The sequence below is a fragment of the Lactuca sativa genome, chromosome 3 (genome assembly GCF_002870075.4).
Source record: "Lactuca sativa cultivar Salinas chromosome 3, Lsat_Salinas_v11, whole genome shotgun sequence".
NCBI lineage: Eukaryota > Viridiplantae > Streptophyta > Magnoliopsida > Asterales > Asteraceae > Lactuca > Lactuca sativa.
In genome coordinates this window covers 72,618,559-72,690,647 of record NC_056625.2, presented here as the reverse complement: position 1 = coordinate 72,690,647, position 72,089 = coordinate 72,618,559, and the positions used below count along the sequence as shown (strand labels likewise).

Sequence of the window (72,089 nt, the reverse complement as noted above, 5' to 3'; positions counted from 1 at the left end):
AATCAAAATTTAAATTCCAAAACTTGAGGGCAAGTTTTGAAACCTTTCAAAACATTAGGGTTTCAACTATTTAAATTTCAAAACAACAAAACTTTTGGGTTCAAATTTAAACTATAAAACCTAAAGGGGAAAATATGAAACTTTTCATAACAACAAGGATCAAATAACAAATAATCTTAATTAACATTTAATCACATAATTATCCATATTTGATTTATTTAATGATTTCTTGCAAAACAATTTACCAATTTAATCAAAATAATTAATCAATTATCACATAAGGAAACAATTATCTTATTAATTGATAAATATCTTCAATTAGATCAAGAATATAGTCAAATATATCATAAAATCGGATTTATATTGATCTAATATGATAAGGCAACTATCCTTAAGCAAAAACAGCAAGAAATCTCGAGGTTTGCTCCATCTGACGAGTTGACTCGTCGAGTCAAGCTGGACTCGTCGAGTCAGCATGGACTCGGCGAGTCCAGCCTCCGGAAACCAAAAAAATGAATTTTTCAAACATATAATGCATCAATACAATAAAAACCAGTCTAGGCTCTGATACCACTGATGAGTTTTGGTCATAAGAACATCCTATGTGCTCATACAAACCCTAATGCTTGGATCTAGGTTTCTCTATTGTACATGCAAGTTATCCAAGACTATAAACCCTAATTCTAGTATACAAGTAATCATATTAACGTAAGAATGGGTTTAAGATATTACCTTGATTGTTATGTAGCAATAACAATCCCAAATCTCCTTGTAATGACTTTAGAAAGTAGAGTCACAAGTGTCACTCCTCTAATGATTCACAAACACCATAAGCAAGAGGATAAAGAGGAGAGAGGATGGAGGCTGCCCAAAAACATGTGAAACCCTAGAACAAGTCTTAGCCACGTTTTTTAGGCATAAGGGATTTATATATAGTGAGGCTATTAGGGTTATCTAACAAGGAAACCCTAATTTGGATGCTTAAGCCCTAAGCAACCCATGGACTCATTTAATTAAGGCCTTGGACGATTTCCATATGGGTTTCCCCATAGAATTCGTCCACTCCTTAATATAAGGCAATCCATGGCCCAAATTGCAATTATCTTATAATTACAATTCCAGTCCCTTAAGTTTAATTAATCTCTTTTAGTCACAAAACTAATTACCAATTAATTATTGACTAATATTAATTAAACAATATGATTTCTCCTTTAATATATTATTCCCATAATATATTAATAAATCATATTTAATCATTTCTCTCCATAATTCATCCTATCAAGTTGCTTTGGTGAAGGCAACCCAAAAGGACCATGCACCATCGGGTCAAGTACATACCAAAATAGTTATGGACTTAGACACTAATCCAACAGTTTTACCCAACACATTTTGTAGATATAATATACATATACAGTTTAGATCATTTAAAACATGTATAAAACGTTTCATCTAGCATAGACAACAAGTATTCATACAGTATACACACATAGCACGTAATTTATATAAAATACTTCATATCTATGTGTAAGATGAAAGTAACTATGCACTCACCTGCAAAGGTGGTGACTCGTTACTCGGATAGCACTTCGTTTACTTTAAAACAAATTTCCGTTGACAAAACCTAGTATCATTTCCACTAGAGTTTAGTTTAATGTTCAACGAGACTAATTAGTAGCCTAGCTATTATTACTATTATATAAGCCTTAAACAATACTCTTCACCCACTACGTACAACAAGGGTCATACATGAAACACCGGAGGGCAGGATCATTTTGGCATATAGCACTTCTGAAATCCAACAACCCAGGCGACCCTTCAAACCGAATTCCCCATACCGCGAGTGGTTAAAAAGATATTATAACAACACTTATATAACCCATAATAATAGCTCAAATAATTATTATAAGGTCCTAATAACGTTACTATATTTAAATAAAAGCTATATTAAAAATTAGGTAGGCGTATCTTACCTACGAGGGGGATTGGCTAGAAGCCGTGCTATGTAGGGGTAGAACTTCCGAGCCGAAACCTCTTCTTCTCGAAGCCGTCGAGCGCTCTGGGGCTTTCATCTAGCGCTAGGGGAGTTTTTGGGAGGTTTAGAGAGAGTGTAGAGAGAAGAAAGAATGGGGAAGGTGTGAAGAAAATGAGGGTGAGAGAGGTTCCATTTATAGGGTGAAATATGGATGAACTTGGTGCCACATGTCACCATCTGGTGGCAAGACTTGGGGAGAAAGAAATGGCCAAGATTGTGCCATGTCACCAATTTTCGCACAGTACACTTCCGACTTCTAAAATTCGTAACTTTTGCATACGAGCTCCGTTTTTTCGTTATAACTCGGATTTTGACATTCTTTATATGTATGGAATCCTTGTGACATATTATACAACTTGGTTAAGATTACTCCTTCTAAATAATCTTCCATCAAAAACACATTTTTGATGCTCATTGTCTCTAAATTGACTACCCGGATCTACGGGCGTTACAGCAGTTCAAAGCCCTAAATACCAAGTTGGATACTTTACTTGAGTCCACCAAAGCCTCTTACAGTAGTGAATACACCCAGGCCTCTGTTAAAGCTTTCCTTGAAACACTTACTAAGGAGCATGCTGCCAATCTCTCTCTCACAAATAAAGCAGTTGCTGACTCTGAAAAGACTTGCAAGGAGATGACCGAAAAAGTTGATAAACTATTTTCTGATATTAAAAACTTCATGGAGGACTTACGCACTTCATCCGAACGCAATACAGCCTCTGTGATCACAACCATCAACAGCCTTGTCTCTACTCTCCAAACTGAAAAGGCGGCTCTTACAAAGGTTCGCTCTGAGATTCAAACTGAAATTTCTGAGTTCAAAGCATCCATCTCCTCCAAAATTGAAAAACTTCAGGTTGATTTTGCTCATGAGAACAAGATAATGGATGAGCTCACTGTTAAAACTGAAAGGGTGAAGGTTCTCTCAGTATAGTTAATGCATGCGAATTCCCAGATTGCTGAACTGAAATCTGAGAAAGTTGTTATCCAAAGTTGCATTGCTGATGTAAATGCCGATTTGCACAGTCTGATCGAGACTCGTAATTATCTCCTCATAGTCTCTATTTGTCAATATCTGGCAGAGAAATTGAAGCCTATATTCTCCATGTTAGACAAAATTCAATATGTTTCAGAATCTTCTATCCCAAAACAAAGGGGAGAACCTGCAAGAACTTCTTCTGTTGTAAAAGAAACTGGTGGAGGAAACGATCAAGAAAAAAAGCCAAAGTAAAACGAATTGAAGGTTAATGTAGCTTCGAGTTCGAGAGGGAAAGAAAAATTGATTGATGACAATGAAGATGAAGAATAAGATGAAAATGAGAAATTGAGAAGGAAGATTCGTCATGCAGAAATTGACAAAAATCATTGCATTGTAAGGGAAGCTGAAGAACGAGAAAAGGTTGCTCGAGAAGCTCAAGTCACTTTGGAAACTTAGAAGCTTTTATGTCCTTTGTGGACTTTGGAGTGTATATTGAATGAAGTGATATACAATCCGAACGTGTATTGGTTAGAGCGTTGTGTCTTTCGAATTGGAGAATAGTCTGGACTCACAGCTTGATCTACCGATTACTCTGAAGGTCTTTCAGTTTTGGTGTTTTGACAAAGTTATGAACGTTCCTCTTACTGACAAAGGTGTTAATCAAATGCTCTTTTCATTCTATCTGAATCACATGAAGCCTCAATACGAAACCTGGAGCTCGAAGAAGATAACATTTTTGAAGGTTTCAGGCCCTATTGAAACCGAAAGCTTTTTGAACACACGTTTCAAAGTTGCAAGAGGAGCTATGAGTGCAGTGTTCGAGTTTACTCTTGCTGATTTGCCATGCCTAAACTCGTATGATTGGATTTCTCTACTTCATCTTCTGCTGAAGGATGAACAAAAATTTGAACCGATTGTGGCACATCTCAAAAGGATGTTGGTATCTTACATCCAAGAAGTCGGTAAGATGGATGTGGAGATTGCAGTAGTTCTCCGAAAAAAGCCAATAGTGTTTCCCAAGGAAGCTCCAGAAGATTTTGAAAAGATGAAGCTAGGGAGAATACAAAAATATGGTTGGTGTTTGGCTTTCCAAATAAAAGAAAGGTATGATGCTAATTTTCACAAAGTTTGCTTCTACCTATCCTACAAGCATCTATACTCCACCTCTTGTCTACAATACATTTTGGAGTTCATGGGTCAATGCAAAGCGAACAGTGCAGGGGACAAGAAATGTTTCTCGGATATGATTAACTGGTACATCCAGGTTTGCAAGACCTTGCTGGGAATAATGTCGAAACTTTTTGTGGTTCAAAAGCGCCAACAACAATGAAAATATACATTCCTTATTGACACAAAGGGGGAGATTGATAGGTTATTTTAGTGTTGTGTCAATATTGTTTTGTAATGTTAATAGTCCATCTTTTGTAACGAGCTGGGTCTCTCCACCTTATTTTTAATGTGCTAGGGTTAGACTATTTGTAGTGCATGCATGCACCATGATTGGTATCGATTTTACTTACCCTAAATTGTCTTTACAGTAGAAGTTCTTCATCGAGCTCTTCTAAGACAGTGACTTTAATCATTCAGCACATTTTCGTTCATTGTGTTCTTGGTTTTGATTCATATACCTGTTTAGATTGTATCGATCTACTATTTTTATTTTAACAATTAATTGTCAGGGTAAATTAGTCTAATTGGTTAACAACAATTTATGGAAGGTAAGGATATTAATGAATTCAATTTAAAACAGATTTTAAAAAATAAAATTATATATTTTATATTTTAATTTAATTACAATATTTTTTAATATTATTAGTAAAATCTGGAGATTTTTTTTTAAAGTTGATTATTTTTTGTCGTATTCTTTAAAAATATGGTATAATAAATTTGCATATTATAAATTATTTACATATTGAATTCTTTAAGAATAGGAGAATATAGTTTAAACTATTCTTGAAGAATAAGCAATATTCATAGTTAAAAATAAGTATTTTTTTAAGGAATCAAATTAAATCTTATACTTTATTCAACACCTTTAAATTAAATCAAGTTTACGATTTTATTCGGCATATATAACCACATATTTTTATTTTTTTCATTCTTAAATAATTCAATTTCATTTCATAGTTTTTTTTTTTTGTTTTTTTATTTTTAAAGAATATGATTTTTTTTTTGAGAAATAATATTTTTTAAGAATACACCTTATAAGTTAGACAATAACATTTCATTCATTACAAACATATATTGCAATATAATCAAAAAATATATATTTTAAAAATACAAACCATTCTTACAACATAAAACTAGATTATATACAACACTTCAAAGAATATATATTACTTTACATACTAGATTCTATAAGAATTTGTCATCATTATTTAAGAATATACAAACATTTATAATATATACTACATTCTTTAAAAATCTGTAAGAATTCTTGAAGAATTTTTCTTTGTTTTTTGATGGCTTTCACATGCCTCTATTTTTACATCTTCACGTTTGAACGTTTACATAAAAATCATTCAATTAAAACAATTAAATTAAAACAGACAAAAAGAGAGATCATATGATGCAAAATAGAATATGTGTAATCTAGGATTTGGTTGTATTGTCTTGAAAAAACTCTAGGTCTAGAGTTCATTATTTACAAGTGATGGTGAAACATCTAGTGTTGCAATCCCAACACCAAAAAAAATTGAGCATTTTTAACACAGTCTAGTTTTTTATTCATTTTCAAATATATATAAGGTGACCAATAACCAATGCCCTATAAGTTTCAAATTTTAGTTAAATGGTGTAATAAATCAAGAAACTTTGGACTTAAATATGTATGAAAGTAAAAAAAAAAAAAAAAAAAAAAAAAAAAAAAAAACCTCATGATGATAAAAAGAATTGACAATAATAACACTACGGACGTCTTATCTATGGAGGGACTTTTAGGATGATGATAAAAAGAATTGAATATGTGATGCTTGTATTTTAAAAGAAAATCCTTGGACATCTTAATTTCTATCAATTAAAATATATAGATTCTAATGTTCATTACTAGATTGTCGTGTAATACGAGACAATAATAAAATAAAATTAAAAAATTAAACCTGCAATTGATCCATGATTTACCTTTACATCCAAAATGGGCATTTTTTATTATTATTATTCATGTTAGGTTTATCCCCATTTGGCCATTCCATTTCGTCCATTATTCCCAAATAAAAATTCCAGACACTTTAAAATCAAGCCACACAAATGAAAAGAAACGTCACATAATTCAAAACATTTTGCTATTACAAATTTCCAATAGTAAAAATCAATCAAAACTAACGCATCTTACAAAATTGTTGCTTCGATATTGAATCTGCAATGTTGAATATGTAAATACAAACTTCCAATAGTAAAAATCAATCAAAACATTTTGCTTCCCTGTCAAAATTATTGTTTCAATATTGAATCTGCAATGTCAGATGTTAATCATGAATCCCCTAATTGCAATCTTTAAATAATAAAATGACGTAGTTTCATAAGGTTTATATTTAAGCTTAGTTGAGGCTTAATTGTGGTTGTTTTGGACAACTTTTGTTGTTACTTTTTACTATTAAATATATTTTGTTTTTTAAATATTAAGTAAAACATAGTATATGACTAATGTCGTTTTTTGTTATAAAGATAAACAATCATTTAAGGTAGTTATATACTAATACATATAAACTAAAATACATAATATTTTTAGTTATTCATCATACCGCATTCAAACCATCGCACCGCATAACGCAGTTTAGAAACTTCGCGGTAGGTTTTTGGTCACCGAAAATGTCAAATCCTACATGTGGTCCGGTTTGCAATTTTGATCCTAAATTGCACCACGCATACTAGTAATCTCCATTGTTGGTTCACTCATGCATGTCATGGTTTGTTCTCATTATGACTTATAGATTTAGGCCGGAGAGAGTGGTCCTCACTAGGAACTCGCCTCGAGCTCGTTAAGGTCGCCACAACCCATTCCCTTCAAAGTGCTAAGGAAGTCGTTAAAAATATATCGACAGCCATGTAGCTAGAGGAAAGAGAGAAAAAAGGGAAGAGAAATGGCTTTGATTGACTAGTTTTTTTTCTTTTTTATAAAATTAAAATAGTACAAATATTTAATATTACCATTCCCTATCTTTTATAACTTGGATGTTACCACTCTCTCCATCCTAGGTTGTTTTAAAAAATATTATGTAGCAAATTGCTAAGCATATTACCACTCCCTGCAACCTTATAACAAACTTAAGACAAAATGTGTTTGAAAGGAGTGATTTTAAATCCATATCAAGCACAAAATCATAAAAAGGTCTTTTAAGGACCAAATCCATAAAGACCACTATAGCACGGGTATGCAAACTATAATTAACTCATAACACTATAATATTTATGAAATAAAATTTCTTAAATAAAACCTCAATTATTGAAAATTAATTCTGCTAAAATTGACCATGACTTTTCATTTCCTTCCCCACCCTGAAAGTTGTGTTGAATGATAAGATTGAGACAAGCAACTAATTGAAGTCCAGAGTGTCCCAAATTTTGGAAATAGCGTGACATTTCTACAGTTTTAATAAAAAGGAGATGCTCATTAGATAGACTCGAAAGAAAATATTCTTTTAGACCAATTAATGATCACAAAATATTTGATATGATTAATATTAATGCATGACTTTTCCTACCTTAATAGTTGTCGCGTGAAACAACTTGTTCTTCAATCGACTTAAAGTCAACCGGCCATTATAAATGAGATATTAATTAGATTTGCTTTTTTTATGCTGTATTATTTTGATTGTTCGTTAGTGATGACAAAGTACTTTTTAATTTGTCCGTACCTTTTGGATTAGACGTGTTCATAGTTTACATTCGATGATCGTTTTAGGATGTTAGATATCAACCTAATCCAACAATTATCAGTTTATCTATTTAATTTCTTTTTCCCTTTTTCCTAAAAAATACATGTAAAACTTCAAAGTTCATTAGAAAATCAAAATATGGTATAGCTAAATAGCTAATATGAAGAAAAAAAACACTTTCAACTTTAAAGTTCAACAACAAAAAATATTGAAAATTGGGTATTTTTATTATAACTTTGTTTTTTTAATATTTATAAACAATTCAAGTATATGTATTAATAATTTTATAGTAACTGAAACTATAATAATTAGGTAGAAATTAAATTGATAAGTTTGATGAGAGTTGAATCTAATTGTATTATTATTAGATATTAATTGTATAATAATTAGGATTGGTATCAATATCATAACGATCCAACTTGACTAATGAAAATTTGGAATTACTCTGATCTTAATTACAATAAATGTCGAATGTTTCTTAGTCTTTTTAATTCTATAATAATTATGTGTCACATCATTTTTGACACACTTCTTTAACATTTTGTTGTGTAGGAGGGGTGAATTGTCACATTTTTTATCAATTAAAATTTAATTTTTTTTTTAACTACTACAAATTGAAATTATAAAAATAATAATTAAAAATATAAAGTGTTGTATACACACCTCAAAACGCAAAAAACGTACAAATATAAAATGTAAAAACATAAAACATCATAGCTACTACAATCTAAATGACATCTTCATCGGAAAATTGATCTTCTAAATCATCAACCAGTTCCACGTTAAGATCGATGTAGTCAACGATCCAAATATGTTATATTATTAGGAAAAGACAATGCATTCACAAAACAAGAACGCTTCAGATAGATCTCGTCCACAAGATAATACTCGTACCCATAAAACGTTCCATGCACAACAAACAAAGAATCTGGTGTAGTCCTGTTATACATGACGTCGAATACCGGAGACATGTTAAGAACATTTATGTCATTCTAGGAACCCACAAAACTAAAGAAAGCATGTCATGTCCACAAATTATGTGAAGCCACAACTTCAAGTATGATGGTTGGATAACCATGATCATCTCGGGTGTATTGACATTGATATGCATTCAGACAATTGCCACATTCCTAGTGGAGGCAATCTAGGCTTCCTAATATTCGAAGGATGTCATGCACATTTTTATGATAAGCATATAATTTTTGGACATCACTATAAGTAGGTTTATGTAAATATCGTGGACTATATAATCTCATGACATACTTGCAAAATTTGTAAATGTTTTCTCATGTAGTACATACGGACAGTCGGACATCCGAAGAATTTCATCTAGTGCATCAATGGAAGTGGCATATATTAGTTGACGAAGTGCAACCGTAGGTTTTTGTAAGGTAGTAAAACTTATTGTACCTCTAACATTTTCACGTTGTTGGAAATATGAACACACTTTCATGATGTCTTTGACTATACGCTAAAAAAATGTTTGTGCATACGAAACTGTCATCCAAAAAATAGCCTTTAAAAACGTAAGTTCATCCAGATAACTGTGCATAAGGTGTCGATAAGCATCTTAATGATTTCTTTGTATGTATCTCCTTTTATCAACCTTGCATTTTCAGCATTTTGTTAACGTAGTTCTTCTACCTTTCTCTTTAGCGAATTGAATAATCTTTATGGTCGATTCTAACACGGCATCAAAAATTCCTAGAGATAAAGATTAAGATGAATTTTGTAGAGAAGAAGCAGGTTTTGATGTTGAAATATTGTGTAGATATTTATTTATAGGGATTTATATATATATATATATATATATATATATATATATATATATATATATATATATATATATAGGGAAAAGTTCAATAAAGAATCATAATTATTGGTTCTTCAAGGAACCAAATCTTTTTTTCAATTTCTAGAGCTTATTCTTTATCGAAAAAAAATCTAAAAATATATATTAACATTGTGAATGTGAAAAATATTTTTCGGAATCACCGTGTGAATCCGGATTCATGTTGTGAATTTTCAAAGATTCACATTGTGAATTTGACGTTAAAAAAAAGAAAAAAATATATCATTGGAAAATGATAAAAAGTTATGAATTTATGTATTTTTAGTTTTTTTTTTTTTTTTGATAAAAAATAAGTTCTAAAAGTTGAAAAAAAGATTGGTTTCTTGGTTCCTTGGTTAATTATGGTTCTCTATTGAAGCTCTCTTTCTCTCTCTCTATCTCTCTCTCTCTCTCTATCTCTCTCTCTCTCTCTCTCTCTCTCTCTCTATATATATATATATATATATATATATATATATATATATATATATATATAGAGAGAGAGAGAGAGAGAGCTAGGTTCATTTGTTTAAACTAATTATTGTGTTATTGTATGAGTAAATATAGGTCAATCATTTCAAAAGGGTAAATATGTAATATTATATTTAATTAATTATGGTAAATATATAAATCAATTAATATCCCTTTAATTTAGGGATATCAGTTTTAAAACTCAATTTCTAGTCCGCCTCTTCCCTCCTCTCTTATATTCATCGACTCCGGCAGATTCAAGGATGGCATCGTAACCTGCGGATCACGTCCCCGTGGCATCATGCCAGTCACCACCTGTCACCGGCGGATCAATTGCCTGTCACCGGCAGAATCACAACCGGAATGGGAGGACTTCATTGATGCTGAAGATTACTTGAATGATGAACATAAGTTCAATATCACCCACATATTAGTTTTGCGTTTCCCCAGGATTGATGTCAATCCTTCCGATGGCTTTGTGACTGAGCACGAGCTGACGGAATGGAACCTTGAGCAATCTCAGAGGGAAGTCCTTCATCGCAATCAGAGGGAGATGGAATTGCATGACAAAAACCACGATGGCCTTGTTTCTTTTGCTGAATACCAGCCTCCCACTTGGGTCCGTGATTCATGTAATATATCTTATGAATCAACTCCTTAATAAATTAAGAAGACACATCAATTGATTGCATTATAGTCGTTTACATGTAGCCAGTCAGATTAGGTTTGGAATCTTGATTGTGCCTGTTTTTTGATGAGTTATTACTGACTTCCATATGAGAAGATTTCTTAATGTAGGAAATTTTTGCAATTGCTACCTTTAACCATATAAAGGGTATATCATAGATGCATATTTGGGTGAAAGACTAAGTACCAGATATGAATCTTTAAAATAAAAACTGGACCTTTTAGTGAGAAATTGTTATAAAGAAGTTTTAGCATGTGCCGATTGGGTTTTATCAATGATATGCTCATTCCATTTGAACAATTAGAGTCTCAATTTATGGAATTTGTGAAGAATCGGCATGTAATTATGGTTGATAGACTTGAGTGCTTTCTACTATCACTTTGTATTTAGATATTCCCTTTACATCTCAATCTGGGTATGAATTCACTAGATAATAACTCATTTGGATATGATATGGGCTGGTGGAAAAAGGTGCACTTCAATGCATATGATGTTGATGGAGATGGTTTCTTGAATATAACTGAGTTCAATGAGTAAGTTATTAAAAGTACAAAACGTTGGAAAAGGAAGGAACCAGGTGTCTCCTTTCTCTTTTATGTGTCTGTGTGTGCTCCTGGTGTGTGATGCAATCAATATACATTTAGTCATTAGGGCATGTTTGAAATTTACTTATAATTTTGAAGCTTTGTGTTACAGTTAGTTGAAATAAACACCCTAGACTACATGAGTTTGATAAAGGTCATGAGAATGCAAATGTTTAATTGGAGTTTGTTGTTTTTGTAGGTGGATACAGATAAAGATGGGAGGTTATCATTGACAGAAATGATTGATAGTCCATATGTATTTTATAGTTAGTCCATATGATAATCATGAACATATTCTGTTAGAATGCCCCGAATTAATATAATTATCGGTAAATGAATTCCAATTCTATCAGAATGAAATCATGAATTCCATTCATGCTGATATGGAATATGGATATTTTCTCACTAATTTATTCATTGGATTTTTTTCCACAGAAGCTGATGCTTGAAGAACGGACCACGAAATTTGAACGACGCCTCTTAGTAACACTATTCTTTTAGAATTAATTAGTGTATTTGTTAGATTTTGATGTATTTTTCCCGATTTGACAGTTTTTTAGTGTTATTCTTTAACAACAAATGTAATTCTTAGCAATTGTAACATGTATTCTATAAGAATTGATATAATTTTTGTTTTAATTCTTCAATTACTGATTCGAGAATTTGTTATTCTACAAGAAATATGTTCAAGAATATTTTTATTATTTTATGGTTCTAGAATATTTTTTTGAACATACTCAAACATATTTTGTCAGAATGTCCGAATTAAAAACCTTATTATTGGTAAAATCGGATTTTTAAAATTAATAGAATCTATGATCCCTTAAAATATGCAAATTTCCTTTATTAAATCTACATTAATTGACTAAAATACCCTTCTAGTTAAATTAGATGGTATTTTTCGATTATTTTTAATTCAATAATATCTATTAATCACTTTCTTAAAATAAGTAAAATGATTGGCTCATATTTATGCATACAATAATACAATAATTACTTTGAATAGAATAACCTAGGCTAAAAGAATAATGTGGTCCGTTTCAATTTTGTGGTCCGTTCTTCAAGCATCAACTTCTGTGATTCCAACAGAATAGGAATTCGTGATTCCATTCCAACAGAATTGGAATTCGTGATTCCATTCCAATAGAATTGGAATCTCACCAATATCATCCATTGAATCATCTACATAAACATACTTGATACCTTTTCAGAATTCAACCTTGTCAAGATCCTGCACTGTTCACATAAATGAAGTGTTAAATCAGAAGGAAAAAAAAACATAAATTGAAATATGAATCAATTCATAAAATACAGCCAAACAAATTGGAATTACCTCATAAGCCTCGTTTTTTCAAAGCCTGCAAACACTTTCAAATTGAACATATTAAAATAAAACATCAAATCCATCTATTTCAATATGTCTTTCTAGGAACCCACACAATGGATAGTCTTGCACAGCATTATCATAACATAATAGAATATGATAAAAAGCTTTCAATAATTAAAAAGCATTAAGTAAAATGTAAACAATTACAGTGGTCAAAATAATCACCTTTAAACAATTACTTTCATACTCCATGGGACAAATTGATCTCCACATTGTCTTCTCAATTATCGTTTTGTCTAATATTTAGTTCCCAACTATCGCTTTAATATTATGCAAAAGGAAAATGACTAATTACTAAACAGAGGAGATCTAATTAATCCAAATTATGTATCAAATAATACACTGTGCTCCAATATGTGAGGAATTCCAGTTGAATCTTTCCTGCATTAGTAGTTGGATGAAGTGACGATTAGTATAACATATGCAGTTATGCACAAATGGATTATGGACAAATCAATTGTCTCAATTACAATGCATACGAGCATTAAACAATACACAACAGTTTTCATATTCTCAAAGGAAACTTACGAAGGAGTTCGGAAAACTACGCCAAAGACCTTATTCTCGTCGTCATTTGAAACAGACATTATTTCGCAACCGGTCTTCTTATGTTTATACAAAACAACTGTCGACTTGCATTCCTCAACAAACTGCTCGGAGACCTTCTCAAATCCAAGCTTCTCAGCAACATCATCATGAGCGCCAATAGCATTTGCAAACAAGCGGTAAACCCTAAAATTAACATTAATAAGTGAAATTGAGTGATAAGACAACCTAATCCGGTAAATCAGTCGTGACTAAGACAACCTAGTCATACCAGGTGAGAACTGTGGAGATGAAGTTGCCATGGCTTTGGGGGTTACAGGCGAGAAGCGAGAACTGAAATGAAGGCGGGATGGCAAGGCGGTGGAGATTTGGCGGAGGTGGCGTCGAAGAGGAGAACGACGGTGGATATTGGGGATAAGACGATGGCGATTGTTACCTTAATTATAGAGAGTGTCCATGGGGTCGTTGTCAAAAAGGGTTAATTAGGGTTACGGTTTTTAAAGACGATGGGTAGAGAAAACTAAGTCAATTGTTACCTTAATTATAGTATATTATATGTGGAAAGTAATTATCAAATTACATATTTACCCTTATTTATTTATTTAATTATTTATTTTTATTTTAAATTTTGATTGGCCCACATTTATGCATACGATAACACAATACTTAGTTTAAACAAATGAACCTAACTCTCTCTCTCTCTCTCTCTCTATATATATATATATATATATATATATATATATATATATATATATATATATATATATATATATATATATATATATATATAAACAGAACCATTAGCTCATTGGTTGAAGGAAATCAACTCGGTAACATATTGTAGAGTTTGAGACGCGGTGTAGCCTAAGGCTGTGTTTGGCGCGCCACAGCTAGCTGATAAGCTAGCTTATTTTTCGAGCTTTTTTATGTTGTCGTGTTTGGTAAATCAAAAAGTAGCTTATAAGCTGGATTTTTGAAAAGCTACTTAGACTAGCTTTTTAGGAGTTTTTTTAAAATTTTCCAAATACTCCCCTTAATTAATTATAGAAACACATATTCTTACATGTTCTTTTATGTCATTTTATATATTTCAGCTAGTTTTACCAAACGTTATTTTTTATCAGTTAGCTTTTCAGCTATCAGATAGCTTTTTATTTAACAGGTAGCTTTTCAGCCATCAACTAGTTTTTCAGCTAGTCCGCCAAACATAGTCTAAGTATGTCGAGCTCCACATAGGAGGCTTCGAGCTCTTTGCCGACTCACTTCTTGCAACATTACTTAATTTTAAAGAAGTTTAAAAATTAAACAATTTTTTTGCAGCAAATTTGATATTCCATTTAGAGTGGCAAGAAGTAGTCTAACTCTAACATACCAAGCTAATCCGAACCTTGGTTGATTTTTCAATGTGTTTAGTTAAATGGATAAATTGTTTACCCTGTGTAATTAAATATGTTGGATTAAGTTGAAATTTTCAACTTACAAACTTATATATATATATATATATATATATATATATATATATATATATATATATATATATATATATATATATATATATATATATATATATATATATATATATATATATATATATATATATCATCAAATACTCTCAAAGTGTTTAACCACATATAATGAAGGAGAAGCAAGTCTATCATGTATTCATGTATGTTGTATATAGAAAGTGACACAATTGTGAATGGGCATTGTTCATATCTCACTCTTCCTCAAGTTATTCCACTCGTCTATCCAATGAGAGCCATATTTGACTCATGTTCTCAACATTTTTTATGGCTTCAATTATTGGCATCTTCTCTTCATTCCCTTGACTAAATCTTTTGATTTAAAAAAAAAAATTATATCATATATTTAATTGGACGGTATGTTGTCGACTAATTGTTCTATAAAAATGTTCTCAAGTTTTTATGATTTTGCATGCATGTAATGACATAATACATGCTTAGTTTTGTATTATATTTAGCGTACATTAAATTAGAACCGAAAACAATATCAATAAAAAATTGTTTTTTAAAGTGAGACATGGACTTAATCTATATCTTCTCTTAATCAAAATCATTATCGAACAACACTATAATGCATTTCAAGTTCAGTCTAATATTTGTGGAAAATAATCTCCCAAAAAATGACTAGTTTGGATATAGATTGTTCATTAATTTTGCTCAACAAATATTACATTAAGATTTGTGAATATCTAGAAAGAATGAAATTTAGGTTGTGTTTGGCGCGTCACAGCTAGCTGAAAAACTAGCTTATTTTTCGAGTTTTTTTAAGTTATCATGTTTGACAAACCAAAAAGTAGCTTATAAGCTAGTTTTTCAAAAATCTACTTAGACTAGCTTTTTAGGAGCTTTTTAAAAATATTCCAAATATACCCCTTAATTAATTATAAAAACACATTTTTTTTAAATGTCCTTTTATGTCATTTCACATTTTTCAGCTAGTTTTTCAGTTAGTTTTATCAAACGTTATTTTTTATCAACTAGTTTTTCAGCTATCAGATAGCTTTTTATTTAACAACTAGATTTTCAGCTATCAGCTAGCTTTTCAGCTAACAACTAGCTTTTCAACTAGTATGATAAACTGTAACATCCCGATTTCCAAGAATGAGATTTTAAAGATTTCATGCAATTAAGGAAGCATATTGGACGAGTTGGAGGCCCCAACTCATCGTGTAGAAACTAGTCAGTCCGCGTAAATTTTAGTACCTACTCGACGAGTTGGAGCTGATTATGAAAACCCTAATTTTTAGGGTTTGCACCCTATTTAAAGGACCTTAAGTCGTCCCTCCAGCCTCCCTTACCACCTTCACATCCATAAACAAACCTTAATCGAGCTAACCTCCTATTTTGAGTGTGTGTGAGGCTAAAGAGTGTGTGTTTGGTGCATTTCTTGAAAAGACTTGAAGATTGAGAAGCTTGGAACGAGAAGGAGCTTGTAGATCCAGCATCTACTTCGTTTTGGCATTCATTTGAAGGTAAAAAGTCATTACCTTGATCATTTTCTTGTAACGCCTATCCATTCAAGAGTTTAGGGTCATTTCTAGCTTATTCTTGAGGAATTTCTGGTATTGAGCACGTTATGAAGTGAGGAGTTCATATTTGGACTCCTCTAGTCCCTCATGGAAATCAAGTTCTCGATGTTATCAAACTTTGGCTCTTCTCCATTCCCTAAACCTCTTCCTAAGACTAGTTTTGGGTGTTTTAGCCTTTGAAGCGTCGCATGCAAGTCAAGTTAGCAACTTTACGTGGTATCTCAGTCCTAAGAGGCTAGATTTGTAGTTTGGAGCCTTGGAATCGACTGGAAAGGGCTGAACATGTTAAGACTGGAAGGAACTCGACGAGTTGACTCGGGTTTTCACAGTTTTCTGAGTTCTGAAGGAACTCGACGAGTCTATAAGCTGCACTCGACGAGTTGGGTCAATATGGACTGTTGACCTTGACCGTTGACTTTGAATTTGGACATGGTTGACCAAGTTTGACATCTAAGGGTATTTTGGTAATTTGGGAATTGATGAAATTGGATAAATGGTGGTTGTAGGTGTTGAGTTTGGAGCCGTGTTTCGGAAATTTGATCTTTCAGTTCAGTTCGACATTGTGAGGTGAGTTTTCCTCACTATACTCAAGGGTCGAAGGCACCAAGCCCGACCCTTTGGATTGTTATCCTGGTTATCTTATGGTTGTATATTATTATGTTATGTTAGACCGGTATCCTGGTAGATAGGATGATGCTACGCTTAGGGATCTGCTAGATCTACTTGACTGTTTGTAGACTGCTATGTGATTACCTATTATATGTGCACATGTTTGATTAGTAGTTGAGGGTATTCCATCTAGAGGATGATTGGACCCTAGTATGTAGTCTCTGTAGACTGTTATATGATTATATTATATAGGTGCACATGTTTGATTGGTAGTGAGAGTATTCCGTCCCGATGATGATTAGACTCATAATATGTGGTCATTCCAACCCGATGGTTGTAGGCCGAGGGTATTCCATCCCGAGGATGATTGGATTCGTAGTATGTTGGCATTCCAACCCGATGGTTGAGGGTCTGGGGTATTCCCACCCGATGGTTGATTGGACCCATAGTGTGCTGGCATTCTAACCCGATGGTTAAGGGTCTGGGGTATTCTAACCCGATGGTTGATTGGACCCATAGTGTGTTGGCATTCCAACTCGATGGTTGATTGGACCCATAGTATGTTGTTTGTTATTATATGTGCATTTTTGTGTATGGGTATTTTGGGGGTAACTTAGTAAGCGTTCGAGCTTACATTTATGGATTATTGTTTTAGGAACTTCAGATGATTGCGATAAGGCAAAGGCGTGACCGTATACATCCTCGCATGTTATGATTTGATTTACTAGGATACTCTGATAAGAAACTATTTTGAAAACATTTTGTAATAAATAATGGTTTTTGAAAGCTTGGAAAAGTTATAAATTTTCATGAATTTTATGGTGGTTACAAGTTGGTATCAGAGCCTTAATTTGAGTGAATTGGAGGAACACTCGTGTGAATCCAATCTCAAACTAAGGAAAGGATTTTCAAAATGATTTTCAAAATACTAAAGGAGGATACAAAGTGTACAATCAGCCGGAGCCAGTAACTAGACCCCCAAATACCATACTGTTATTTAATATTGTGATATATTAGAACGACATGCTAGTGATAGGCTAGGGATCTTCAGGAATTGCATGATAGAATTGCCTGATCTTTGATGCCTTAGCTTGTGTAGAGTACCTCATTGATTGTTGTGTGACTCTTTTATGTGTGAATTAGTTATTGGATGAATGCGTTAAGTCACATACTTCATCGGTTAAATGGTTCTAGGTTAGTTTAAGTCATGGGGCATGTGATAGTGTTCATGAAATAACTATCTGGCACCAATAAAGGCTCGTGTGGCAGTTAGTGGTACGACGGATGAGTTGTGCGGGGTCAGTCGACCAGTTATAAGATATTTAGCCTTCCTTTAGGAGTGAGGATTGAGCGATCGCCTATGTTGATGTATATTGTTATGGAGTTGTGATGATACTTGAGACAAATATGGGTAGGTGTAGAAGGTAGTATGGGCTTGTACTACTGACAACACAGGATCCATACGCGTAGCAAGGAAGTCACAAATCCTTAGGGTTTTGTTGGTAGTTGGTTTTCCGTTGTTGCACGAAATGTCTGATATCTTCCTGGTATGTATTTTCAGTATGGTGGTTACGAGACGATTTGAGGCCAGATCTGGGTCAGGATCAGGAGCTTGCAGCCAGGATACGCCAGCATTGACAGAGGATCGCATTAGGGAAATCATCCGGGAGGAGGTGATTGAGATAGTTCAGGGTCAAATTCTGGAGATGTTCGGGTCTATCAAGACCGCGATGATGGAGTACTTTGATGACAGATACACAACCATTGTTGATACGGCTGCTACTGCAGGTGCGGGGACAGGTCGGGCCTTTCAGTATTGGGACTTTGATAACACGAAGCCCCCAACTTTCGAGGGAGTTTAGGACCCGATTATAACCATGAGGTGGATTTATGATGTGGAGGGATGTTTCTTTACTTGTTCCTGCCTTGCTGACTCTTCACTTGTTCCTACCATGCTGACCAGAAAGTCAGGTGTGCTCAGAACCTGCTGAGGACCAGAACAAAGGATTGGTGGAGGTTGATTATTGGGTCGTATTCTGACGAGAAGACAGTTGCAGTTACATGGGATCAGTTTAGGGAGCTATTCAGTACTCGATACATTCCACGGGTTGGCGTGAGCGGTTGGCTCAAGAGTTTTTGGAGCTGAGACAGGGATCAGAGATATTGACGAAGATCACCCATATGTTCACTGAGAGGGAGATGTTTTGCCCGAAGTTTGCTTCCGAGCAGGCTCAGATGATGCGTTATCTGAGCATGCTCAAGAAGGACATCCGACAGTTCGTCTCCACCCAACGTTGTGATATATTGTTGGAGCTACATGAGGCCGTCAGGTGGCGTGAGTTGGAGATTGAGCTTCAGTTGAGGGAACGGAGACAGGCCCCGACGCAGTCACAGATGGGTTTTGAGCACTACATCATTCCTATGGTGTACATGCAAATCCTAAAGCTTTGGATCTAGTTTGTCTAATGAACATGCAATAATCATCCAAAGCCATAAACTCTAGATCTAGCATACAATAAAAACTATTATCATAATATAGGGTTTAGATCTTACCTTTGATTGTTATATAGCAATAACAATTTATCCCTTCTTGTAGTTAGCTTCTAAAAGCTTAGTGTTACAAGTGTCACACCTCTAATGACTCACAAACACAAAGAGCAAGAGGATGAGTTAGGAGAGGAGAAGAAGGCACCAAAAACGTCCAAGAAACTCCAAGGAATGCTTATCCACGTTTTTGGGTGCCCTGGGAGTCTTTATATAGTGAGGCTATTAGGGTTTTGAACTAGGAAACCCTAATCTGACTGCTTAGGTCCTAAGCAGCCCATGGACTCCCTCCTTAGAGGCCTTGGATGAATTCTCATCAGTTTCCCCATAGATTTTGTCCACTCCAACCTCTATGGAGTCCATTAGCCTAATATCCAACTATCACACAATTGACACTTCTAGCCCCCTTTATTTAATTAATGTCTTTTAGCCACAAAATTAATTCTTATTAATTCTTGACTAATATTAATTAAACAATATGATTTCTCTTTTAATATATTATTCATATAATATATTAATAAATCATAATTAATCTCTTTCTCCACAAATCATCCTATCAAGTTGCTTTGGTGAAGGCAACCCAAAAGGACCATGCTCACGATCGGGTCAAGTACATACCAAAATAGTTATGGACTTAGACACTAATCCAACAGTCTCCCACTTGGATAAGTCTAACAACTATTTTGCGTATGACTTCAAACCTGGTCAGCAATCATAGCTTTCAAAAGCCGTTGTCAACTCTAATCTTATCAGAAGCGTGTCCTTTAGATAAAGGATCATATATTCCTCCATTCTAGATATCGTATGAACTAAGACATGGATTTAAATCATAGTCTTTGTTCATGTGTTGTTTCCCGATTTCCGATTTATGACGACTGACAACAGACTACAATTGAACACATCAACTTAGTATCGGCTTGCCTAAGTGCTTAGGTGTCATCACTAAATCATCGAGGGGCCCACATATATCGCTTTTATCCCATTTTGGGTAAAAGGAACAGATAAACTTCAACTCAATTCTCGCTTGTACTCACTCACCGAATCACACACAACAATACGTTTTATAACACCAAGTTACTAGTGCATTTACATATCATCAATGTGTAACCAACTCGCAAGATACAACTCACACATCTCGGTTTCAAGAATATAATATATTATCGTCTCACCAATCACTCGTGAAAAAAAATCCATGAAGCAAACTAAGTGAGCGTGGGTTTAATCCAATGCTCAAATCATATTCATAAGCACTCATGAACGTTGCAGCAAACATTTGCTATGTCTAATACACTTTAGGCAATCTACAAACCAATTCATGACAATCTTCTTTCATACCTACTCCCAAAGTATGAGCGACTGTGGGATGTTCGAATAATCTTATTATTCAGGAAGTCATAACATGCAAAGTGAAACACAAGAATAATCGAACCCAATATGGCCCCAAACTTTTGAGTATAAATAAAATTCTTTTTATTTAATCACCATATTGATTACACATTATTCATTGTATAATGTTTCGATTAATCAACTTATTACTTTAATTAAAACAACAATTGACCCACGCTCTTAGCATGCACACTATGTTTACCTATGGTCCTTACTTTGTGAAACAGTATAATTGAATAACATTTTCAATCACACTCATTTCACAATTCCCAATCCTTACCACAAGTGTGAGAATACCAAATTCTTGTCATTTATAGAATATGTTAGATTTTAACATTTTATGCAACGATTCTTTCGTAATGTCATAGCGCCAAAGTCACAAAGACTTTGCCAATGAAATTACAAAGTCATCTATTGGATATTGTTGCAAGACAATTCCATAGACATGAAGTCGCACATTCAAAGTACATTCCTTTGAACATCCTTCTTGCATAAAATTTTCTAATCTACATAGAGATTCGTAAAGTCCAACTCCCAATATGGAAACAATTCCATATTTACCATATAACAACTCATTATTAATAGAATCATATCTAATAATAATAATGTCAGTATGGTCCTTCCATTACTATACTTCCAACATCTCATAAGCGACCAATCCTTAGCGAACCTTAGATTGTCCTCTTGACAGTTGATTAATCACCTTTAGTCATATCTGGTTCCAATCCTTTTTCCCTCTTAATGCCCTAGGCATTTGGAAAATTTTAGAACACGCAAATATTATAGCATATGCAATTGATCCTATGTCCGAAGCATATGGGATACGGTTCATAATGTCTTACATAAAGACATGATACTTGACCAGTCTTTTGCTACAATATCTCTATTTGCCATGTTCTCAAAATTCGAACTATGAAGAGGGATGTCGTAATCATAATCGAATTTGAGAACACAATCTTAATTTTATATGACTAAATTAGATAAAAAAAAATCAATCCAAGCTTTTAGAACTGAAATGAAGTATAAAATTCTCTCCCTTAATTATAGCAAAACAACTTATCAACCCTTGCAACTTTGCGAATTATACCTTTCGTTTTTTATAATTAATATTGCTATCTCGCAATACTCACCATATTTATCATGCTCCCACTCACATAATGATTATATATTTTCCAAGCATAACACTTATGCTCCCACTAGCTTTGTCACGTATTCAGAAATTAGCTAGACTTCTAGAAACCAATACTTATTGACTTTATTTACAAAAGTTCAGATTTCTGAAACCTAGACGCTTCGATAAGCCTTTATCTAAGTTTCTCGAACTCATACACCTTTCCTTAGATAACCTATATGTGTGTTTAAACAATTTTAGAACTTATAACAATAAGTCTAAATTGTTCAGACCCATTTGCCATTTCCACAATTCGAACTATGAAGAGGGATGTCGTAATCATAATCGAATTAGAGAAATGCAAATTACATAATGCTATCTTCAAAATCTCTCTTAGTGAAAGCGTTTCCTCACAGTCATTTTCATGAAGGAGAGAAACCTTATGACACTCAGATTTTCTGGTGTATGTGTTCCTATCCATGTGAATTTGTCATAACCATAATCATAAGACAATAATTGTGATAAATCCAAACTCTTATGGATCGAACTTGTCCATTCTTAATTTCTTTCCATCAAGGGTCCTACCATTGCATCCAAGTTATTAAGCAGCTCACCCCTACCTTTCAATGTACTTTCCACTAATTAAGGTGCCTTTCCCCTATGCAACCTATTGAGAACTCATAGAACTCACATGCATAGTTGATCAAACTGGAATGGCACTGAAACAAGAATATATCAACACAATAGGTTAGAAACCTCAATTCGTGTGCTAGTAATAACAGTAGGTTTACTCTCGATTAGTTCTTGAAACTTTTCAAGATCTTTAGACTCCCACTAACCTCTAGACATATTATATTCTCTTATCAAGAAACATTTCTTGACAAAACAAACATTCAAGAGTTAGTATATGTCTATATCAAGACAAAACCTACACGTAATTTGGTACTAGTTGGTCTTTGTCTTATTCAAGACATCACAACTTACCAAAATGTGCAAGTGTAAGTGTAACATCTAGAATTTCGGGTATGATAGTTTGTGTTTCAACTTTGAGGATTTAGGAGGGACTCGACGAGTCGTAGGTCTGACTCGCCGAGTCACGTCGAGTTGATCACGTGGATTTAATGAGCGGACTCGACGAGTCCAAGTATGGACTCACCGAGTAGGTACTGGGTAGAGAAAATCCTAAGTTTCGGTGTTGGAGCCTATTTAAAGGAACTTATGACCTTGGATGTGCCTCATATCTCCTATGAGAAACCCTAAATCGCCATTGGAGCCAAGGGAGAGTTCTTATGATGAAATCAAGTAATTTTGGTGTGATTTTGCAAAGGAAGAGAAGGGATTCAGCTAGAAGGACCAAATGATGTTGTTATTCTGAGACATCCAAGCAAGGATCTCCATTCCGAGGTAGTATTTCTCCCCTTCCTTCTGTTTTGTGTTGAATCCTTGAATCTAGGGTTTTCTTTACCCTTTCTTGGATAGTATATGATGCGTATGAGGTCCCAATGTGGAAAAAGTATTAGATCTGGACCTTAAGAGGTCCAGAGAGTCCCAGTTTTCCAGCTCTTTGTAGTTCCATTGGAGTTATGGATCTAGCATGCCATTTTTAGAGCTATTTTTCCATACAGAGCCATATATGTGTTGCATGAGTATAAAGACTGGACCTTTATGTGATTATTGGGTGTTAGAAGGTCAAATCTATAAGTTAGAGAAACAGATCTGACCTCAGAGGGTCATTTGAGTGTTGCCATGGAGGGAACTCACTGAGTCCATAAGAGGACTCGACGAGTCGAGTCCGGTTGCCCCGCGATTTGTGACCAGTGGTAACCCGTCGAGTGAAAGGTTAACTCGACGGGTCGAGTGAGACCTTAGGAGGATTCAGAGGACACGCATGGACTCGCTGAGTCACCCGAGTGCACTCGACGAGTCTGGTCAAAGTTTGACTGTTGACTGGAGTTGACTTCAGTTGACCTTAGGGTTTCAGTCAAACTGATTCAAGGGAGGTCATGGAGGGGTAGAATGGTTTTCTACCCATTCTATAGAGATGAGGACAAGAGGAAGTATTAATTAGAAATGGTTGCCTTATGTGTTAGGCTGAGGCTCGGTCGAGGTTATCAAGCCAGAAGGTTAACTAGACATCATGTGATGTGAGTCTTCTCACTATACTTTACCTAGACTGGTAATTATGTGTGACCGGAAGGTCTTATGGGCTATGATGAGTATGTGATGTATGTTGTTATATGATATGTATGTGCTATGTTATGTTATGAGTATTATGATATGGACCGGAAGGTGAACAATGTATGGGCCGGAAGGTCAAGATGATACGAACCGGAAGGTCAGAGAAGTGGGACCAGAAGATCTACCAGGATTATGGGACGGAAGTCCCCTGAGACACATTGACCGGAAGGTCCTGTAGAGTTATAGCCTTGAGTGGCGTACATGTTTTATGTGGTATTTTGGGGAACTCTCTAAGCATTTATGCTTACTGTGTTGTGTGATATGCGTTTCAAGTACTAGCGAAGATCGCGGGAAGGCGCCGACATGATCTGTACACACTGATGAAGATCCACGTGTTTGAGATTTTGGGATATGATTTGTGTGATAACATTTAATTGAATGAGTATATAAATTATTTTATGAAATTTATTATGTTTGGAATGAAAAATTGTTTTGAGATTTTACGTAGTTACAGCAAGAACATTCTTACTTAAGATTATGTCACTCAAGTCACAATCTTGGAGTATGACTCTAAGACTTGATTTTGGAACGAAGTACAATACATCTTATTGACTTAACCACAACAACAATTGTTGATTCCTCTTCTTAGCCAAACTAGTGCACTAAGGTGTCCTTAGAGAATGAATTGTAATATGGTTCCTACGATTACTAAGACTATCATAAAACATGATACAAAAGTACTCTCCCTTCTTCCTAGATTGGAGAAATTTTTTATCTTTCTGCCTTCATTGATTCTACTTATTCGTTCTGTCATTCATTGAAACTTTTCAATGATTCAGAATTACACTTAATCTTGTAAGTATAACCACATTTACTAGAGTTTTAGTAAATCATGACAAATAATGTTATTGTTATTTATGGTGGACTTGACCAGTGCACAACATTGTGAACTCGATCTCCTAGTCCTTCACTTGACTCTTTGTCAAGGAATTGGCCACAAAATTTCTAAGTACCAAGATTTCCACACATCACATGATTCAAATCATATGATTGCAAGCTTTTGTCAAATTGAAACTCGGGCGATGGAAATCTTTCCTTAGAAAATTACAACATTACCATAAATAACATAACTAAGAATCACATCCATTTAATGTTGCTTATAATAGAAAAACACAGACATCAATTTTTACAATTGCCATTGCAAGGAAATATAAATAAGACAAAATCAAAATTTATTTTATTGCGGAAATATATCCTTACAATGCAAATGAAAACTATACTATTAAATATTCCTAAGCAATTTATCATAACTCTAAGCAGCAACTCAAAAATCCGATCATCGAATCCATGCGATCGTAATCCATTTCTTCGCGATAAGAGTCAGCTCGCTCCTTCCTTTAAGCTTCCTTTCTTTTCTTCGATCCCTTAAAACATCAAAATGCAATCTTATCAGATCATGTATTAAGAATCTCAAAATAGGAACTTAATGGAGTTATATAATGGATTTTACCTGAAGCAGACTCATACATCTTGACTCTCCCATCTCTTAGATCTATTAGGTAGTCAGGGCAGCTTCGTAACCAATGCACCTTCTTTTGGAAGTAGAAACATATGGACTCTTCTAGAATGGTACACGAGACTATCTCAGACTTAGCCTTTCTCTTACGTAGCGAAAACTTTTCTGGACTTCCAATGTTGCCATTGCCTATAGAAGGTTGGAATATTGATTTATCAGAAAAATTTGCTCGACCAATGCGCCAAATCATTTCTGATTCAGCAGCAATAAGCAAATAAGTCAAATCAATGAGGGTCACGTCGTGTGGCATCATATAGTATTCTCTGACGAACTTACCATATGAATCAGGAAGTGATTGAAGAACCAAGTCAACAACCAACTTCCTTGAGACATCGACACCCAATATCCATAACCTGTCAATGTGTGAATTCATCTTTAAGATGTGTACACACACAGACTTTCCATCTTTGTGTCTTATTGCCAATAGGGCTTGAGTAACCTTGAACTTTTCAAGTCTTCGAACACGTGGGTCAGGGAGAATTATTGAAGGAGGTGGAGGAAGTGAAGCTTGATTTCCATTTCCACAATCCAATCGTGGAACATCATCTTCACGTGGAAAACTTTTCCAATGGATTCAAGAAGACCATAGTTGTCAGACTTTGACATTTATAAAACGGGAGAAAATTCAAGTTAGTTGATTGAGTCCTTAAGAAAACACCCAAATGAGATATTAAGGCAAGGACCCAACACAATATTCTACAAACTGGAAGAGGGATGTCATAATCCAATTTGCAGAATATTTGAAGGTAGGTAAATGATGATTTACCAATTTCCACCATGAAAAACGAAAAAGAAGGTTAAGTTTCAAATGTATTGGAAACTCCTAGATCTTTTGAGATTCATTGAACTTTTCAATGGCATGTTTAAATCTCGATATGCCCCTCGATTTGTGACTGGGATGCCGAGGATCACAAAACACGGTGTAAATAACCATGCAAACATATATGGTGCCCCCAATGTTACAGTCACCTATTCGATGTGCCGGTTAACCACACACGCTCCATCGAACTATGAAAAACATCGAGTCACCCTTCGCCACCTTTTCTTAGAACCCAATTAATGTTTCGGTTAACCACACACGTTCCACTAACGTCTTAGCAAGGGTACAAATTGTAATTTCATGGAATTACATCAATTCACTTTTTCCTAAAGTAACTAAGATTGGGAATTTTTTGTAAAACATTTAGTTACTTTAACATTCATTATACTTTTAATGAGGAGAGGGTTTGCCTTATCCTACCCGTTCGGCTAACGACCCTCCACCAATCAAGGAAGCGGTGGGTGAGAGTGGACACCCATTAAACGACCATTTTATAGGACATAACCTTATACCCCCTTATAGATCGGTTTCGTGAATGAGGCCTACTAACTGTAAGACTAACAGTTTAAGTTATACATATATAATATTAAACTTTTAATGTTAAATATAGTATAAGGGTGTATTTTACACTTTTAAAATACTAGGTGGTTTAATTTTATAAATCACACTTTTAATTTAATTAAATATAAACCATATCATTATGGATTTATTAACTCTCTGTTAATTATACTTTTAATTTAACTTAATAAAACCATAAGGGTGTAATTTGAACTTTTCAAAACTAGGGTTTTAGAATTTAAAATTTCAAAAATTAAACTTTTAATCAAAATTTTAAATTCTTAAACTTGAGGGTAAGTTTTTAAACATTTCAAAACATTAGGGTTTAGAATTTAAATATTTCAAAATTAAACTTTTAATCAAAAATTTAAATTCCAAAACATGAGGGCAAGTTTTGAAACTTTTCAAAACTATCTAGATCAAATTACAAATAATTAAAATTAATCAAATAATTGGTAATTATCTAAATTTGACCTAATTCAATTTCTTACTAGATAATTCAAAACAAAATTACAAATAGTTAATATTTATCTTATAAAACAAGTAATTATCTCAATTTTGACAATTATCTTCTATTTTGGTAAGGATAATCACCAAATATTGATAAAATTCTGATTTTATTAATGAGAAACGTTTTTGGTGATTATCCCATATCAAAATATGCCAAAATCCCGCAAAATCAGCCATCTACGACGCTGACTCGTCGAGTCAACACTGGACTCATCGAGTTCCCAGTGGACTCGGCGAGTCTAGCCCCCAGAAAGCAGAATTTTGCGATTTTAAGCTTTAATGATTATGAAATACATCAAATACATTATACAAATAGCCTAGTCTCTGATACCACTGATGGGTTTTGAGCACTACATCATTCCTATGGTGTACATGCAAACCCTAAAGCTTTGGATCTAATTTGTCTAATGAACGAGAAATAATCATCCAAAGCCATAAACCCTAGATCTAACATACAATAATCAATATTATCATAATATAGGATTTAGATCTTACCTTTGATTGTTATGTAGCAATAATAACCTATTCCTTCTTGTAATTGGCTTCTGAAAGCTTAGTGTCACACCTCTAATGACTCACAAACACCAAGAGAAAGAGGATGACTTAGGATAGGAGAAGGAGGCACCAAAAACGTCCAAGAAACTCCAAGGAATGCTTAGCCACGTTTTTGGGTGCCCTAGGGGTCTTTATATAGTGATGCTATAAGGGTTTTGAACTAGGAAACCCTAATCTGACTGCTTAGGCACTAAGCAGCCCACAGACTCCCTCCTTAGAGGCCTTGGATGAATTCTCATCAGTTCCCCCATAGATTTCGTCCACTCCAACCTCTATGGAGTCCATTAGCCCAATATACAACTATCACACAATTGACAGTTCTTGCCCCCTTTATGTAATTAATGTCTTTTAGCCACAAAATTAATTCTTATTAATTCTTGACTAATATTAATTAAACAATATGATTTCCCTTTTAATATATTATTCATATAATATATTAATAAATCATAGTTAATCTCTTTCTCCACGAACCATCCTATCAAGTTGCTTTGGTGAAGGCATCCCAAAAGGACCATCCTCACGATCGGGTCAAGTACATACCAAAATAGTTATGGACTTAGACACTAATCCAACAGTCACAACATGTGTCGAAACGGTTTTGGGCCATTGATTCCTGACAGGAGAGTCAGAGGGGTCGCATCTGTGTGATGTGCGGCAAGGTGCATGATGGGGTTTGTCGATCTTCTTCAGGATGCCACAAGTATGGCACGAAGGGTCACATCGCGAAGGATTGTAGGCAGCAGCCTCCAGGTTCTGGTGTTAGAATTTGTTACCATTACGAGCAGGTGGGCCATATGAAGGCCCAGTATCCCCTTCTAGCTACCAGGCCAACATCGGCTCCAACATCGACTACCTTGAGGATTGCTGACAGGAGTTAGGGTAGAGTAGAACCCCCGAGGGCTTGGGGACACGTCTTCCAGCTTACGGCCTAGGAGGCCAGGATAACACCCGATGTGGCGACTGGTATGTCTTTACCTCTTATCGTGAACTTTCATTTGCCTTCTGCATGAGACGCTAGTACATAAGAGGGTCATGGGAATTTAGAATCAAAGGATCGTAGATGGTTATGATCCATGGATGCATTTGAGAATGAGAAGTTAGGGTAGAGAATCTCCATTCCAGGGTAAGTAGTTGTAATTTAAAAATTCATAAGTATTCAGCTGGGATTCAGGTTTCTCTTGAAGTTCGGTTACTCCATGCCAGGAGGATTATTCTGCATAGGTTATTCATTCCAAGGTTAATCATTCCATTGTTAAGTATGGTAATACCTGGTTGGGACGGTTAAGTTGTGTTTTGGTTTCGCCACCAGTAGGTAGTGGTTAGTTTCCTAAGTGGGGAAGAATTGAGAATTCTCATATGGAGCATCAACCATTAAAGGTTTTGTTTGTTGCTGTCCGGATAACAGTTTCCAAAGAGGTTGGGCGATCAAACATGAGGTCAAGGGTTTCCCTAAGTACGTGCATGGAGGCGATTTTTTGAGTGTAACTGCAGGTGTTCAAGGTAGCATTGGGGTTTGGTTTGACTTACGTGTACGGTTAGGTCGGGATTATAGTCTGCAAATTGGATCGAGAGTTCGAACCCCAAGTGGGGGAGAGCTGGTTATTTATTGAAAGGGCACCAGGGTTTTGGCTTCGCAGACCTAGTGCAACCCAAATAGACTGAAGGCCCAACAGGGCGTACCAGTCAGGTCGAAGGCCCGGAGAATGGTCCAGACATGTTGAAGGTTCTAAGAGTGGTCCATATAGGCTGAAGGCCCGGCAAGGCGGTCCAGTCATGCTAAAGACTCTGTATGTATTCTGTTAGATCTACGTTCGGGTATTGAGCATGTTGCTTTGTGATAATAACCGGTGGAACCTTATGTTATATGTACTTACTGGTTATCACCTATGAAGTGCCCTTAGGGACAATCGGTGGTCATGTAGGAGAGCCTGAAGACTCTGGGATAGCAACTCATTCTATAACATAATCGTGCAGGGTAGCGTTTCAGTATTATGGCACTTGACTGATGTTATGAAGGACATTGATTAGGCCCTTTGGGAAATGGAGGAAGGTGAGTACCTTCAGGCCTAGAAAGTTGGGCGGCTAATGGATTGGCGACAGTATTGATAGTTATTGGGAGCATTCCATTCGTGAGCTGGGAGCCAGGGAGGGCATACCAGACTCGTGTTGTGGGCTCAAAGACAATCCAGACCTATGCTGAGGACCACGTAGGAGTATTCCAGTCATAGGTTGTGGGCTTATAGATCGTAATGGTTCATTTCTCCTGTTTGACCGCTTCCAGAATGGATTTATTGTTGAGGTTCAACGAGTCATAATTAGTTGTGACGAATCAGAGGCTTTTGGACAAGATGCAAGGATAGGCCCGTAGATCTCAAATTATGGGTTTAGATGGGAGTTATGTATACAGTGGTATTCCAATCTAGGGTATTCCATCATGAGGATGACTGGAACCTATGATTGATTGGACCTGACGTGTTTGGTATTCCAACCTGAGGGTTGATTGGGCCAAACATGTGCGTGATACGAGGGAATTCTATCCTATGGATGACTGGACCCGTCGTAGGCTGTGACATCCCCAAAATCTCGGCCAGAAAAGACCGATTTTCATTTATGCTTTTAAATATTTTCAGAGTAAATCCTTTTGATTTGAAAGAGTTGCGGAATTTGTTCCCAAAACAAAACATGATAAAATAATATTTATCAAAGCATTTCATCAAGAGATGCATTTCATTATATAATCAAAACTCGGGATGTCATGTTCCGATACAGACCATAAAGCATAAACGATAAACATTACAAGTCATTCAACAAATATATACATATTTAGACTTGTAAACAAAACAACAAGATGATCCATCCATCTTACGCCCTTGTGCCACTTCCTGTAATACAAATAAAACTGAGTGGGTCAGGCTTGGGAGCCTGGTGAGCATATAGGGTTTTCAACCCACAATAAATAAGTTATATTTAATTTCACCAACCAAACACTATCCCAATTACCCATTCCCGTTATCCTCACTTTACGTCCCTAAAACAACTATCTCAAGGGACCTAATCTAGGATTTTCATCGGGACGGACATCACTGCGAAGGGGTTTCCTCAACAATAGATATCCTAAAGGCAACCATGAGGGGGATAGAGTACACCGGTGAACACATCGTTCACAACACCTACAGGTTATGAACCTGCTAGCGTTCCACTGGACTGTCTAGAAAGAGTCCGTGGTCGTTATCCATACTCCGCTGAATAACTAGATCAACAACAACAACAACATCGAGGCCTCTCATCTGTTTATTACACACCAACTATCTACCCATGTTCTACCCAACATATTAGTAGATAAAAATATACATTTGTATACATAGTTTAAAGAAAACTTGTATAGCATGCTTGAATCAACACATATATCACATAACAGATGAGGCACACACACACATAACACATATCTCATAAAGAAATAAGCAGATCTATAAGATAGAAGAGAGTGAATACTCATTCACACATAACACAACCAAATATATACACATAGCACGTATTTTTATATAAAATACTTTGTATTATTGTATTAGAAGAAATAACTACACACTCACTTGATCAGAAGACGATCCGACAGCACTACGGCTTATAGAAGTAGTAATCCACAGCAGATCTGGAAGATCTCCTCGAAAATCGAACTTCTCGCGGGCAGAGCTTCGACTCGGGAACCGCGCTTCTCGGGATCTTCGGGATCTCGGGACTTGCCTCGGGGCTAGAGTATGATACCGGGGCTTCGGGGTAGCTTCGGGGGTAAAAATGCAGAGCTTCGACACGAAAATGAGAGGGAATTGGCAAAAATACCCGGAACCCTCGCATCCTATTTATAGGAGGCTGGAGCCTCGGAGTACGCGGGGCGTACTGCGTTACGCGGGGCGTACTGCCCAAAACGTCATTGCTTACGTATCCGAAGTGCTCGAGTGCGAGTGTCGACATCCCTCGGAGTACGCTGGGCGTACTCGAGTACGCGGGGCGTACCTCGGATCAGATCGGTGACTCCTTCGGATAATGCTTCCGAATTTCCAATTAAATTTAAATACAAAATATTAAATAAACTTCGGAAATTCATATCTTCTTCATACGAACTCCGTTTTCGACGTTCTTTATATCCACGCGAAGGTGAGACTACGCTCTACAACTTTCGTTTAGACTCCGTCGGCTAATTTTGACTTTATTTTTTATTACTTATTTTTAATAGGCCGCGACAGAAACTTTCGTTATAAATTCATAACTTCTTCGTTTGACGTCCGTTCTCGCCTAACTTTTTATCGCTTTGATACCAACAATGAGATCTTTGATTCTCATTTAGATTGCTTCGGCTAAAAACCGCTCGATCTCAAATCGAGTATTTCGGGCTGCACACCGCTAAGCCGGAACTTCGATAAATCATAACTTCCTCATACGAAGTCAGATTTGGGCGTTCTATATATATTCGGAAACCTCGTTTCAACTACTACAACATAGATCAAAGATATTAAGTTTATTTTACACTTAAATTTTGACGCTTATTTTTATTCTTAATTAATCAGACCACATAATTAAGCAATTAATCACAAAACACATAATACTCAAATAATACAATCTTATTATTTCAAAACGGGTTACAAAGGTTAACCTAGACTATTATATTGCTAATAACGGCAAGCCCGGAAACACAGGCGTTACAATTCTCTCCACCTTAGAATGATTCCGTCCCCGGAATCACACATCAACAAACAAATGCGGATAGCGACCCATCATGTCACTCTCCGTCTCCCAGGTGAGATTCGGCCCATTCGTGTGTTTCCATCGGACAAGCACTAACCCAACCATATTGCGTCGCAATTTCTTAGTCTTTCGGTCAACAATTGCCTCTGGTTCTTCAATCAACCTTTTGTTCTCATCAATTCTCAATTCAGAAATTGGAATTATGTCGGGAACTTCTCCCGTGAACTTCCTCAAATAACACACATGAAAAGTGTTATGAATTCCATTCAGTTCTTCTGGTAGTTCGAGCTTGTAAGCTTGGTTCCCAATCCTCTGAAGAACTTTAAACGGTCCAATAAACCTTGGACTTAACTTTCCCCTTTTACCAAATCTTATAAGTCCCTTCCACGGCGAGACTTTAAGCAAAACCAAATCTCCAACTTCAAAAGTCATCGGTCTTCGCTTCTTGTCAGCATAGCTCTTTTGACGATCCTGAGCCACTAACATTCTTTCCCTAATTATTTTCAACTTTTCAGCAGTTTGATGAACCAACTCCGGTCCCATAAACTGCTTTTCCCCAGCCTCAAGCCAACAAGACGGCGTACGACACTTCTGTCCATACAATGCTTGATACGGTGCCATCTTAATGCTCGAGTGGAAACTATTATTATAGGAAAATTCTACCAACGGTAAATGTTCATCCCAATTACCTAGGAATTCCAGAGTACATGCTCTCAGCATATCTTCAAGTGTTTGTATCGTTCGTTCGCTCTGACCATCAGTCTGCGGATGGTAAGCTGTACTTAAACACAACTTGGTACCCAATTCCTCTTGTAGACTTTTCCAAAACCTCGATGTGAAACGGCTATCACGATCCGACACAATCGTTAACGGAACACCGTGAAGCCTCACAATTTCCTTCACGTAAGAATTCGCAAGCTTCTCCATAGACCATTTCTCCCTGGCCGCTATGAAATGCGCACTCTTAGTGAATCGATCAACGACCACCCAAATCATGTCGTGACCATTCTTTGTTCTGGGCAGTTTAGTGACAAAATCCATAGCAATGTCTTCCCACTTACCCATAGGCACAGACAAAGGTTCTAAACTCCCGTACGGTTTCTGATGTTGTGTCTTGACTCTCGCACAAGTCACACACTCGGCCACATACTTTGCAACATCAAGCTTCATCGTCGGCCACCAGTAGTAGGGTTTCAGGTCCCTATACATTTTAGTGCTACCCGGATGAATCGAGTACATGGCCTTGTGAGCTTCTTCCATCAGAAGATCTCTGACTCCTCCTGTCTTAGGTATCCAAATCCGATCTTGGAACACCTTCAGTCCATGACTGTTTACACCGAACACCAACGTTTTTCCCAAACGTTCCTCCTTTCTGTCATTCTTCTCAGAAGCTTCGCTCTGAGCTTTCTTTATACTTTCCAAAATAGTTGAGACAACTTCAATTCTCAACGCTCTTGGCCTTTTCCTTTCGGGATTGACTTTCCGACTGAGAGCATCAGCAACAACATTAGCTTTACCGGGGTGGTAAAGTATCTCGCAGTCATAGTCTTTAAGTAATTCTAGCCAGCGTCGTTGCCTCATATTCAATTCTTTCTGATTAAAGAGGTATTGGAGACTCTTATGATCAGTGAAAAGTTTGCACTTTGTGCCATAGAGGTAATGCCTCCATATTTTCAGAGCGAAAACTACCGCTGCCAACTCCAAATCATGAGTCGGGTAGTTCTTTTCATGCTCTTTCAGCTGTCGAGACGCATATGCTATCACCTTTTCTCTTTGGGTCAAAACACAACCCAATCCAACCCCAGACGCATCGCTATAGACAGCGAAGTCTTCAACTCCATCGGGTAGAGAAAGTATCGGTGCCTCGCATAGCTTCTCCTTTAGCTTCTCAAATGCTTCCTTATGCTTCTCACCCCAAGCATAAGTAGCTCCTTTGTGGGTCAAAGCTGACAATGGACTAGCGATCGAAGAAAAGCCTTGGATAAACCTTCGGTAATATCCGGCTAATCCTAAAAAGCTTCGAATCTCCGTGGGACTTTTCGGTTGTTCCCACTTCGTCACAGCTTCGATCTTTGCTGGATCAACCATTATCCCTTCTTGGTTGACCACGTGACCCAAGAATTGGACTTCACGAATCCAAAAATCACATTTGGAGAACTTAGCATACAGCTTCTCCTTCTTCAGAACTTCCAACACTTCTCGCAAGTGTCTGCCATGCTCCTCCTGGCTTTTCGAGTAAATCAGAATGTCGTCTATGAACACTATCACGGATTTATCAAGGAACGGGTTACAAACCCTATTCATCAAATCCATGAACGCTGCTGGAGCATTGGTTAGTCCAAACGACATAACCAAGAACTCGTAGTGTCCATATCTTGTTCTGAATGCAGTCTTCTCGATATCTTGCTCTCTTACTTTTAGCTGATGATATCCTGACCTAAGATCGATCTTCGAGAAATAACTCGAACCTTGCAATTGATCAAACAGGTCATCAATCCTCGGCAACGGATATCTATTCTTTATTGTTGCCTTGTTCAGCTCTCTGTAATCAATGCACATTCTCATACTTCCATCTTTCTTCTTTACAAATAACACCGGAGCTCCCCAAGGCGATGAACTGGGTCTAATGAAACTGTTGTCCAATAACTCCTGAAGTTGCATCATTAGTTCCTTCATCTCCGTCGGTGCTAATCGATAAGGTGCTTTCGCAATTGGCGTTGTTCCTGGCAACAAGTCAATACGGAATTCCACTTGTCAATCAGGCGGTAATCCAGGAAGATCTTCGGGAAATACTTCCGGATAATCACACACCACTGGAATATTCTGCATCACCTTCTTTTCCTTCTTAGCATCAATCACGAATGCTAAATACGATGTACACCCCTTGGTCAAACATTTTCTGGCTTTCATCAATGAAATGATTCCAGAATTCACTCTGCGTTTATCTCCATACACCATAAACGAATATTTCCCAGGCGGGTTTACTTTGACTATTTTCTTCTTGCATAAAATTTCGGCGTCGTTGGCGCTAAGCCAATCCATTCCCAATACGATGTCGAAACCATTAAGTTCGATAGGCAATAATTCCTCGTGGAACTTATTCCCATTCAGATCAATTAAGATGTTTTTCATGCGATAGCTAACAGGTACAAACTTGCCACTAGCAACTTCGACTAATAAAGCATTATCTAGTCTAACAACAGGCAAAGCTAGCTTTCTACCAAATTCATGCGATATAAAGGAGTAATTGGCTCCAGAATCAAATAAAATTTGGGCGGGCAATTCGTTAACGAGAAAGGTACCTGAAGCGACATCAGCTTCATCTTTAGCAGCTTCCAGTGTCATCTGGAATGCTCTCGCCTTTGGCTTTGGCGGAATGTTGGGTCTAGCTGCCTCCTTCTTCTTCGGGCAGTCCCTTGACATATGACCCTCCTCACCACAACCATAGCAAACTTTCTTTGTGAGGGTACACTCATTGGCATAGTGCCCTGGCTTTCCACACTTGTAGCATGTGTTCGCCACCTCACATCTTCCATGATGCTTCTTCTTACATTTGTCGCACCATTTCGCTTCACCTCCACCTCCCCTCGAACCAGACTTCGAGAACTTGTTTTTCTTGTTGGACCCTGAAGTTCCATCGAACTTCCTCTTTTCTCCAACATCTATTCTTTCCAGACCCTTTTCCTTCTGTTGGGCCTCCACATTCTTAGCTGCACGAACAGCCATTTTCAGAGTGGTTGCCATTTTGACTGTCGGACCAAAGTCAGCAGGCAGTCCGTTAGCAAACCTCTCAATCTTGGAGAGTTCCGTCGGCACTAGGTACGGAAACAACTTCATCTTCTCAGTAAATGCAGTAGCATAGTCATCTATGCTCATCTTCCCTTTCTTCAAGTTTTGAAACTCATTGTTCAGATCAATCAGATCTATCTCCGAACAATACTGCACCCTTAACTGTTCCAAGAACTCCTCCCATGACATTTTCAGAGCTTCTCCTCGTGGCATAGTATCTGCCAACAACTTCCACCAACCCAAGACCCCAGTCTTCAGTTGTCTAACTGCAAAGACGGTCTTCTGCTTGTTGCTACAGTCGCAACTTTCAAATACCATCTCCATTTCGGAGATCCAATCCATTATCTCAACCGGCTTTGGGCTCCCAGAAAGACTTGGCGGTTTGGCGCCCAAGAAATTCTTGTACATACGCCCATCCTTGTTGTTTCTCCTTTCTGGATCGTTCCTTCGTTCCTCTTGAGTCCCAACTTGACTCACCATGCGACTATTGTTCCCTTCCTCCGATTGCTCGGGAATCAATTCCGGTTCCTCAATAGGTATGATAGGTTCATCCCTATTATTATGCAACATTTGTCGCATCTCCTCCCTTTGTTCGGCTAGCATAGCCCGAATCATGGCTTGCACCGCAGCCATTGTTATTGGTTCTGGTGCTGCTGCTACAACAGGTATTTGCTCAATCACTGGCGGTTGATTCCTGTTTTCATCTGCGTTTCCAACGCCACTCCTTGTTCTCACCATTTTTGATCTACACCGAATAATTTCACCTTATTACTCCAAACGATTACATGCTAGTTCTAATAACGTAGGCATACGCTTAGAATCCTACACACATAAGGTTTCCAGATCCGGTCGGCAACAGACCGTAGATCCAAACAAATAATATCATATATTGCAACATATAACATTTAGCACATAAAGCATTTTAGGCAACTTTCCTAAAATAAACTAGTGCTCGTGTCTAAAATCCAACAGACACACATCTCAAAATTCCACTTAGCATTCTAAGTTTAAGTCTAGAAATCCTACAAATTCCTAGTTCGCTTAAACTAATGCTCTGATACCAACTGTGACATCCCCAAAATCTCGGCCAGAAAAGACCGATTTTCATTTATGTTTTTAAATATTTTCAGAGTAAATCCTTTTGATTTGAAAGAGTTGCGGAATTTGTTCCCAAAACAAAACATGATAAAATAATATTTATCAAAGCATTTCATCAAGAGATGCATTTCATTATATAATCAAAACTCGGGATGTCATGTTCCGATACAGACCATAAAGCATAAACGATAAACATTACAAGTCATTCAACAAATATATACATATTCAGACTTGTAAACAAAACAACAAGATGATCCATCCATCTTACGCCCTTGTGCCACTTCCTGTAATACAAATAAAACTGAGTGGGTCAGGCTTGGGAGCCTGGTGAGCATATAGGGTTTTCAACCCACAATAAATAAGTTATATTTAATTTCACCAACCAAACACTATCCCAATTACCCATTCCCGTTATCCTCACTTTACGTCCCTAAAACAACTATCTCAAGGGACCTAATCTAGGATTTTCATCGGGACGGACATCACTGCGAAGGGGTTTCCTCAACAATAGATATCCTAAAGGCAACCATGAGGGGGATAGAGTACACCGGTGAACACATCGTTCACAACACCTACAGGTTATGAACCTGCTAGCGTTCCACTGGACTGTCTAGAAAGAGTCCGTGGTCGTTATCCATACTCCGCTGAATAACTAGATCAACAACAACAACAACATCGAGGCCTCTCATCTGTTTATTACACACCAACTATCTACCCATGTTCTACCCAACATATTAGTAGATAAAAATATACATTTGTATACATAGTTTAAAGAAAACCTGTATAGCATGCTTGAATCAACACATATATCACATAACAGATGAGGCACACACACACATAACACATATCTCATAAAGAAATAAGCAGATCTATAAGATAGAAGAGAGTGAATACTCATTCACACATAACACAACCAAATATATACACATAGCACGTATTTTTATATAAAATACTTCGTATTATTGTATTAGAAGAAATAACTACACACTCACTTGATCAGAAGACGATCCGACAGCACTACGGCTTATAGAAGTAGTAATCCACAGCAGATCTGGAAGATCTCCTCGAAAATCGAACTTCTCGCGGGCAGAGCTTCGACTCGGGAACCGCGCTTCTCGGGATCTTCGGGATCTCGGGACTTGCCTCGGGGCTAGAGTATGATACCGGGGCTTCGGGGTAGCTTCGGGGGTAAAAATGCAGAGCTTCGACACGAAAATGAGAGGGAATTGGCAAAAATACCCGGAACCCTCGCATCCTATTTATAGGAGGCTGGAGCCTCGGAGTACGCGGGGCGTACTGCGTTACGCGGGGCGTACTGCCCAAAACGTCATTGCTTACGTATCCGAAGTGCTCGAGTGCGAGTGTCGACATCCCTCGGAGTACGCTGGGCGTACTCGAGTACGCGGGGCGTACCTCGGATCAGATCGGTGACTCCTTCGGATAATGCTTCCGAATTTCCAATTAAATTTAAATACAAAATATTAAATAAACTTCGGAAATTCATATCTTTTTCATACGAACTCCGTTTTCGACGTTCTTTATATCCACGCGAAGGTGAGACTACGCTCTACAACTTTCGTTTAGACTCCGTCGGCTAATTTTGACTTTATTTTTTATTACTTATTTTTAATAGGCCGCGACAGAAACTTTTGTTATAAATTCATAACTTCTTCGTTTGACGTCCGTTCTCGCCTAACTTTTTATCGCTTTGATACCAACAATGAGATCTTTGATTCTCATTTAGATTGCTTCGGCTAAAAACCGCTCGATCTCAAATCGAGTATTTCGGGCTGCACACCGCTAAGCCGGAACTTCGATAAATCATAACTTCCTCATACGAAGTCAGATTTGGGCGTTCTATATATATTCGGAAACCTCGTTTCAACTACTACAACATAGATCAAAGATATTAAGTTTATTTTACACTTAAATTTTGACGCTTATTTTTATTCTTAATTAATCAGACCACATAATTAAGCAATTAATCACAAAACACATAATACTCAAATAATACAATCTTATTATTTCAAAACGGATTACAAAGGTTAACCTAGACTATTATATTGCTAATAACGGCAAGCCCGGAAACACAGGCGTTACATAGGCATGCCTGGTATTCCAGTCCTAGGCAAATTGGGCTAGGTATGAGTGTTGCGCTTGTTAGTTGGTTGTTTTACGTACGTTGATTCAGGAGCTAAAGGAAGACTTATCCTATCAGCATAAAAAGGGTTCTTCACCCAGTTTGCCTCCCAATGTTCATTTTATCCCTGTAAAGTCGGCCATTGAATGAGATTTTTCTTGAAAGAATATATAATCTCTTTCCCATCAAAGAATTATCGCCAGCCGCGTATCATCCATGATTTTGTTCTGGCGAAAACTTCAGGTTTCCAGGGTGTGATCCGCTTCAGGAAGAAGGGAATTTGGGTTCCCGATATATCGGGCCATTTCGGGTTTTGCCAAGTACATCAAGGTGACATATCGACTAGGTCTTCTGGAGGAGCTCAGTTGGATTCATAGCACTTTCCATGTTTCTCAGTTGCGAAAGTGCGTGTCGGACGAGGATGTCGTCGTATCATTGAGTCATCTTTAGGACGATGAGCGTCTGAGCTACGTCGAGAAGTCGGTGGCCATCTTGGAAAGAAAGGTAAATGTTCCATGTAGCAAGGAGATACCTTAGGTAAAGGTACAAGTGACAACATCAGAATGGATCCGAGTAAACTTGGGAACCGGAGGCTGGAATGCAAGAGCATTATCCGGATTTGTTCAATGCAGCAGGCTTCGAGGACGAAGCCTAGTTCAAGTAGGGGAAATTTGTAAGATCCTGATTTCTAAGAATGAGATTTTAGAGATTTCATGCAATTAAGGAAGCCTACTCGACGAGTTGGAGGCCCCAACTCGTCGTGTAGAAACTAGTCCGCCCACTTAAATTTTAGGACCTACTCGACGAGTTGGAGGACCCAACTCAATGAGTTGGAGCTGATTATGAAAACTCTAATTTTTTAGGGTTTTCACCCTATTTAAAGGACCTTAAGTCCTCCCTCCAGCCTCCCTTACCACCTTTACTTCCAGAAACAAACCCTAATCAAGCTAACCTCCTATTTTGAGTGTGTGTGAGGCTAAAGAGTGTGTGTTTGGTGCATTTATTAAAGAGAATTGAAGATTGAGAAGCTTGGAATGATAAGGAGCTTGTAGATCGAGCATCTACTTCGTTTTGGCATTCATTTGAAGGTAAAAAGTCATTACCTTGATAATTTTCTTGTTAGATCTCTCCATTCAAGAGTTTACGGTCATTTCTAGCTTATTCTTGAGGCACTTATGGTATTGAGCACGTTTTGAAGTGAGGAGTTCATATTTGGACTCCTCTAGGCCCTCATGGACATAAATTTCTCAACTTTATAAAGCTTTGTCCCTTCTCCATGCCCTAAACCTCTTCCTAAGACTAGTTTGGGTGTTTTAGCCTCTGAAGCCTTGCATGCACGTCAAGTTAGCAACTTTACGTGGTATCCAGTCCTACGAGGCTAGATTTGTAGTTTGGAGCCTTGGAATCGACTGGAAAGGGCTGAACACGTTAAGACAGGAAGAACTTGACGAGTTGGTTAGGGTTTACCTGTTTTCTGGATCTGAGTGAACTTGGCAAGTTGACTCGAGTTTTTGCGGTTTTCTGAGTTCTGAAGGAACTCGACGAGTTTGTAAGTTGCACTCAACGAGTTTGGTCAACATGGACTGTTGACCATTACCGTTGACTTTGACTTTGACCATGGTTGACCAAGTTTGACGTCTGACGGTATTTTGGTAATTTGGGAATTGATGGAATTGGATCAATGGTAGTTATAGGTGTTTGAGTTTGAAGCCGTGTTTTGGGAATTTGATCTTTCAATTTAGTTCGACATTGTGAGGTGAGTTTTCCTCACTATACTCAAGGGTCGAAGGCACCAAGGTCGACCCTTTGGATTGTTATCCTGGTTATGTTATGGTTGTCTATTGTTATGATTTGTTAGACCGGTATCTTGGTAGATAGGATGACACTATGCTTAGGGATCTGCTAGATCTACTTGAATGTATGTAGACTGCTATGTGATTACCTATTATATGTGCACATGTTTGATTGGTAGTTGAGGGTATTCCATCTAGAGGATGATTGGACCCTAGTATGTAGTTTCTGTAGACTGTTATATGATTATATTATATAGGTGCACATGTTTGATTGGTAGTGAGAGTATTCCGTCCTGATGATGATTAGACTCCTAATATGTGGTCATTACAACCCGATGGTTGTAGGCCGAGGGTATTCCATCTCGGGGATGATTGGACCCGTAGTATGTTGGCATTCCAACCCGATGGTTGAGGGTCTAGGTATTCCAACCCGATGGTTGATTGGACATATAGTGTGTTGGCATTCCAACCCGATGGTTGAGGGTTTGGGGTATTGCAACCTGATGGTTGATTGGACCCGTAGTGTGATGTTTGTTATTATATGTGTATTGTTGTGTATGGTTATTTTGGGGGTAACTCACTAAGTCTTCGATCTTACATTTATGTACTATTGTTTTAGGTACTTCAGATGATCACGGGAAGGCAAAAGCGTGACCGTACACATCCTCACATGTTATGATTTGATTTACTGGGATACTCTGATGAGAAACTATTTTGAAAACATTTTGTAATAAATAATGGTTTTTGAATGCTTGGCAAGGTTTTTAATTTTCATGAATTTTATGGTGGTTACACAAACATAGCCTTAAAAGCTTTTAAAAACTTTGTAATAACAAATTATCTCTAACCCATAAACTAAGGTTGTGTTTGGCGCGCCACAGCTTGCTGATAACTAAGCTTACTTTTTGAGCTTTTTTATGTTGTCGTGTTTGGTAAGCCAAAAAATAGGTTATAAGCTAGCTTTTTAAAAAGATACTTAGACTAGCTTTATAGGAGCTTTTTAAAAAATTTCCAAATACACCATTTAATTAATTATAGAAACACGTATTGTTACATGTCTTTTTTTTTGTAATTTTATATATTTCAACTAGCTTTTCAGCTAGTTTTACCAAACGTCATTTTTTATCAACTAACTTTTTATTTAACAGCTAGTTTTTCAGCTATCATCTAGCTTTTCGGCTAACGACTAGCTTTTCAGCTAGTACGTCAAACATAGTCTAATTATGAATGTATAGTAAAATTATGTGTTCTTTTTATATTCTTCAAACTTAAAAACACAACACATCCTATTATTAAAAATAATTGATTGAAAAATAAATTTATTTATTTTATTAAACTTCCTTTTTGTTTCTCTTCTCAAACCTGACTTAAGGTGATGATTGTTTTTTTTCAAAAAGATCTTTTTAACCTCCTTTGTGTACGTATGGGTGGACGTTTAGTCTGTATTGTTTGTTTTTAAAAGACCGAATACTTAAAAAGGTATGTGGATCCTCTTCTTATAAAAGACATAGGTAACCACTTTTTATGTATACTTTTTCTGTCTACAAATGTCTTCAAAGAACATATGTATACCTAAAACCAAAAAATGATTTGCCTTCATTCTTCCTTCTTATACTTCACCTCCATTTTTCTTCTTTGTTATCGCTTCTCCATTGTCGGCCACCGCCAATGCCAACTACGACGTCGACCATTGTCACGCCTATGCTAACGTCGACGATCCTCGTTCATAATTTCTTGAACTTTATCATTGTCGGTATTGAAACCGGCTAGCGTTTTCTAATAAACTCACTAGTCTGGTTTTATTTTCTGATAATTGCTAGCTTCTAAAATTTGTCTATTTTCTACATTAGATTTCTATTTTTTTAATTGTTAGTTTCTATTTGAAATTTGATTGTTACATTCTAATTTTATATGTTTTGAAATATGATAGTTGTGTTTCCGATGATATGTTTTGATATTATATGAATTCAGGTTCTACGTTAACTTTTTAAAATTTGAATTTTGGGTTTTAGAATTATTAAAAAACTCATTTAATTTTTTTAAATAGTTTACTTGATTTTAGTTCATTTTAGCATCATATAGACTTTAAAACCAAAGTTTTTTTTCTTTTAGACTGCAGACGTTTGGTCTATCATTTCTTCTCCAGATATGGTCCCCCAAGTTGCATATATTTTATCTTTTAAAAAACAAACAACACCTTAGAAGATATTTTAAGCTTTTTTTTAGTAAACGACCAAACCTTTTTTTACAAAACATTATTTGTTTTTTAGAAGACACGTTATTAGTGGTGAAGGTGTCAAAGTGTATCTTACTAAAATTGAGTCAATGATGCAATGGGAATTGCCCAAGTGTCCCTTAGAAATTCACAGCTTTTGGGGACTGGCAGGCTATTACATGAAGTTTGTAGAGAATTTCTCAAGTATAGCAGTACCATTGACCAAATTAACACAAAAGATATATAAGTTTAATTGGACAGAAGCACAACAAACTGCTTTACAACACCTTAAACAAGCTTGTGTGTAAGTCCCTGGTGTTGGCCTTCCCAGAAGGTGGTTATGATTTTATTGTTTACAGTGATGCGTCTCAATTGGTCTTGGGTGTGTTCTTATGCAAACAGGTTGATTAATAGCTTATCCTTCACGAAAGTTGAAACCAACTGAACAAATTTACCTGATCCATGATTTGGAGTTAGCCAAATTGGCATTCACATTAAAATTTTGGCGGCATTACCTCTATGGAGTTTAATTCCAAATTTTCATTGATCATAAAAGTCTAAAATATTTATTTCATCAAAAAGAGCTTAAAAATCCCTAGCTTTTGGGGATTGGCAGGCTATAACAGGAGGTTTGTAGAGAATTTGTCAAGTATAGCAGCACCATTAACCAAATTAACACAAAATACATAGAAGTTTAATTGGACAGAAACACAACAAACTGCTTTACAACACCTTAAACAAGCTTTTGTGTGAGGCTCGGTGTTATCCTTCCCAGAAGGTATATATGATTTTGTTGTTTACAGTGATGTGTCTCGATTGGTCTTGGGTGTGTTCTTATGCAAAGAGGTCGAGTAATAGCTTATGCCTCATGACAGTTGAAACCAGGTGAACAAATGTACCCGGTCCATGATTTGGAGTCGGTTAAATTGGAATTCACATTAAAAATATGGCAACATTACCTCTATGGAGTTAAATTCCAAATTTTCTCTAATTATAAAAGTCTAAAATATTTAGTTGATTAAGAAGAGCATAATATGAGGCAGAGGGGATGGTTGGAGTTGTTAAAAGATTATAACTATGAAATTCTATACCAACCTTGTAACGCTAATGTAATGGATGATGTGTAACATCCCAAAACTTACAGAGAGATTTTTGATTTATAAAATAGATTAACTATTAAAACCTTTGATTGACATTGTTTGAATGAAACCATACATTATCATAATTGAATACGAAACCGCGAAAACAGATATCTTCTATGCGTGTGTACAGTCCCGCCGAGCCCTTCTCACGAATAATTTGTAAAAACGTTTAATCCACAATTGTAAGCATAAAGTGTAGTGAGTTCCCCAATATACCACATATTCCACCATACATACAGTTCATCCATATACAATCCTCGACTCTAGCATCGAGAAACCAAAACTCCTATCCATATACATTTATCATACATAATGGGCCCAACCCAACTCACATAACAGGCCTCGCCCAAACATACATAACGGGCCTAGCCTAACCATATAGAACAGGGCCTACCCATGGAGTAAACGGGCCCAGCCCAACCTCTACTTCCAGGTGTTAAATCCTGGTCATTCGTATAAATGTAAAGGGCTAGATCCTGGTCTTTCATATAATTCATAAAGTCATATGTAATTAGTGATCAAATAGACAGTCGAACAGATCATCCACCCGAGAGCAGAAAATTAGGCAAGAATAACACAATAAGGCATTAGACCAAGATTTCTCAGGCTATCCAACTTAAACTTCATAGAACCAAAGTTATCATTACTACATAATCATGTAACATATACTAGCATATTACATACCCTTGGCAAATAGCCTTCCCTAGTTACCCTGCAATTAACCACTTCTCAATAAAGTCCTTTGATGGTCAATCATACATAAACTTGATAATTGGCCTGCCCCAGTTACCCTAACCAAACATAACTCCTAATAGTATCATACAATCAGTAGGAAAGACCTTACCGGTCTAACATACCATGACACCAAGTGTCCTATACTACACATGCATAACAAGGAGTTATCATAGTCAACTAGCATACTTGTACTCTAACAACACCCCTATCCTACCATGCATAGGATATACAATAGGATAGGTGGCATAGTGAGAAACTCAATTGAACTGAAGAACCAGAGAAGCACAACAAGACTTTCACACCTTGCACTGCTCAATCTCGCAAACCGACTAACACAAAAAAAAGATGAATCCTCAATTAACAACCCACATCCTACAAGTTTGACCCAAGCCAAACTGGTCAAAACTTACCGATCAACGATTAACAAAAGTTAACGGTCAACCAAGTCAACAACCACGTTGTGGGAATGATGGAACAAAATAGACGACATGAAGGACATTGCCACGGCGTGGGAATGTTAGGACAACATAATCGCGAATCAGGATTCCAACACATTGTGGGCCCTCCTTGGCCACGTCGTGGTTGCTGGCAACACTCTCATTTCTTCATTAAGAACTTAATCCTTGCGTATCTAAGCCCAAAACATCAGATCTAGTCATTCTAAATGATTTAATGGATAAAGTTTCCAATTGTATCCATTAGGGTCTCACCCTAAAGCAAGATCTACAACCTTAAGTCCAAAATGGCATAAATCCTTCACAAAACATGCATGGATCCAAGGACAAGATCAAGCTACCAACATTCCAACAAAAAAAAGGTCCATAAGACATTCCTTAGTGCTTAGAAGGGGATGGAGTCATCTCAACTCCAAACACACCATCAAAAAGAGACCAAAAGCATAAAAATGCACCATAAGCTAGATCTAACAAACCAGAAGTAAAGGTTGAAGCTTTATACTCACAATGGTCCAAAAATGAAGTCACTTTGTTAGATATACACTTGAGCTCTTCACCAAAACACTTTGCAAGAAACTTGATCTTCAAGTTCCATACCAAAACATCATAAATGAGTCTCCAAGTGGCTAAGAACACCTCAAGAACACTCAATGGGGCTAAGGTTTCAAGATAGGAGAGTGAAGGCTAAAGGGAATGACCTAACCCTAAATTTAAGGTCCTTAAATATGGGAGAAACCCTAAAAATCATGGGTTTGGGTTGTTATAGCCACCACGTCGTGGCAACCCTTTTTCCACATCGTGGTACTCACCAAAAATATGTGATTCATAAAAGTCATGCCATGTCGTGGTCATCCATGCACTACGTCGTGACATAGGGTTTTTCTCTAAAAAACCCATCTTTGATCCCATTAAGTCTTTAGCTGGTCCATTCTGGAAAACAAGTGTTACATGATACATTAAGCCAAAAAAAGCAACCTATTCGGATAAATTCGATTCGAATGAGAGTTGCTAGTCGATTACCAGACCTAATACGCCTAAGAACAGATTGAAGTTGATAAGTGTGAAAATGTCACCTAGAAACTAATTCTTAGGATATAAAGACATTTAGGGGACAATTATGGGTTCTTAAACTCGAGGAAAGCTCAAGAGTTACTTTTAGTCGATGTCTATGGTACTAAATATGCAACTCACCCATGCATTACGAGGATGTATCGTACTTTGAAACAATTGTATTGGTGGACCGGAATGAAAATATATGTAAGAATATACATGGAGAAGTGCATGACATGTTTACAAGTTATGTCAAATCACCAAAAACCATATGCGAAGATTCGACCATTGTTGATTCCAAAGAAGAAGTGGGACGAAATTACAATTTTTTGTCACTAAGTTACATCGAACCTCGGATAGATAAGACTCAACTTAGGTCGTGGTTGATTGGCTGACAAAATCAACACAGTTTATTACGATACGTGAAAACTATTCCACCAAGAGGCTGGATGATATATATATATATATATATATATATATATATATATATATATATATATATATATATATCAAGTAATTAGTCTAACTACATGGATTTCAAGTTGCCATTATTTCTGACAGAGATAACCATTTTATATCTCGGTTTTGGCAGAGTTTTCAGGAACATATAGGTTCTAAGGATGTTACCTCAAGTTCAAGTGAAGGTAGCCTCTTTATCCTCCCTAATCTTTAGCTCCAAGTTCTTGCCATATACTTCAAAATCGCCCTTAGCAACATTTCCATACGAGTTTGTGAGTAAGAATGGAGCAATTATCGACTTCTCACATTAAATCTATTTTGGAACTGCCGATGTCTATGCGTCGCATATAGGCCTTGTACACTTCGTGTTTCTCAACACCACACGTCGTATAACAACAAAGTATTGCCTTTACTCGAAATAGCAACTTACAACATGGACAGATCCATCCCATTCTATGTATGTCTAAATGGTCTATATATAGTTTTATCGATTTTCCCATACGGCATGTTCTTAAAGTGGTTTTATGGACCGATTCAAAATAAATTGTTTTTGTTATAACGTCAAGGTATAATGCAAGGGAGAACAATAATTACGTTGCAATCGATAAAAATATGCATTTACTTGAAAGATTACATAAAAGTAGCCTTAAAAGCATATAATTTGTAATAACACTCGAGGAAAGTGATTGAACAATTGAAATGTCGAAATAAAATACAGTAGAACCTCTATAAATTAATACTCGATAAATTAATAACCTCGGTAAAATTAATAATTTGTCCGGTTTCAACTTGGGACCAGTACAAAATTGGACCTCAATCGATAAAATAATATTTTTTTTGAAATCTCAATGTAAATATATTGGTCCCAGCGAAACTATAAATTAATAATTACTAAAATATTCCAAAATTCTAAAACTATCTAGTAAAAAATGAATCTATAGTTTTTTTTTTGTGAACTTCCAAAATTCTATACTGTATTCTCGTATTGCAATAAAAAGTTATGAAGAGTTGTTGCCGCTTGCAATGCTTCTTTTCGAGTGACCGGTTCCAAAGGTACTGAATTATTATCAACCGAATTTTGAATGGTATCCGCGATGCATTAATTTAAGAGTCGCTCACGAATATATTGTTCATGAATATAAACCAACTTTTTAAATTAATAATTTATTAATTTATAGATATAATAACATCTTGCTAAATTAATAAAATATCTCAGTTCCAACATTATTATAAAATTAATTTATAATAGAGGTTTTATTATACTAGAATAAGAAGCACAATGTTTATCAATGCATGTACTATTACTATGATTTCAACGAGGACGGGGACAACAACTTTAAAAAAATATCTTATATGAAAAAAGACAACCAAAACAAATGTGATAAAGACGATGAGTGTGATATTACGGCCAACAAGAAGACATATACTATGATGCTTATAGCCCTAGTGTGACATAAAAACTTTTAATGACAGAAGTTCTTTTGTGCAGTTTTATCGATCAAGAATCAATGATCTTAAAATTAATTTTACTTTATTTGTCTTGTCTTTTAATTCGTCCTACAACGAGACAATCTTGATTTATCTTTCTTATAATTAATAATTTGACTTGATCGTGAATGATCGATATGATATTTAGACGAAACTTGGTAATTAACTAATAATATTGTTTGACCGTTTATTATTTTGTCTGATATATAACACTAATTATATATTTATGAACTCTTATTTTGGCTCCATGTATGTTTTAAGCTTGTTCTTTTGTATTCAAACTAAATCTAGACAGAATTTAATTTGCATGAGTTCAAATATGACTACAAACTTGAATAGCTTGATAAAAATCGAGTTGCTTGTAGTCCAAACTCCTCAAGTAACTCTACACTGATGGGTCAACTAAACATTCGGCCGTATTATGGAGTGTCGATAATGGACTTGTAGTAGTTTATTGAAATCCAAAGCTCACTAATATAACCCAACAAGGGGCTCAATATCAACAAGTCCACAACCAGGTAAAGTTGATCGGTGAATGTCGTATACACACACATTTTTCAAACACATCTCCCTCATCAAATTTGACTATTTTAAAATGATGCATGCATTCTCTTTCTACATGTACATTCTCATCTTTGGTTTGGGTTTCTTTACATATATCCAATTCTATTACATATATATTTTGAACCATAGCTAATTTATTTCATCATACACACATATTTTGCAAATCAATTGTGTATATATAAATTTTTTAAACAACCATCTGAATAGTAAAACATATATTTCGAAAGTTTTTCTACAAATTTATGTTGTAAAAATGTATTTAACAAGGATGTACTATATGAACGTGATTAATGAATTTATTTATGTTTTTTCACTTATATTTACACTATTATATAGAATTTCAACAACATTTTAGTACCAACAAAACAAGATATTTTATGTTTTGTCTATATAGTACAGTAGTACACACTTCAAGAAATCCTTTTCTTACACCCTCTCTCTCTCTCTCTCTCTCTCTCTCTCTCTCTCTCTCTCTCTCTCTCTCTCTCTCAAACACACACTTGAAGGCTGGTGAAAAGATGAGTGTGGGTATGTTACGGTGGTTTAAGGTGGCTCCGGTGGTTGTGGTGGCGGCATTATGGGTAGTATTAATGTGTGATGCAGAATGTGGTTACGAAGGCATCTTCAACTTTGGGGATTCAAATTCTGACACTGGTGGTTTTTGGTCGGTGTTTCCCGAATGTCCACCGCCGAATGGCATGACATATTTTAAACGTCCAGCTGGCCGTGCTTCCGATGGTCGTCTTATCATTGACTTTATAGGTACGTACATCATCATGCTTTTAAGTTTTGATAGTCTTTACATCTTTTATTGAGGAATTAGTTGTATTGCTATTTTTGGATTCGAATTAAAATTGAAGTTGATTTTAATTCGTAAAGAAATTGAATATCTAGGTAAATAACATCAATATACGGCGTGCTACTTTTCTAATTTGAGAATGGGATATAAATAGCATATATGTATAACATGTAACTAATTTCATTTTTTATGTCTAAATCGTGGTCGAAAATAGACACTCGGCCCTTAGATATACACGCTTTCTACCGATTTTTCTTTAAAGAATTGTAGTATGTCTATAGTTGTTTATGAATAACCGAACATTATTTAATAAATAAAATCGTTAACACTTATCTTGATATACATGCACAATATTTATCTAACAAAATTAATTTTGTAACGGTTGTGTATTTGTGACTAAATGCCAAAAGCCGAAAGTGCCTAATACAACAACGTAAAATCAATGGATGCAAATTGCATATAGAAGAGACAAATATACTTTCCGTTTATACTTATTTTTAAAAAATAAACTTTCTAATACGACATTTATAATCCAATAGAGGTCTAAGTACGTACTAGGGGTGTCGAATGAATAAAAATTTTGGGTTTCGGGTAAAACGGGTATTTCCTTAAAAAAATAATACCCTATACCCGACCTATATTGTAATTCGGGTTTTCGGGTTGCGGGTTTGAGGTCGGCTCGGGTAATTATCGGGTATACCCGAAACTTTCTTAAATGACACTTATTGATAATTTATTTATTTATTTATTTTATTTTTACATGTTGGTTGGTTTAATAATGAATCGAGTAGGAAAATACTCCATACAATTAACAAGTACATATATAATAACAATACAAATCATTATAATATGTTATGTATTTTTTTTAATTCCATTCCGTGCGATAGTGAGAAACTGAGAATTATGATGACGGTTCAGGACTTCAGCTTTAGCGTCGTATTCCTTTTGCAAATTTGCGTTGACTGTTGAGTCGTCGTTCATAAGTAGGAAACAATGGTTTTGTTTTATTTGAAGTGTGCGTACGTGACTGCATTGTATATTTGATATTATTTAAAAAACGAATTCGGGTATACCCGAAAATAAATATTCATACCTAAAACCCGACCTATATTATTATCGGGTTAACCTATTACCCGAATGTTCATATCCGTTACCCGTTCTACCCGAATGTGTAACGGGTCGGATGGGTAGAACGGGTTTCGAGTTTTTTTGACAGACATAGTACGTACCATAAATTGGTTTTTATATAGTGTAACCAAGCCGTTTATTTACTAGAAGTCATTTTTTACGTGTACCCCATGAGTTAAACATTAAACATGATAAAAGTAACTTATGTGCTAATATAATGATCTAACTATATTTAAATAACAAGATTTAAATAATTTTAAATATTAATATATTTATAAGCAGAAGTGATCATTTCTAGTAAATGATCGAAATTTTCCTCTTTAGGCCAAACATATTTTCATACAATAGAATTTTTATTTTATTTAAATATCTACTATCTTATAGTTAAACTTTTTAGAATTATCTAAAAGCTAAATATCAAACATCACCAGTTAAACCATTTCCTTATTATTTCCACAAAATACAAATTACATGTGAATGTGGTTTGTAAAAGTTTATAGGGAAGTGCAACAATTATAAAAGACAAAGTCCCATATGGTCCATTTTTGGGACAACCTTCCTTATGTACTATATATTGAAATAAGAATAAGCAACACACCGTTTCTATTTTGGGTGAAAATTAAATTATTATATATTTTTAAACAGACTGGTATGTTGTTTCTAAGAATTGAATTTAAAGATGAATATTAATTTTGTCTTAATTTTTATTTTGGCAAACTTAGTTTGATTTGGATTTTATTAAAATTGAGGTTGTGTTTAAATGTTGGTTGGCATTTTGTATATTTAATTACATCCGAGTTATTGAGAATGATAATTTGATAACTAGTTTTTTCAAATTATTAAAATGAAACTTTTTATAAAGTTTAAGATTTTTGTTGGTGATTTTCAAACTTTGGTGATCAATCTAATAAATAAAGACAATTTGGTGTCGATTTTATTACATAAAAATATAACATTCTTATAAGGTAGTCAATTTAAGACAATGCACTTTCACTTTTTATTTAATAACTAATAACCTACTCAAAGTATTAGCAGCAGGATTAGACACTAAAATGTTGTTTGTTTTTTATTAAAAAAAAAAATCAAACCTCTTATTGTTGTGCGAGGCAGCACACACGCAATATTTTTCATTTCGTAGTTGTTTGTTTTTTAGAATTCGGAGTAAAAAACATTTGTGCGTGTTCTGTTTGGAGCATCATTTGTATTGTCTCTTCCAACCTCTTCTTCTTTCTTTTTTACTGAAATCTTGATGAATCTTAATTATATGTTGTTGAAATCTTATTGAATTCTTGTTTCACCTTCTTTTTTTTTTTGTTTTTTTGGTTTATTTTTGCTAAATGATTTTTTATATTAAATAATGATAATTTCTTGCTGAAATATAATTATTTTTTGTTGAAATATCATTTTTTTTTGCTGAAATATCATAATTTTTTCCTAAAATGTCATACATTATTAAATTTTTAGTATTAAAAAATTATTTTCGTTATATAAAATCAGTTTATTTTGTTTTTTTAATATTTACAACAGAATGCAGATGTTAAAAAACAAACACGCTTCTTATTACAGTTTGCAGTCGTTTTGTCCACCTCTTCTGTTATAGAGAGTTGCAGCGGTGGTCCGTAGACTTCATAAATTTTTGCTTTAAAAAAACAAACAACACTTAACTTGGAAATGACCTTACGCAAAAGTGGATATTTTGTTTCTTTCTTTATTGCAATTTAATGTTTGATGAAACTTTAAAATTATATTGTTGTATTATATAAACTAGTTTATTGATAAACTAACTTATAAATTAAAATCTAGTTTTCGGTTACTGCAAAACACAACTTTGGTCATTTAAAAAAAACAAAAACAAAACAAAACAAAACATGGTTACAAGAAAATGTATAAGGTTATCATATTTTATTAAAATAATTTTATTTTTATTACCAATTTGTTAGTGAACATTTTATATAGTTTTTAATGACCAATTTGTGAATTTACATTTTCAATTTGCAAGCATAAGGCCGATAGAAATTATTTTGGTTGTAGCGGAGAGGATGGGGATTCCATTTGTAAGCCCATACATGAAGTCAATTGGATCGGATTACAAGCACGGTGCTAATTTCGCAACACTCGCATCAACCGTACTCTTACCACAAACATCATTGTTTGTCTCCGGGCTCAGCCCTTTTGCATTGCCCATTCAACTCAACCAAATGAAATATTTCAAGTCCCAAGTCGATGAACTTTATTCCCAAGGTAGAAAATTTATTATAACTAAAACAACAAACCTAAAACTAATTATAGTTACATTGTATAACTTTCAGGATCATCAAATCTTCCTCTACCTGATATTTTTGGAAAATCACTTTATACATTTTATATAGGTCAGAATGATTTTACATCTGATTTAGATAAAAGTGGTATTGATGGGGCTAAACAAAAGCTTCCTCAAGTGATTTCACAAATTACCAGCACAATTAAGGCAAGTACTTCTTTGAAACAATTGTTTTTTGTAAAACAATAAATAAATAATAATAAACTATGCTAAAGATGATTTTATGATGATTTTATACTGATTTTTATGTAGGAATTACATGGGTTAGGAGGTCGTACATTTTTTGTACAAAATCTGGCACCTATAGGATGTTACCCCGCATTCTTGGTGCAACTTCCTCATGGTGATAAAGATATTGATGAATTTGGGTGTTTCATTTCATACAACAATGCAGTAGTCGAATACAACAACATGCTCCAAGACGCGTTAAGCCAAACGAGACAAGAACTCCCATATTCTAATGTTATTTATGTTGATTCACACAAAGCTTTGTTAGAGCTTTTCCAACATCCAACTTCTCATGGTATGGAACTCTTTGTCACATTGTTATATTTCATTAACATATGTATTTATATGTGTTCATGGATGAAGGTCTGAAGTATGGTACGATAGCTTGTTGTGGAAATGGGGGTGGTTCGTATAATTATAATCCTCGAGTGTTCTGTGGGAACACTAAGTTCATAGATGGACAAAATCTCACTGCCTCCGCTTGTGAGGATCCCGAAAACTATGTGAGCTGGGATGGAGTCCATATTACAGAGGCTGCAAGCAAGATTGTTGTTGATGCCATCCTTAGTGGTGGTGATGACTTCACAGATCCTCCTTTTGAGATGGGTTGTTAACTTTGGAATAGTTTTTTTTATTTGCTAAAAATGAATAAAGTGGATCAATAAACCAGAACAATAAACGAATTTATATGACATCAATAGAATTGAAAGTTCGTGCAACAAACAGTTCAATATGACATTTAATATATCAGTCAGTCAAAAACAATATTTTATCATATGAAAAATATATTTACCTAATATAAGTTACCTTCTTCATTTTAATGGATATAATACAAACTTACAAAAGTTCAAGGACAATAATCATTCTCAAGTACGAGTTGGGTCCTTATCTTAAAAGTTAAAGGCATTATATATCAAAAATCTCTGTTTCCTCATGATTGTAACTCCATCTTTTGAATTTTTCTCTTTTCAAAAAATCTAATTACCTTAAATAAAACAAATCCACCCAACATTAATCTAATGCTCCCAATTTCAAATCCAAACAACCACTGTCTCTGTAACATCCAAAAAATCAAGGTAAAATTTTCATTTTCAAAACCAAGCCAAAAATCATAAATGTTTACAAAACATAGTTTCCAAAAGCTATAATCGTGAATCAGAGCATCCCAAAATCAAATTTCATAAACTACAAAGGATGTGCACGATTAAGCCTTCGCCTTGCCCCTGATCTCTGAAGTACCTGAAACCATATCAATCAAACTATAAGCCAAAGCCTAGTGAGTTCTCCCAAAGTACCACACACAACCAAACAGATAACAACATGTATGCATGAGCCTTTAGCATGACTGGACTACCTCGTAGGTCCTACAACCTATCTAAACCGCTCTCCGAGCCTTCGACCTAAATGAACTTCCTCATCGGGCCTACAACCTATATGGACCGCTCTTTAGGCCTTCGACCTGACTGGACCGCCTAGCAGGGCTTACAGTCTATCCGGACCTCCCCTGGTATCTTGGCCTTCATCACAAAGCAGGATTGCCTTAACCAAACCAACCATAACATGTCGACATATACAATAACAATAGATAACCATTAAGTACATGAAATCTTACATATCTACCAATCTAAGACATGTAATCATACAAATTTACCAATCTAACATATAACCATCATAGCATCAAGCATAACATCAATCCAATATACCAGAATCCAGTGGGTCGACATTGGTGCCTATGACCCACAAGTTTAGTGAGGAAAACTCACCTTAATCACAAATCCGATGAAAACCCAGCTCAATGTCGCGTCGACCAAACAGACGGGAAATTCACACGTGATCAAACAGACGGGAAATATACTACATTTTTAATGATTGTCCCGCACAGGATGTCGTGAGAAAAACCTAAAAAAATCAATCATAAATATTGAATTTGAACAAAAACAACAAAGACTTATTGCAACAAAAAATATATATTAAAACTAAATGACAAAAAAATATTAATGACCAAATGTGTATAAAGTGAGAAATATATTACATTTTAAATTATTTTTTCTTGGTTACCGGTCATAAAAATTAAATATGCATAGTTTAAACAAGTTAAAGAGCTAAATATAAATGAAAAAAAAAACGTAATGACCAAATATGTACAAATCGAAAAATATATTACATACTTAAGTCATTGTCTTTTTGTTGTTTTATGAGTGTGTGTGTGTGTATATATATATATATATATATATATATATATATATATATATAGAGAGAGAGAGAGAGAGAGGTGGGTTCAATTGAGAAAAAATAAAAAAGGTTGAGAATGGGGGAATCATTCTCAGCCACTCATTTTATTTAAGCATAAAAATACACGGTGGCAAGCTTGTAAATATGATAACAACCTTCAATCTCAAATACGTATCTGTAGAGAATTAGATTACAGTTCAAACCCATTCATCGTTCATCATCCAAATTTCTTCTCCAACTTTCAACAATTATCTAGATTTCTTCAATTAAACCATCATCAACATCATCCAATGCTAAGCAATCATTGATTTTCGTCAATAATCAACACGATTCAACAGTTAACAACAAAAATTTGTTTTTTGTTCTTTTAATTCAACCTTCAATTGTGCTTGAATACGATCAGATCTTCAACATCTATGATTAATTATACTCCCAACGTTATTAGATCAACATCATCGATAATCAACAAAAATCCACTTCATATCATTCATTTAACATCGATTATCAAATAAAACTTCAAAATTGAGGTTAGAAAAAAAAATCATATCGTTTTGTTTTTGAAAAATTTCATATAATTCTCTATCAATCTACTCTTTTGTAAGATTTAAATAGTCAAAATATCATGTTTTTAACATTTTAAAAAAAAGTTAAATTGTATGCACTCCAACTGTTTGATGAAATACATAAACTAAATTACCACGTTATATTCATATATGAATATATTTTCTCAGTATATGATTATTAAAACAAAAAAAACAAATATGTAAGTCTGTATGTTATTCATATCTGAATAACATATAAAAATTATATATATTTGTTAAAATACCTTGTAATATTCATATGTGAATATACTATGTAATATTCATATGTGATGTGACATCCCCATTTTCACGGCCAGAAAATACCGATTTTGTTTATGCTTTATAAAAATCAGAGTACTTCTTTTCATAAAAATGTTGCGGAATTTGTTCCCAGAAAAACATGATAAATACGTTATCAAAACATTTTCGAAGAAACATATTTTATTTATTTTAAAACGTTTGGGATGTCATCGTCAATACAGAAACATAAGCATAAACAGAACTTACTAGTGATCTACATCTCTTTAATCTCTCAGTGTAATGTGACTTCATGACAACACCTGTGACATAAATAAACTGAGTGGGTCAGGTTGGGAAATCTGGTGAGTACATAGGGTTTTCAACCCATAATAATGTATTTGTTATGTTCAAACAATCAAACAATCAACCCAATTACCCATCCCCATTATCTTCTTTACTCTTAAGGATTTACCCTAAGAATCAACCATTCCTCGTTCATACATTCCTAAGGATCATCCTAAGGAATCGACACGAAGTCCATCCTTGCCGGGGTTTAGGCACTAAGTCTGCATAGTCGCCAAAATTTATACAACAGGCGCTAAGTCTGCATAGTTGCCAGGGTTTTGGCACCAAGTCTGCATGATCACCAGGGTTTAGGCATCAAGTCTGCATGATCGCTAGGGTTTAGAGTACACCGAGTGAACACATCGTTCACAACACTTATAGGTTGCGAGCATGCTAGAGTTCCACTGGACTGTCTAGAATAGTCCGTGGTTGTCATCCATACTCTGCTGAATGACGGGGCCATCGTTTGGGAAAGGCTTCTCACATCGTCCACCTCTCACCCTCACCTCGTGGTCTATAACACCTCTCAACTCATCATCCAACTCATATTCCATCTATTACATCTACCCATGTTTTACCCCGACATTATCGTAGATATAAAATACATATACAGTTTAAATCATTTAAAACATGTATAAAATCGTTCATCTAGCATAGACAGCAAGTACTCAGATAATATGCACACATAGCATGTAATTTATATAAAATACTTCATATCTATGTGTAAGATGAAAGTAACTATGTACTCACTTGATTAGGTGGTGATTCCGAACTCAGACAGCACTTCGTTATCTCAAAACAATTTTCCTCGACAAAACCTAGTATCAAAACCACTAGGGTTTAGTTTTTAACGTTAACCGCGACTAATTAATAGTCTAGCTATTATTACTATTATATAAGCGTTAAATAACACTCAATATAACTCATAATAATAACTCAAATAATTATTTTAAGGTCCTAATAATGTTACTATAATTAAATAAAAGCTATATTAAATATAGTATAGGCGTAGCTCACTTACAGCGGGTTTTTATTAAAAACCGGGCTTCGCTGGAGTAGCGTTTCCGAGCCGAAAGTTTTTCTTCTCGGAGCCGTCAGGCGCTCCGGGGCTTTCTTCTCGTGCTAGGGAGGTTCCCTAGACTTGGGAGGGGTTTAGGGAGGCTAGAGAGAAGTTAGAGAGAGAAAGAAATGTTTATGGTGTGAAGAAATAATGAAGGGTTCACCCTTTATTTATAGAGATTTTATAGTAAAGTAGCCGCTAAGTTTCGTCCGTATCTTCCGCGTACGAGATCCGTTTTCTACGTTCTTTATATCCACGCGTTGGTATTTACGAGGACTACAAGTTTCATTTAGACCTCGTCGGCTAATTCTCCTTTTATCTCAGATTTACAAAAATTGCATCGTATTTATCGCGCTCGAAGAGTAGCGACTAAGCTTCCTCCATATCTTTCGCATACAAGCTCCGTTTCCGACTTTATTTATATCCACGCGTTGGTATTTACGAGTACTACAACTTTCATTTAGACCCCCGTTGACTAATTCTCATTTTATCTCGGATTTATAAAATTGTATCGACTTCATCCATATCTTTCGCATACGAGCTCCGTTTCCGACGTTATTTATATCCATGTGTTGGTATTTATGAGTACTACAACTTTCATTTAGACCTCGTTGTCTAATTCTCAATCTATCTCGGATTTACAAACTGTATCGAATTTGTCGCGCTTAAAAAGTAGAGACTAAGCTTCGTCCATAACTTTCGCATACGAACTCCGTTTTTTACTGTCTTTTTATCGTTTAACTCCTATTAACTATATCTTCATTTCTCGTTTAGATTATTTTGGCTGAAAATCGACCGATCTAAAATTCGAATTTTCGGGCTGTGCACTGCTATGCTAAATCTTAGAAAAATCATAATTTCCTCATACGAAGTCAGATTTGGGCGTTCTTTTTATGGACACTCTTGGTTTAACATTTTCTATGACTTTTGTTTAGATCGTTAAGGCTAAAAGTCGCTCTATCGTAACTTCACTATTTACACTTCCCGGTGCCGTGCCGGTTCCGTCGCGAAACTTCGACGGGTCATCACTTTTTCGTTATAACTCGGATTTCGGTGCTCTTTATATGTACGAAAATCTTGTAACATTTAATAAAACTTGGTTAAGATTATTTATTCTAAATAATCTTTTGCCGAAAAGTCATTTTCGACCCCTATTATCTCTAAATTGACTAGCCCGGATCTACGGGCGTTACATGTGAATATACTGTGTAATATTCATAAGTGAATATATCATCTAATATTCACAAATGAATATAGTATGTAATATTCACATGTGATATACCATGTAATACTATGTAATATTCAGATATGAAAATAGTATCTAATATTCATACGTGAATATATCATCTAATATTCACAAGTAAATATACTATGTAATATTAATAAGTGAATGCATCGTCTAATATTTAAATATGAATATACTATGTTTATTATATGCTATATTCATATATGAATGATACTTAAATTGTAAAAAAAAAATTAATCATAGTTTTTATTCATAACTGAATAACGAATGTACTGTAGTAAAAACCTGATTCATTTTTATTCACTTATGAATAACGATAGCTGAAAATTAAAAAAAAAATTATTTTATCTTAAAACTATATCAATATGGATGTCTATTTGTAGAGAATAAAAAATCATGAATTTTGGTATACTTAAAATCATTTTTCGATAAAAATAGTTTCTTAAAAATTAAAAAAAACGAAAAAAACTATGTTTTTGTATATATTAAGGTAATGATTAGCATAGTTTAAGGAAACATGTTTTGTTGGAAAACACATGTATCTTTCTCATTTCTGCTGGTACGACGGAGGCTTTTGCGGCAAAAATAAATGAGTGGCTGAGAATGATTCCTCCATTCTCAACCTTTTTTTTTTCTCAATCGAACCCTCATCTCTCTCTCTCTCTCTCTCTATATATATATATATATATATATATATATATATATATACACACACCGTAAAAAGCATTCACAAGATTTTGCTGAATTTTAAGAGGTACAAGCTGTTAAGCATCATATACAATAATTTTATGCATCGAAGAATAATAAATCTTATCTGGTCAAAGACAGATTTTGAATAGGTCTTATAAGCTTATATTCAAATTGAATGGATTAAATATGAAAAAGTCAAATAAGAAGATGATGATAAGATTTTGAATGGGTCAAAGTTTGACCAAGTGTTCCTCATATCCTATTGAATCGGTAAATATTAAATCTTATCCGGTCAATATTTATGAAAAAGTTAAATAAGATGATGATGATAAGATTTTAAATGGGTCAAAGTTTGACCAAGTGTTCCGCATATCCAATTGAATCGGTAAATACTAAATCTTATGTCACACCCCAAAACCAAGAACGGCGGAAACGTTCTGGGGCGGAGGACCTCATGTACAGTATCACAACAATGAAAAGTAGTAAACTAGCAACAACATCATCCATTGCATTAATAATATAATTATTATACAAGTGTTCTGTCAAATTTTGATAAACACTAAAGCATAAATCAAAATGAAAGATGAGTCTTGAAGAAGCTCCATCTTCCCTTCTCCTTGCATCGGTACCTGTCTATGATGACCTGAGGATACAAGTAATTTTGAAAGCGAGTATCAGCTTTGAAGCTGGTGAGATCATAAGTATTTTAGTGTCTCAATTTGTATGTAAGAATTTGTAAGTTTGGAAAATGTATATGAACTGTAAATGTAAAAATTTGTAAGTTTGGAAAATGTATATAACAAATTTTGGAAAATGTATATGAACTGTAAATGTTAGAATTTGTAAGTTTGGAAAATGTATATGAACTGTAAATGTAAGAATTTGTAAGTTTATAAACTGTAAGTATGGAAATGTTTGTGAAACAACTGTAAACGTTTGAAAAACTCTAGAAATCCCTATGATTCCTACTATTATATAAGGGTGTCTTCTACCAAGACCTAACTATTCTCAATGTAGTCTTCTACCAAGACTTAACTGTTCTAAATGTTCGTGTCATGTAAAAGTGTGTAATTTTCCTAAGTGTAACTATTATTTAACAAAATATAGTTTTTACATTTATAGTTTAAGTGAAAAGATCACTAAATATGTGTACAGGGAAAATTAATGTAGTACTAAAACGTAGCGCTATCAAAACTACTGTTGTACTATTTACCTTAAACCGGATTTATATTAAGGCATTATGTGATTAATTGTACCATACTATTGACTGGTAACAACGACATAAGAATGGTCGTAATAACGGAATGACGTTTGGCACCCGCAGATCTGCAGGTCCCGCTGTAGCTAACAACAAGGTGTAGGATAGTCAATCCAGTATAGATCTATACGCAAACTCACGCTCTCCCTTCAAGAGACTCTGGCTACAACTCGGGCCATGACATTTAAGGCATGCTCCGATACAGTGGATCACAATTTTTATTAACGTATTCATGTAAGTGTAATGTACGGAAATGTTCTACGTGTGCTAGCTGTAATGTGTGTTCTTTCTCTATCTAGCAAGTATAGTAATGTAATCGTTCTAGTATCGTCGTATATGTTCTGTTCCTAGTATCGTAGAATATGTAATGTACTGTAATGTTCTAGAAAGTATTGACTCATGAATGAACTGACTCATTGTATGATATCGCGTTCTAGTAATTGTTCTAGTATCTTCCTAAACTACCCATATGGTAGTTTACTAGTAATCTAACTGGTACGTATGGACATGGATGTATACCCTTGCTACCCAAGGGCATGGGATGAACTGGAAGGACCTTTTATGACTATATATGTACACATGATATATAACTAATATTTAAACAACCTTCGGACGAGTACCCGATATCCCACCAGACCACATCCCAAGCGCGAAAAGGAAATAGGGTGGATAGCCTTCATAAATCTCTTAAACATTTCTTATATAACTATACATATAGAGGCATGCAATTTATAATATAAAAGCATAAATAAGTTTTGTAAAACATTTGAACATAATTATTATTTTCCGAAAAGATTGACTTGATGTCAACCAATAAAACAGTTTGAAGGCATAGGTTTGATAAAACAGTTTAAGTATAAGGAAACATTTGTTTGGAACACAATTGTAAATAAGTTTGAAATGTGATATACAGAGTAAAATGTACAGTGTAATAAGGAGTTTAAAACATATAAAATGTTAATACAAATCATTTGAAGGAAACTGTTTGGTAAAACGGCTAATGTGTAGTAAATCATTTGAATGCTGCATATTAATCACATGTGATTGATATAATAACTAGCGTAATTCTACTTATTAATCACATATGATTGATATAATAACTAGCATAATTCTACTTGTACCCCCCCCCCCCCCCCCCATAAAACATTTAAAACAGTTTAAAACATTGATTAAGGGGTATGAACTCACCTGCAGTAAGTGACTGGAATTGAACGCACTGTTATCGTAAGGAAGGATCGGGCAAGTGCTTGGTGTCAAGTGAAGACTTTAGACACACACAATGATCCTAATTACATATGAAGACATATGTATATAAATAATTAGTTATTTAAACACTAATTATACAAGTATAAACATTTTAACGCGAGGAAAACACTTTTGGTCAAGTGCTAGGAGGCTAATGGGTTGCAACAAAGGAGTGTAAGGCCTCTAATGGGAGTTTAAGGTCTAATGACCATTTGTTTTGGAGTTTACGGCCCATGGGAGTAAACTCCTGGCCGTAAACTCTCCTTAGGGTCACTAAATGAAGCTTAGAATTACTACAACTCTAGTGGTGAATTGTTTCAAGGCTAAATCAAGTGTTTGGGCTTCCTATTAACTCTTTTAAGGAGTTTACGGCCCTGGGACCATATTCCCTTGGAGTTTACGGCCGTAAACTCCCTTGGGAGGGTGTTTATGGTGTTTTCAAGTCTCTAACATTTCAAGGTTATGATCTATGTTGGGTTCTAGGCATAAGGAAGGAGTTAGGGTGTCATTTGACCCCTTTATAGGGGTTTACGGCCCAAGAACTTGTCTTGGCTGTAAACTCCTTAATACTTGTGATTCCTTATGTTTTCTAGGCTTTAAAAACTTTAGGGTACATGTCTAAAATCAAGTCTAAGCCTTAGGTGCCTTAAAAGCACCATTTTGAGTATGCTTTTTGGAGTTTACGGCCTAAGATATTCTTGGGCCGTGAACTCCCAAACTTGGGTGATTCTTGGTTGATTTCATGTCCCTAATACACTCCTATATAAGTCCAAGGCAGTAGTATATCAGGGGGGGACAATCTAGGCTTGGTTTCAGGAGTTTACCGCCCAAGAACACCTTGGGGAGTAAACTCCTAAATCGAATGATTTAGCTATGTAATCTATCTTATGAACACATTTAAAGCTTTCTAACACTACTAGAAAGAGTTACTCACAATTTGGGATAAAAACCCGAAGATCCGTGAGAGAGAATTTTGGCTTTTCTCTAATTCGAATTCAACTAATGAACCAATTTGGTTCAGAATTCTATTTATAGTCCTGAGATATTTTGGCAGAAAATATTTTTATTCCTAAAACGAATTCTAATGTCCTAGAGTATTGGAATAACAGTGTTGCACAAAACCCTAGTGCATCCACTCTCCTAATATCTCCTTAAGTGTAAAATCCTAAAAACTGCCAAACTTATACTCGAAATCTGAGTTTTCACTGTAACTGTTCTACTTCTATTGGCTTCAAATGGTTTGTTCAGAATGGAAATTTCGGGTTGTCACATCATCCCCCTGTTGAAGGGAATTTCGTCCCGAAATTAGAATTTAGGCAAGGAAGTATGTACGAATGATCGAGTCGTGAGGAGGAAACTTCCTAATCGATTGGTTCTAGCGCACTTAAGTGAAATTGGGTTCTCGGTTGGAATCCCAACGAACCTTCACTATCGGGCGATGGCGCTGCTTCGTCCGCTTGACCTCTCGGTCGAGGGTCACTACGGTTCAAATACGAAGGCGAGGATCTCGACGAGTGGACTTACAAGAGTCCTAACGGAAAGGTATGGTTTCACGATCGAGACGCGAAGAGTAGGATGTACGTTACTGAGTTCGCGGAGTAGGTCTAGTTTGTGCGAGGCACAAGACCGATTCTGATAAGAATCTTGGGGGTCCTGTCTATCTTGGATTTAGCTTTCCACGCTTTACGAAGCGTATTAAGCCGTTCCCGAGTGAGACTTCCTAAAGAATTTGGTCACTCACTTGGAATTCCAAGGGTCTCTTTTTCTTGTTAAACTTCCCAGACAAAGGCCACCCCTTGCTGGGTCAAAGTCGTACAGTTTCCTGTGATTTGCGAGGGTTTCTCATATCCAATTGAATGGGTCAAACTTTGACCAAGTGTTCCTCATATCCAATTGATTCGCTAAATACCGAATCTGTCAATAATAATGAAAAAGTCAAATATGATGATGATGATAAGATTTTGAATGGTTCAAAGTTTGACCAAGTGTTCCTCATATCCAATTGAATCGGTAAATACTAAATCTTATCCGGTCAACATTTATGAAAAAGTCTAATAAGATGATGATGATAAAATTTTGAATGGGTCAAAGTTTGACCAACTGTTCCTCATATCCAATTGAATCGGTAAATACTAAATCTTATCCGGTCAACATTTATGAAAAATTCAAATAAGATGATGATGATAAGATTTTGAATGGGTCAAACTTTGACCAAGTGTTCTTCATATCCATTTGAATCGGTCTAATACGATGTACACGTTGTAAAACATTTCATATAAACTGGAAGAGGCGCATTGATCTAGCATTCGTCTATCATGAATGCCTTGCCATTGACCGCAAAACCTTGGTTCTCTCTCATGCTCGCTACCTCCTCATTTGTTTTTCTTTCTATTAAAATCGAATAATCCCAAAAATATCTTACGTTTAATCCTAGCACAAGTATAAGAAATATCTATCTGTTCGTCATTTTGTTTAACAAAATTTTTATGTCATTTTGTTGATCCGCACCAGTCGCTTTGCGCGGGTAAACGGCTAGTGTGTGTGTATATATATATATATATATATATATATATATATATATATATATATATATATATATATATATATATATATATATAGGGAAAAGGGAATATACATTACAACCCTACCTAAGCTTAGGTACTAAACCTCTTGAAAATAAATTGTTTTACTATATAAAGATTACGGTTAATGGATTCACGATTAATATTTCAAGATGTAAATTCAAGACCGACACAGTAAGGTTTAGGGTTTAGGTTAGGTTTAGGGTTTAGGGTTTAGGGTTTAGGGTTAGAGTTTAGGGTTTAGGGTTTTGATTTTAGGTTTAGGGTTTAGGTTTAGGGTTTAGGGTTTAGGGTTTAAATTTAGGGTTTAGGGTTTAGTAATGTTCACTTGGGTGAAGTAATAAACGATAATTGAAGAAAGAAAACTGAGATGGTAAAACGATAATGCAAGAAAGAAATGTTATGGAAGATGATATATTTACCAAGTGAAACCAAGTTGGGTATATTTAGCATGATAAAACAACATATTTTAGAGGTTTAGTACCTAAGCTTAGGTGGGGCTGTAATGTATATTCCCTATCCCCATATATATATATATATATATATATATATATATATATATATATATATATATATATTATACCTTAATATACATATTTGGTCAAAGGCTGAAATTTAAGAGGTACAAGTCTTAATGCATTATGTACACTCATTTTATGCATTATGAGATCATGAATCTTATACGGTCAAACTATTGAAAAAGTCAAAGGAAAGTAACACCTAATTCAAAAGTCATACCATTTGAAATTCGAATTTATTCACAAATTTTTGGTTGTTTGACTCGGTTTATTTTATGTCACATGCATAGATAGATCATGATAAGGTATGAAATTCGAATATGAACACTAATTCAAATCCCCGTATCCTTAATTTTTTGCATAAAATATGGGAGACTAATTTAAATACTATTTCCTATATAAAGTTCATTGCCCCACCACCTGATATCGATTTACAGATCTTTTAATTTAAAATAACTAATGCTTTTAACCTTACTATTGCAGGACTTCTATGGATATTTGGATAACACCTCTTTCTCATAATCAACGCCTTTCCCTCTTCACCCAGACTCCGACACCCCACACTTGATACATCACCACATGCACCGTCAGCACAATACACCATCACAACTAACCACCGTTGAAGCACTATCTCGACGTTCATCACTACCATCGGCCACCATCGAAGTCGTTTTTTTAAGCTGTCCAAACCACTGCCGGAAATCCTCCATCAATATGTTGATATGCAGGTTATTTCAAGATATATGACAACAATTCTGGAAAAAGAAGTGGAACATGGATGTTTTTCTATGGCTAGAAGAAAAATGACAGATCCGATGAAACCCTAGAGCTACGACTAGCGCGACCTACTACTTCATTTCAACTCTTTCCACATTGTTGCTTTTCTCTCTTTCTTTCACTTACACACGAGGTAGAATTTTTTCTTTGGATATTTGAAACCTGAATTTTTATTTTCTTTTACTTTCTTAGCTTTTCTTTCAAAAAATAACCTTACGGTCGCTATTTCTTTTTATTATTTTCTCTGAACAATAGTAAGATGAAACCCTATTAAAAGGATTTGGTGTTATAGCTCAATTTGACTCTTGATACTCGCAAAAGCCAAAAGGTACAACTTATGTTTACTTCAAAGATATCAAGTAAATAAATCATGGATAAGAACATGTGTATAATCATCTGGTCAGCTTTTTAACTTATAGGAGAAAGATATTAAGGCATAAGTTCATGGATTTTAGCATGTCCAGTATTCTTAGGGGTCTTCTATGCAAGCTATTGTATACCTGCATGTATGTTTGGTGGGTGTCAATGTGACTATCTATACCTGTCTTTGTATGTGTGATGTGTTATGTGTGTTTTTGTTTTTTACTGTGTGCTTGTATATGTGACGTATCTGATGTGTTTTTTTGTGTGTGATTAGGTTATTTGATTGTTTCAGATGTCATATTTCGAGGAATGTAGTACAAACAATGAAAGAAATTGTTGGGTACAAAATTGAGATTTACTTGGATATTATTTTCTACTAAAATGGGGTTTAATTTTCATAAAAAGGTTTTCATTTTCCTTTGGATGATTTCCATTAAATATAGATTTTTATGATTATTTTGACACGCCTGGTTATTTTTATGACTAGCAGGAGATAAAGATTTTGTTTTGTGTATATGTTACTTCTTTCTTATATATGTGTTCTTGCCTTTGGGAAGAAGATAACAAATGGTATGATCTTTTATATTATATTTTTGATGGCATGTCTTTACGTGCTATTGTTATTCCAAAAGTAATGTTTGGTTGTTGTTTAAGGTTAACAAAGCAAATGAGATTATGAGGATTGTTGGTCTTGGTCTTAGAAAGGCTTTCATTGTTTCTATCAAAGGTATACTTAGATAGACCTAGAATCTGAAAATTGTTGTTTTCTTTTTTATAAATCTGATTTCAAATATATGCGCTTGGATTGCTATTATTCAACATCAATCTTTGTCTAAAGTGTTAAATTTCCATAAAAGAAACATGAAGTTGCTTATGGTTTAACGTGTTTGGCTTATTGTTTGCAGTAAGCGTCTTTTATTATGAGATGTCAAGATTCAAATGGTTTTGGGTTTAATTTTTATTAATTTCGGCATTTCTCTTATTAATAATTGTTTAGATGCATTACACTATTTGCGCAGAAAAATAATCGTCTTTAGAAACTAATTTCTGAAAGAAATTATTCGCACCCGTTGCTTAGCGCGGGTAAACGACTAGTATATATATATATATATATATATATATATATATATATATATATATATATATATATATATATATATATGTTTAGGTTCATTTGAGACAATTCTAATTTTGTGAGACCGTGAGACCAAATCTAAAAATAATTTTAAAATGCAAAATAAATGGAAAAATCCAAAAATTCTTTTTTTAAATATTATTTTCGGAACTTGAATTAACTAAAAAAAATAAAAAAAAAATCCCGTTTTTTTTTTAAATACGTGAAATATTCTAAACAGAATATCACACTGACATATTCTAAAAAATAATTTTAAAATGCAAAATAAATGGAAAAATCTAAAAATTCTTTTTTTAAATATTATTTTCGGAACTTGAATTAACTAAAAAAAATTAAAAAAAAATTCTATTTTTTTTGAAAAATACGTGAAATATTCTAAATATAATATTACACTGTACATATTCTAAAAATAATTTTAAAATGCAAAATAAATGGAAAAATCAAAAAGTTCTTTTTTTAAATATTATTTTCGGAATTTGAATTAATTAAAAAAAATAATAAATAAATAAAAAAAATAAAAAAATGCGTCTCACGGTTTCACAAAATTAGTCCGTCTCACATGAACTTAACCCTATATATATATATACACACACACACACACACACACACACACACACACTAGGCGTCTACCCGCACAAAGCGGCGGACGACGAATAATTTGATCTCTTTAGAGTTAAAACCATTTTGCGTTCACTTTGAGAAATGAATATTAAATGACACCTATTTTTCAAGAGCATTACCATACCATATTATGGGGGTGTTTGACTAAGCTTTTTTTAAACAACTTATTAGGTTCCACATCAGTATAAGTTAAAAAAATGTTTGGATTAAAATAACTTATTCCGGTGGGGAACCTCTAATACGTCATTTTTTCATAAGTTATCCTACACTTACTTATTAACTTATAAGCTAATAAACTAATAAGCAATAAACTTTTTTGCCAAACACCCCCTAAATGGTTATTACTTCCATTTATACATACCCAAACCACTTGTACTGTTTATCGTCCTCTTTTTTTTCGTTTTCCTTAATTCCTTTATTAATTTAATGTCCTACTAAGTAAAATGCTAAAATATATAAATAATAGTTTGTAAAAATAAACCTTTAGAATATCAGGTGTTGTGATTCAAAAATCGATAAATAGGCCTTTGAGAAAGCCAAAATAATCAGGTGTCAACTTGTTCATTGTGATTTTAAACTAAGTTTGGTCACAAATTAAAACATTTTCAACAATGGTATGTAATTCAAGGATTCATATTGATTTAGGTTCTCGAACCCTTAAAATATTGAACAAAATCTATATAGAACCTTATAATAAGGACAATAATCACCGTAATCAGGAAGTCCATGTGATGAAACTTGATATTATAAGGACCAATAATGAAAAATGTTTCATTTTTAGACTAAACAAGATGAAAAATATACAAACTACCTTAATCATGTCAAATCTTGTGTTTAACCGTTCTTTATTGCAAAAGTAAGATGTCAAAATATACAGACTAATGATAATACAATGCTCTAACTGGCCCTCTTGGTTGAGTTCTTTGAACCTGCAAAGCCAACACATTAAAGAAACATAGTAAAAACCTTTTTAGGAACAAACCTGATATAATAAAGCTTTCACCCAATATATTTATAAGATAAAAATACAAAAAGTTAAAAATGATGAAATCAATTACAAGTAAGGATTAAAATAAAAACCTGTTAAGAACGAGCCATCTGCAGGAGGGATATTTGAATCAACATGTATTTTCTGATGGTTTCGAATTTTGAATTATCCGAAATTTAGGGAAGGAGATAGAATTTGTTGAGAAATATAAGGATTCAAACACACAAGTTAAAATTTAAATTATTTTATTGATGACTACTTGTATTATTAGCTTAATGATTTAAATGTCTTAAAAAAATAATATTATTATATTCTATCTATTTTTATAAATAGTGAAATTTTTTATAAGATAGTAAAAATATATATAATAAGAAAAGGGATCTTAGGTGAAATATTGTATGAAGTAATGTAATTTATCGGTGATTTCATCTTCACGCTTATAGAGTTCAGTTCACTGATTCAGTTTCTCCGATTCCATCACATACCCACAGCTATCACTGCTCGCTGTCTTGGCCTCGTGGGAATGGCACGGGTAACAGACATGAAGAAATTGAAGGCATTGACGTCATCAATCGAAACCCTAGGCCACCGATTTCTACAACAATGTTCCGTGAGTGGAACGGCGAAAGGAAAAGGGAAGGTGAAGGCTGGTGTAACCCTAAAAGATCGAAAATCACTATAAAGAAAGGTCAACAAGCACCAGATCCGTCGGCGACGAAAGGTCCGAGAAAAGGGCAACTGGAACAAATGATCGACGATTGCTTGCAGGCGAAAGCACCGGTGAGGTTTCTGAAGCCTAAGGAACGTGAGAGAGAAGCCGAGAGGGAGAAAATGGGATTGGTTTCCGAAGATAGGAAACAAGAGTTTTAAGAAAAACAAGAATAAGGTGAAAGATGATAATGAGCAGAAATCGGGGATAAGGTTTATCGGACCTGAAGGTCTGGATCTTGTAAGTTTAGGGGTTGTTGACGCTGATAAGATTCCGAAATATGAGTTGACAGTTGAGGATGGGAGGAAGTTAGCTAAGGAGTATAGCAGGGTTTTGATGCGGAAGCATCGAGCAAGGCAGGCATCGGAGACAGGGTTGTTGATGTGTAAGAAGGAGGCTATTGAGGCGTTGCCGGAAGGTTTAGGTTTGAGAGAGGCGGCCTTGGTTCCTGATTTGACTCCATTTCCGGTGAATAGGTTCATGGTAACATTGACGCCGCCCATTGAAGGGTACATTGAGAAGATCAATGAAGCAGCGAAGAGGCAGAGCTCAGTTAAGGGGAAGCTCAGATGAGATTAGGGGAAAGGTTAGTATATTCTCTTTAATTGTCACTTGATTACATATATCATCATATCATATCCATGAGCTTCCCCTGATCAAGGATGCCATTTTAGTGAATTCTAATCTTCTGATCACCTGATCATATCATGTAATGTACTTTTACTTATCATTAAATTAACCAGTTTTTGGTGAATAAGTAGTACATACATTTTAATTTTTTGTATATAGAGTGGTTATAACATGACATCTTGTTTCTTAGTATTGTATTATGAAATTATCATTCAAAGAAAAAGAAAATAGTAGTCAATCATCCATACATGAATATGAAAAGCTAGGCCAAGTTGTTTATGGATATTTTGATCCAAAATTATGTTATGTTTATAATAATATTAATATTAGGTTGTTTCCTTTAATTGATGCAGGTGGTAGGCTGATTTTGGATCTAATATGAGAAGGTTACCATATGAATGTACACTGTGAGATTTGAAGCTCTTGTAGATTCTG

At 35.1% G+C, this 72,089-nt stretch overlaps 1 protein-coding gene and 1 pseudogene across 3 annotated transcripts; both read left to right on the top strand.

Annotated features, from left to right (window-relative positions):
* The first annotated feature begins 50,409 nt into the window (after positions 1 to 50,409).
* On the top strand, positions 50,410 to 55,183 carry LOC111879128 (GDSL esterase/lipase At4g01130). 3 transcript variants are annotated; one of them, XM_042900188.2, is made up of 5 exons: positions 50,410 to 50,721; positions 53,918 to 54,127; positions 54,256 to 54,353; positions 54,459 to 54,729; positions 54,798 to 55,183. In XM_042900188.2, exons 1-5 carry the CDS (start codon positions 50,478 to 50,480, stop codon positions 55,046 to 55,048), a joined length of 1,074 nt encoding a protein of 357 aa, XP_042756122.1. In that variant the 5' UTR covers positions 50,410 to 50,477; the 3' UTR covers positions 55,049 to 55,183. The 3 variants fall into 3 exon arrangements, with proteins under 3 accessions (XP_042756122.1, XP_042756123.1, XP_023731372.1); XM_042900189.2 differs by having other exon boundaries at positions 50,411 to 50,721; positions 53,886 to 54,127; positions 54,196 to 54,353; XM_023875604.3 differs by having other exon boundaries at positions 50,412 to 50,721; positions 54,196 to 54,353; positions 54,798 to 55,182.
* Positions 55,184 to 70,718: 15,535 nt separating this feature from the next.
* The window catches only part of LOC111879115 (uncharacterized), a 1,425-nt pseudogene continuing 54 nt past the window's right edge, over positions 70,719 to 72,089 (top strand).

Coding starts and splice junctions, on each gene's coding strand:
- LOC111879128 (XM_023875604.3), top strand. CDS start 50,478: ATGAGTGTGGGTATGTTACGGTGGTTTAAGGTGGCTCCGGTGGTTGTG. Junction 50,722..53,917: donor TCTTATCATTGACTTTATAG/GTACGTACATCA, acceptor TTTTGGTTGTAG/CGGAGAGGATGGGGATTCCA. Junction 54,128..54,195: donor CGATGAACTTTATTCCCAAG/GTAGAAAATTTA, acceptor TATAACTTTCAG/GATCATCAAATCTTCCTCTA.